The 71,937-nt window shown below is 48.6% G+C and overlaps 3 protein-coding genes across 3 annotated transcripts; 2 read left to right on the top strand and 1 right to left on the bottom strand.

Annotated features, from left to right (window-relative positions):
• Positions 1-34,259: 34,259 nt before the first annotated feature.
• LOC125548289 (chaperone protein dnaJ 72-like) lies at positions 34,260-35,963 on the top strand. The gene is made up of 3 exons (XM_048711938.1): positions 34,260-34,780; positions 34,911-34,965; positions 35,589-35,963. The coding sequence occupies exons 1-3, from the start codon at positions 34,341-34,343 to the stop codon at positions 35,673-35,675; spliced, it is 582 nt and encodes a 193-aa protein (XP_048567895.1). The 5' UTR covers positions 34,260-34,340; the 3' UTR covers positions 35,676-35,963.
• Positions 35,964-36,444: 481 nt separating this feature from the next.
• On the bottom strand, positions 36,445-37,017 carry LOC125542198 (AP2/ERF and B3 domain-containing protein Os05g0549800-like). The gene has a single exon (XM_048705152.1). It carries the CDS (start codon positions 37,015-37,017, stop codon positions 36,445-36,447), a length of 573 nt encoding a protein of 190 aa, XP_048561109.1.
• A 6,483-nt stretch (positions 37,018-43,500) lies between these two features.
• LOC125543686 (chaperone protein dnaJ 72-like) lies at positions 43,501-49,863 on the top strand. Its single transcript, XM_048707135.1, has 3 exons — positions 43,501-44,066; positions 46,490-46,559; positions 49,550-49,863. The coding sequence occupies exons 1-3, from the start codon at positions 43,645-43,647 to the stop codon at positions 49,610-49,612; spliced, it is 555 nt and encodes a 184-aa protein (XP_048563092.1). The 5' UTR covers positions 43,501-43,644; the 3' UTR covers positions 49,613-49,863.
• Positions 49,864-71,937: the final 22,074 nt, after the last annotated feature.

Below are 71,937 nucleotides of genomic sequence, written 5' to 3' on the forward strand. Positions count from 1 at the left end.
TGGTTTTCGGCGGAGGTTTGGCGGAGGGCCATGAGATCCATCTTGGCGCGCTCGTCTTCATCGCCGACGACTTCGCTTGGCTTCAGGAGGCTCCTCTCGACGTCGAGGCGCTCCCCATCCGTGGGGCGACCCACTTTCGCACGTGCGTTCACGGCGTCCTTCTGCGGCAACCATAGACTCAGTATCGGTCGGCCCCATCCGCATCTTCACTCCCCTCCGCTCGTCGTCACAAGTGATCCGGTTGGTCACGGCTTCAGCGGTGGGTGAAGCACGCGGTGGCGCGCCAGTCGGCCACCCCTCAAGTCGTGGCAATCGAGCCCGATGAATCTCTCTACGGCATGTTCGACCTATCGACTGGCTCCGTCAAGACCCTGTCCGAGTGCGACAGCAGCAACCCTGCGGCAGAGGTCTTGATGGTCGATACACCTCGTAGCCTGTCTGGCATGCGTCGCAATGGCGGCGACGACGGCGGCGGCGATCCGTCATGCGTTCACGAAGAGTACCACCTCGAAAATCTCTCTTCTCAGTAGAGGGAAGAACTTCACCGCCGCAATACGGAGGCCCTCCGCACGCCCGTTGTGGGCGGGTCCTCTGAGGCTCGGGCCTTGGAGACGGCGCGCTTGGCCACTTTGGCTGAGGGCACCCGACTTGAGAACCTTCAGCGTGCACTCGACGACCGCGCTCGATGACAAGTTCCTAAGTCCAGTCGACGGCATCGGCAGTTGTTTCCACCGGAATCACAGGTATACCGCACTCCGATTCAGAATCTTACTGCTGCGGCTTGTATAGCAGAATCCATTCAGCCGTCCCAGTCAAAAGCTGGTAGAGGTTTAATGCAGATCAGAGCGCTGCTCCGAGCAGCGGGAGAGCAGAACACTGCAGTTTCTCAGTCGCGCAACAGGATCCATAGCAGATTTGTGGTGGCTCATACCGTTCAGTCGGCTCACGACCCGAGATCGCCTCCACGGCGTGAGGGACGTGGACATCGTTAAGGGCAGTATTTGGGTCGGAACCATGAGCAGCAAGATCGTCGGCTCGACCGCGATGACTGCCGTCGAGTGCCTACACCCCCTCCGAGGGGCGAATCATACGTGTCCCGGCATTATGATGATAGGCGCCCGTACAGCGAAGATCGGAGAAGGCCGGTCGACCCAAGAGAGCCAGGGTTTGATGCAAGGTCCATTTTGGTGCATGGTCTAGTGGATAGGAATCGAGCACAATGGGAAGGGCAAGACAGAGATCGCCCGAATGGAAGCAGCGTGCATGTATCTGGTCCCGAGTGTTTTAGCAGAGCCATCAGGGCTGCTCAGATCCCTCCCAACTTCAGGTTGGTGACTGGGGTCAATAAGTTCACTGGTGAATCAAAGCCTGACACCTGACTTGAAGATTACCAAGTGGCTGTGCAGATCGGTGGAGGAAATGATGAAGTTGCCATGAAGCATCTCCCCCTGATGCTTGAAGGGTCAGCTAGAGCTTGGTTGAATCAGTTGGCCCCAGGCAGTATTTTCAGTTGGGAAGAGTTGGCCCGAGTGTTTGTCAGGACATTTGAGGGCACGTGCAAACGGCTAGCAGGATTGACAGAATTGCAACACTGCGTGCAAAAGCTAAATGAAACTTTGAGGGATTACATCCAGAGGTGGACCACTTTACACCACACTATAGAGAATGTGTCTCATCATCAAGCAGTTTGCGCCTTCAAGGAGGGCGTTCGGTACCGGGAGCTCAACCTAAAATTTGGTTGGACAGGAGACATGTCTTTGACTCGAATGATGGAGATAGCCACTCGGTACGCCAATGGCGAAGAAGAAGACCGACTCCGCAGTGGCAAGAGTAAACCAGTCGACCAGGACACCGGAGGAGGTAATTCCAATCAGAAGCAAAAGCGCAAAGCAGAGCCTGCGGCACCTGGAGAGGTTGCAGTCGCAACCCAAGGAAAAACTAAAGGAAAACCTAAGGGGCCCTGGACCCCTAAGAAGGTGAAAGATGCAGCCGGGAACGACGTGTTGGATTTACCATGTCACATTCACATCAAGAAGGATGAGGAGGGAAACCTCATCTATCCTAAGCATACCACTCCGCAGTGCCGAGTCCTTATACAACAGTTTAGAGAAAAGCAACCCAGTGAGAAGGAGAAAGAATCTGATAAAGATGAGGACAAGGAAGAAGATGATGATGGTTTTCCCAATATCAATTCCACTTTGGTGATTTTTGCTGATGTTGAAAGCAAAAGTCGACTAAAAGTCATCAACAGAGAAGTAAACATGGTTGCTCCGGCAACGCCGACGTATCTGAAATGGTCAAAGACTCCTATCACATTCGACCAGTCAGATCACCCACCGCACATTGCCACCCCTGGGAGGCAAGTGTTGGTGGTCGACCCGGTCGTGGGAGGCACCCGAGTGACCAAAGTTTTGATGGATGGTGGCAGCGGATTGAACATGTTGTATGCTGAGACCCTCCGAGGGATGGGCATTCCGATGTCCAAACAAAGTGAGAATAACATGCGGTTTCACGGAGTTATACCTGGGAAGAAAGCCGATTCACTTGGCCAGATCACCCTTGATGTGGCTTTCGGCGATTCAAAGAATTACCGGAAGGAAAAGTTGACATTTGAAGTCATGGATTTTCAGAGTGCTTATCATGCTATCCTGGGCAGAACTGTGTATGCCCGTTTCATGGCTCGACCATGTTATGTGTATCTCAAGCTCAAGATGCCTGGCCCTAGGGGCATGATTACAGTCACTGGTAATCGGCAACGGGCAGAAGAGTGCTTTCAAAAGGGCTCGAAGATTGCCAATGAACAGATGGCAGCAATAGAAATGGAGGAGTACAAGAAGACAGCAGATCCGAGTGATTTGTTGAGAGCTAAGAAGCCTGCTTCAGAGTCCGCATTTAAGTCGTCCGGTGAAACAAAGACAGTTCATATTCACCCGGCTGATCCCAATGCTGCTCCGACTCACATATCAACAACACTCGACAGCAAATAGGAAGAAGCGCTCATCCAGTTCCTCCGTGAGAACTGGGACATCTTTGAATGGAAACCTTCTGACATGCCAGGTGTACCCAGAGAACTAGCCGAGCACCATTTGCGAGTCGACCCAAAAGCAAGACCTATCAAAGAACATCTCTGACGGTCCGCCGTGGAGAAAAGAAAGGCAATTGGCGAGGAAGTGGCTCGGCTTCTGGCAGCTGAGTTCATCCGAGAGATTTACCAATTCGAGTGGCTCGCCAATGTAGTTATGATTCCCAAGAAGGATGATTCACTCCGTATGTGTATCGATTTCAAGCATATCAATCAGGCCTGCCTGAAAGATCACTTCCCTCTTCCTCGCATCGATCAAATAGTTGACTTGACCGCGGGATGTGAGCGACTGTCTTTTCTGGACGCATATTCTGGGTACCATCAGATCCGACCGTATGGACCCGATGAAATAAAAATAGCTTTCATCACCCCGTTCGGGTGCTTTTGCTATGTTACCATGCCCTTTGGTCTCAAGAATGCTGAAAGTGCGTTATATCAACTAGAGGGGGGCTGAATAGGCGATTTTTATGAAAGTCTTCAAAACATGGAAGTTTCGAAGACAAACGATAGAAATAAACCTATTACCATGCAGCGGAAGGTAGACTACACTAGGCAAACCATAGTCAAGTATTCAATGAAGTGAAAGCACAATGACTAATAGCAGCTAGGCAGTAAAGATCAGGTAGGAAGATATTGTGAAGCCAATCAGAGCAAGCAGTCACTCAGTGAAGACAAAAGATAATGCAATCATACAATGACTTCACAAGGACCAACAGTAAGTGAAGGGAAGGGAAGGATGAAACCAGTGACTCGTTGAAGACAATGATTTGTTGGACCAGTTCCAGTTGCTGTGACAACTGTACGTCTGGTTAGGGCGGCTAGGTATTTAAACCTGAGGACACACAGTCCCGGACACCTAGTCCTGAACACGCAGCTCAGGACACCCAGTCCTCACCGTATTCCCCTTGAGCTAAGGTCACAGAGACCTCGCCCAATCACTCTGGTAAGTCTTCAAGGTAGACTTCCAAACCTTCACAGACTTCGTTCACCGGCGATCCACAATGAATCTTGGATGCTCAGAACGCGACGCCTAACCGGCTGGAGGATTCACAGTCCTCAAGTCTAATAATTCTGCAGATCACACAGACAGGAAGACTTAAGTGATGCCTAACACTCTTTAGCTCTGGGTGTTTGGGGCTTTATCCTCGCAAGGAATTCTCTCTCAAACGACAAAAGCCGTACTCTAACTCTGAGCAGCCAGCCGTTTATGGTTGTAGGGGGTGGGCTATTTATAGCCACTGGGCAACCTGACCTGGTTTGTCCGAAATGACCCTTGGTCACTAAGGAACTGACACGTGTTCCAACGGTCAGATTTCAAACACACATGGCAACTTTACTTGGACTACAAGCAAATCTAACTTATCCAACTCTGGACAAGATTTGCTCTCATAGTCTTCACTCAAAGACATAGGATTTTGGTTAAGCATCACTTCAGTCATTCTGACTGGTTCTCTTCGACCCCACTTAACAGTACGGTGGTTCCTATGACTCAACAAAGAAAAACACAGAATGACGAAACTGCTAAGTCTTCGCTCTCCATAGTCTTCACGCGATGTCTTCTCTTATCATAGTCTTCAATGTGAATGTTTTCACATACCACCTCTGACTTCAATGTTTTCATACATTTTTAGGGGTCATCTCTGGTAGGAAAACCGAATCAATGAGGGACTTCTACCTGTGTTATCCTGCAATTCTCCCAAACACATTAGTCCCTCAACTAGGTTTGTCGTCAATACTCCAAAACCAACTAGGGGTGGCACTAGATGCACTTACAAATGCTGGCACCACATTCATGCGTATGATTCAGAAGTGCCTTCTCACTCAAATCAGTCGGAATGTGGAAGCATACATGGATGACATCGTGGTTAATTCGCGAAAAGGTTCCGACCTGCTGACTGACCTCGCTGAAATATTTGCCAACCTGAGAAGGTATGATATCAAGCTTAACACGTCAAAGTGTACATTTGGAGTTCCAGGCGGAAAGTTGCTCGGTTTCCTTGTTTTCGATCATGGAATCGATGCTAACCCAGAGAAGGTCGGGGCAATACTCCGAATGAAAAGCCATGTGCACATACACGACGTTCAGAAGCTTACTGGTTGTTTGGCCACCTTGAGTCGATTCATCTCTCGTCTCGGTGAAAAGGCATTGCCTCTTTACCGACTGATGAATAAATCTGACAAGTTCGAGTGGACTCCTGAAGCTGACGCAGCGTTTGCAGAGCTCAAAACCCTGCTTCCCACCCAGCCAATGCTCGCTGCTCCAATCAGCAAAGAGCCTTTACTACTTTATATTGCAGCCACTGGATAAGTTTTCAGTATAGTACTCACGGCCGAGCGGGAAGAAGAAGGTAAAGCCTACAAAGTTCAGCGCCCAGTGTACTATATTTCTGAAGTCTTAACTCCGTCCAAGCAGAGATATCCGCATTATCAGAAGCTTGTATATGGAATTTACTTGACTTCGAAGAAGATGGCACGTTATTTCTCAGATCACTCCATCACAGTCGTCAGCGATGCTCCATTATCAGAAATTCTGAACAACAGAGACGCAATTGGTCGAGTGGCAAAATGGGCGATTGAACTCCCTCCATTGGATATCAAGTTTGAGGCAAAGAAAGCAATCAAGTCCCAGGCACTAGCGGATTTTCTTGTCGAGTGGATTGAACAACAGCAACCGACTCAAGTCCACTCGGAACATTGAACTATGTTTTTTGATGGATCCAAGATGTTGAATGGGTCTGGTGCTGGAGTAGTTTTGGTATCCTCGCGAGGTGATAAGCTCAGTTATGTCCTTCAGATTCACTTTGATTCCTCCAACAATGAAGCTGAATATGAAGCACTGCTATACGGGTTGCGAATGGCCATTTCACTTGGCGTCCGTTGCCTAATGGTCTACGGCGACTCAGATTTGGTGGTCAATCAAGTGATGAAAGAGTGGGATGTCAGAAGCCCAGCAATGACTGGCTATTGCAATGCAGTAAGGAAGTTAGAAAAGAAGTTCGAAGGTCTAGAGCTCCACCATATTCCCCGACTGAAGAACCAGGCAGCAGATGACCTGGCTAAGATAGGTTCCAAGCGAGAGCCCATTCCCAGCAATGTGTTCTTGGAGCATCTTCACACACCATCCGTCCAGGAAGATCCCTTCACAGAAGAGCCCCCGCAACCTAAGAGTTCCACTCATCCGACTGAAGTTGAAATCCCAGCTGTGGTCGACCTAGTCATGGAAGTTTTGGCCGTCATTCCTGATTGGAATGTACCGTACATCGCGTATATTCTCAGGAAAGAGCTGCCAGAAGAAGAAGATGAAGTGCAACAGATCATCCGTCGATCCAAAGCCTTCACCGTGATAAGCGGTCGACTATACAGAGAAAGTGTGACTGGAGTTGCTCAGCGATGCATTACCCTAGAAGAAGGTCGAATGATTCTCAATGATATCCACTCAGGGACCTGTGGTCACCACGCGTCCTCATGGACAATAGTGGCCAAGGCATACCGAGCAGGTTTTTATTGGCCACGAGCAAATGAAATGGCAAAGGAAATAGTCGACAAGTGTGAGGGTTACCAGTTCTACTCCAACATGTCTCACAAGCCCGCTTCAGCCTTGAAGACCATTCCACTCGTCTGGCCATTTGCCGTTTGGGGTTTGGATATGGTTGGACCCTTGAGGACTGGCAGAAGTGGTTTCACTCATCTACTTGTTGCAGTCGACAAGTTCACTAAATGTATTGAATCCAAGCCCATCAAAAGCCTCAATTCGAGCACTGTCGTCAGCTTCGTCAGGGGGTCAACATTCAGTTTTGGAGTCCCGCACAGCATCATCACAGACAATGGTTCAAACTTTGATTCAGATGAGTTCAGAGCTTTATGTGCTTCCCAAGGCACTCGGGTCGATTATGCTTCAGTCGCTCACCCACAGTCGAACGGGCAAGCAGAAAGAGCAAATGGTTTGATTCTCCAAGGGTTGAAGCCCAGGTTAATGTGAGACCTCAAGCATGCGGCCGGTGCCTGGGTGGATGAGTTACAATCGGTACTGTGGGGCCTGAGGAAAACGCTAAATCGGTCGACTGGCCGGACTCCCTTCTTCCTGGTTTATGGAGCCGAGGTCGTATTACCGACTGATTTGCTTCATAATGCCCCGTGAGTGGAACTCTTCTCAGAAGCCGAAGTAGAACAAGCCCGTCAAGATGATGTTGACCTTCTGGAAGAGGAAAGAGAGATGGCGCTAATCCGGTCGACCATCTATCAACAAGATCTATGGCGTTTTCACGCCAGAAACATCAGGGGTCGAGCATTTCAGGAAGGAGACCTGGTTCTCCGAGTGGACCAGCAATGTCCACACAAGCTTGCTCCTGCCTGGGAAGGCCCCTTCATCCCACTCGGGGGCTTAGCTGCAGTCCAACACTCACCTAAGTTTAAAAAATCCTACCGAGTGGTGAGCAACCCTCCCACTCGGGGGCTTAGCTGCAGTCCAGTACTTGCCTAAGTTTTAAAACATGCTCTATCCTTATCCACGAGGACGATGAGGTGCAGGTCGACCACGACCTATCCTCGGAGCTTCGAGACAAATACAATGTTCACTCCAATCCTTATCTGCAAGGACGACGAGGTGCAGGTCGACCACGACCTGTCCTCGGAGATTCGACACAAATACAACGTTCGCTCCATCCTTATCCACAAAAGATGGCGAGCAAGTCATGGACGGCATCATATGCCCTTGTCTGTGATCTACTCGACTAAGCTACACCATGAAGTCAAAAGCAACACAGATTGAAGAATCAAAGCCAAGAGATTCAAAAGCAACCAAGTTCAGATAAAACCTAAGAGGTTCCAGACCTCAGTTAAAAGGACTCGGGCATCAGGCCCGAAAGAGTTTAAATGGTTACAAGACCACTCGGCATACCGAGGCAAATTCAATCGGATTATAAAAGTTTGTTCACTCCATGGGGGAAGGACTGGAAGTCTCGACAAACTCGTCCAGGTCGATTCCATCTGTAATTCGAGTGGCAGCAGCAATGAAGGTCTCCATGAAGGACCAGAAGTCGTGTTTCCTGGTATTGGCAACCTTGATTGCCGCTAGCTTTTCCTCCTTGGCCTCCTTGTAGTGGACTCGAACTAGCGACATAGCTACGTCGGCACTGCAGTGAGAATATGACTTCTTCCACTCCTACACTCGGCCAGGGACCTCATTGAGTCGAGTCATCAAAGACTCGAGGTCATTCTGGAGCGTCTCCCATGGCCAAAGTGTTGAGTTGATCCACGACACCACAACCTTCAGACGTGAAAGGTAGTTCGTAACACTGGCAACGCTAGATTCCAATCGGAGCACGTTCATGGCAGCTTCATCACCGACAGGGGAAAGGATGGGGTCTAGGCCTGTCTCGATCCCCCAGTTTCTTCCTCAAAGTTCTGACAGAATTCTACAAACACAAAGAGATACCGATGTGATAATGAGTTGACAGTTTTCTTTTGGTGAGTCGACGATGACTAAACAATCGGACAAGGAAAAATACCTTCGAGCATAAGGAACAACTTCTTGGCGAGTGCCCCCAGATAAGCCTCCAGGTCATTTCTCTTACGAGAAATGCCTTCAATCTCCTCATTCAAAGCAACTTTGTCTTCCTTCAGACGGGTCACTTCTTTGTTGGCCTCGGTGAGGGATGCCTTAAGCTTGGCGTTGTCTTCCTCCAGTGCCTCGACTGAAGCCAGCTTCTTGTCGGCGAGTGCAGTCTTCTCCTGAGCCTCCTTCTGCGCAGTTGCAAGGTCAAGGTCCTTCTGTGCGAGGGCTTGCTTCATTTTCTCTAAAGAATGTGCACTCGGGTCAAAGAGAAGAATGAAGAGATAACTTGAGAGATGGTCAAGATAGACAGTTGACGGGTCGTTACCTTCCGTACCAGCTACTTCATCTTTAGCCTTTTAAAATTCTGATTGCCCAGCTCCAAGTCAAGGTTGAGCTGTCTCTGCTTCTCCTCGAAATCGGCAAACTTGGAGATAAGCTCGCAAGATTTCTGCAGTCAGCAAAAAGATACATCGATGGACAAGATCAAAGATCATTCGCTTCCGAGTGAAAAGAACTCTAAGACTATTGCATAATCAAACATTCAACAGTAGTCTCGGGGACTACACCTAGTGGGTGCACTTAGCGTGCCCCCACTGGTTCAGATTCCACTCGACATGGCCCGACCAGACCGAGTGGAAGAAGGAAAAAAAGAGAGAGAAGCATTCTCAGACCCCAACCGACTGCCCGCAGTCAATCGTGGTCTCGGGGATTACACCCACTGGGTGCACTCTGCATGCCCCCACTGGTTCAAGTTCCACTCGACATGGTCTGTCCAGACCGAGTGGAAGAACAGAAGGAGAAGAAGTTTTTATCAAGGCCCCCGCCGAATCACACATTCGACGGTGGCCTCGGGGACTACACCCAGTGGGTGCACTTTGCGTGCCCCACTAGTCCGAAAACTACAATCGACACAACCTAGTCGACTCAACTGCATAAAATGTTCGACATAAATTAGAACACCCAGTGGGTGTGCAGATGTGAAGAACAGACTGACAGACGAACGCACAAAGAAGAGTTTTTTCGGGTAGCATATCCTAACAGAACAAGCGACAACATAGGAGTTCAGTCGGAAACCAACTTACCTGGACATTGGCTCGGAGGGCTGCACTGGCATCATAAGCAGCTTTACTATTCTCGTGCACAGTATTCACCCGCTCCATCATCAGGCCCGCATGGCGTATAGCTTTTGCTGCGGCGCTTGCCTGATCCTCTGGGACATGATGGGTGGTGAAGAACGGAGTTGTCGGTTCAGTTGGAGCAGCTTGAAAATCCGAGGCGTGATGCTGAACAGATGAAGCGGGGATGGGCACGGTTGACGATGAAGGACGTTCAGTCGACACCGGAACTGCAAAAGTGACAGAGGTCTGGTTCACATCTTCAGGTTGTTGAACCACTGGCTCCGTCACCGGCACCGATTGAGACGTTTGGCCAGCAGTTGTCTTCTTACTCGAAGCCTTGCCCCTCCTTCCCATGGTCCTCTGCGGCACGTCTTCATCATCATCCGGAAGCTCAACGACATTGGGCGGAGCTGCAAAGCAATCGTCTACGAGAGTTCACTCGACCGTCAAAAAAGCAGATTAAATAATGACAGAAGGGCAAAGAGTTTTACCTGCATGAGAAGTGACCATGTCCTCCATCTCTTCATCTTCGTCATCTTGGTAAATAGAAGTCCCAGAGGCAACACAACAAAAGTTAGATTTCACTCGGTCAGAACAAGAGAGTGAGTCGACCAAAGTTTGAATCGTACGAAAACTAAAGAGTTGGGCCCAATAATTACCCAGAAGCGATGGGGACAGACACTTTGATCTTGGGCAGAGCCTTCCGGGGTTTTGATGTCACGACTTTGGGCTGCTTGGGAGCTTTCTCAGTCGACACAGGGAAGACGTCCGAGTATGCTTTAAAGGCTGACCAGTCAGAGGAGTTGTTTTGCCCCGAATGCTTGCTGGATCCTGCCTCTACTTGGAGCGCCTCTCTGTGCGAGGTGGGGAGTCGACCTCCTCGCCACTGCTAGAGTCCTCACTCTCCTTGTCTCCTCCTCCGTCCGAGTGCCAGTCGCCGCTGTCAAGCCCACTCGCCTCTCCCTCCTACTCTTGCTCTCTGTTGGGCATCGAGTACAGTTCAGTGAAGGTCTGCAAAGGATAGTCGAGTGGATATTCGTCAATTTCAAAAGCTAGCACATATCAGAGCAAAATACACTCAGAAGGAAAGAATCAAAGCTTGTCAGGCTCAGTGGTGTTGTCGAGTGGAGCTACCCTTCTGGACCCCCTGGGGTTGTCCTTATTCCTAGTTATGCCTTGCAGCCATAGCTTCACTGTCTCTTCACTGACTTCCTCCGGGTGGATCCGAGTGTTGTCCTCAACGCCCGAGTACAACCACATTGGGTGGTCACGAGCTTGGAGTGGTTGAATGCGTCGACTCAGAAAAGCTTCTAGCAAATCCATACCAGTCATGCCATCACGGACAAGCTGGACCACTCGCTCGACCAGCAGAGCAACCTCTCTTTCTCCTCTGTAGTCACTCTCAATGAAGAAGGCCTCTCTACTCGTTCAGTGGAATACGAAGGAAGACCGGTCGACTAATCGGGAGTCGGTTCATCCTTACAGTAGAACCAGGTCGACTGCCACCCCCTGACGGAGTCGGGAAGAATCATAGCAGGGAAAGTTCTCTTGTTTCTCATCTGGATCCCTAAACCCCCACACATCTGAATCACGTGTGTCCTCTCATCACTCAGATTGGCCTTTTTTACCGACTGAGAGCGGCAGGTGAAAATATGTTTGAAGAGGCCCCAGTGTGGTCGACAGCCCAGAAAATTCTCGCACATGGACACATAGGCAGCGAGGTATGTGATTGTGTTGGGGGAGAAGTGATGAAGTTGAGCCCCAAAGAAATTAAGAAGCCCTCAGAAGAAAGGATGCGAAGGCAAAGAAAAACCGCGGTCGACGTGGGTCACGAGTAGGACACACTCACCCTCTTGTGGTCGCGGCTCAGTCTCGTCCCCCGGAAGCCGCCAAGACTCGTGGGCAATCAGCCCTCCGTCCACCAAATCTTCCATGTCCTCTTTCACGATGGTCGACCGGATCCAGTCGTCTTGGATCCAGCCGCGCGGCAGAGCGGATCTTGACGACGAACCGCCCCGGCTCGTCTTCTTCCCCTTCACCTTCGCCGTTGCTTTCTTCGCATGCTCCAGAGCGGTGGTCTTGTCCTTCCCCATTGCGGTGGAACGGGATCAAGCTGGGCGGCGGCGCCAAGAGTGGAGACGGAAGCAGTGGGGAGCGGAGGCAGGAGGAGGAGAATGGGGCGCATAGTGCGAAGGCAACGGCCTCGGCGCCTTATATGGCCCCGTTCCCCGGGTGACTGACCGATGGACCCAGGCGATCCTGTCAAATCCCTCAACAGGCGCGCGCACGGTACGTGATGAAAAATGTGGCACGGGGATCAAGGCGCCCCTGCCTAATCTGCTCCGACTACCACGGTCCCCTCTGCCACACACGCTTCCCCAAATTTCGAATCCCGCCAGATCCGGGAATAGCAAAGCAGTCGATCATACCGAAGATTCTATACAACACTAGCAGTCGAAACTCATCAGCAGAAACTTCAGTCGGCAAACTTCTGAATGGCTCAAGGCGACTGGAAGACGAAGTTGAAGCCGTTTGCATGGTTCACCAATCCAATCATATGCTTCCGCGGCATAAAGGTTGGATCGGAACCATTGTCAACTTTATTTTCCACTCGAACCAGAACCATTTGGGGGCTAATGACGGTGTCATGTACCTGGGGTAGGGCAATAGACCTGATCTAAGCACCCTCCCCAAGGACACTGCCTATAGTCAAAGACATCCAAAGGACAATAAATTCTACCAACTAGAATTTACTTCAAGGTGCGATCCACTCGACCATGAGTTCCACTCAGATAACCCAATTCCATTCGACCACATCACAAACCACTCGGAGCGCAGAAGATCAAAGGCCACTCAGGATGGCAACGGTCGGGCATTCATTCTGTAGTCTTAAGGGTCATTTATATCACTTTAATGTTGACATTACCAGTAACGTCCCTTCTTTATGTACATTGAACTCTTGTAACATGGGAGGACTGGGGTCCTAGCGCACTCTATATAAGCCACTCCCCTCCTCTGGCACAAGGGTTCGCACCCCCTGTAACTTCACGCATAATCCAATCGATCGAGCCTCTGGGCACCGAGACGTAGGGCTATTACTTCCACCGCGAAGGGCCTGGACTCGTACATCTTGCGTGCACAATCTCACCGTAGCTAGGATCTAGCCTCTACATTCCTACCCCCCCCTACTTTAATGTCAAACTTAGAACCATGACACTACCCCCCCCCCCTCGGACGCGCCGCCGTATCTCGTGGACGACTCGGGGACCCCCCTGACTTGTTCCCGACGCCAAAAATTCCTATAAATACAGAAACCTCTAGAAAATTACCTAGATCAGGAGTTCCGCTGCCGCAAGCCTCTGTAGCCACCAAAAACCAATCTAGACCCGTTCCGGCACCCTGCCGGAGGGGGGAATCCCTCTTCGGTGGCCATCTTCATCATCCCGGCGCTCTCCATGACGAGAAGGGAGTAGTTCACCCTCGGGGCTGAGGGTATGTACCAGTAGCTATGTGTTTGATCTCTCTCTCTCTCTCTCGTGTTCTTGATTCGGCATGATCTTGATGTATCGAGAGCTTTGCTATTATAGTTGGATCTTATAATATTTCTCCCCCTCTACTCTCTTGTAATGTATTGAGTTTTCCCTTTGAAGTTATCTTATCGGATCGAGTCTTTAAGGATTTGAGAACACTTGATGTATGTCTTGCATGTGCTTATCTGTGGTGACAATGGCATATTCACGTGATCCACTTGATGTATGTTTTGGTGATCAACTTGCAAGTTCCGTGACCTCGTGAACTTATGCATAGGGGTTGGCACACGTTTTTGTCTTGACTCTCTGGTAGAAACTTTGGGGCACTCTTTGAAGTTCTTTGTGTTGGTTGAATAGATGAATCTAAGATTATGTGATGCATATCGTATAATCATACCCATGGATACTTGAGGTGACATTGGAGTATCTAGGTGACATTAGGGTTTGGGTTGATTTGTGTCTTAAGGTGTTATTCCAGTACGAACTCTAGGATAGATCGAACGGAAAGAATATCTTCGTGTTATTTTACTACGGACTCTTGAATAGATTGATGAGAAAGGATAACTTTGAGGCGGTTTCGTACCCTACAATAATCTCTTCGTTTGTTCTCCACTATTAGTGACTTTGGATTGACTCTTTGTTGCATGTTGAGGGATAGTTATATGATCCAATTATGTTATTATTGTTGAGAGAACTTGCACTAGTGAAAGTATGAACCCTAGGCCTTGTTTCCTAGCATTGCAATACCGTTTATGCTCACTTTTATCATTAGTTACCTTGCTGTTTTTATATTTTCAGATTACAAAAAACCTATATCTACCATCCATATTGCACTTGTATCACCATACCTTCGCCGAACTAGTGCACCTATACAATTTACCATTGTATTGGGTGTGTTGGGGACACAAGAGACTCTTTGTTATTTGGTTGCAGGGTTGTTTGAGAGAGACCATCTTCATCATACGCCTCCCACGGATTGATAAACCTTAGGTCATCTACTTGAGGGAAATTTGCTACTGTCCTACAAACCTCTGCACTTGGAGGCCCAACAATATCTACAAGAAGAAGGTTGCGTAGTAGACATCATGGAGCGTCGGTGAAGTAGTTGGAGTAGAGCAAGCAATAGCCTTCCAGTCGATGCCGGTTCTTTGCCTTCAACCAGCCTGGCGTCGAGCCACCTCATCGCGGCTTTGCATTGCTTGCGAGCAGGCCGGCCAGGGAAGCGAGGACCTTCAGATGCTCTTCGTCCTGGACGTCAGTGTCAGCTTCCTCCTCCAGCGCGTCGCGAGAGCCTCCTCATCGTCTGAATACGTAGCCGAGCAGACAAATCGCCGAACACCTGGCGGGCATAGTTGGCGCACAGCCGCGGGTATCCCAACCTGCGCGGCCGGAGCGCTGGAAAACTCGCCCAGGTAGGCGGCGAAGGATGGCGCAGCTAAACCCTCTCTCTTTTCCGACGGGGGAATGGCCTATCTAGCGATGGTGGGGGGTGGGTGGCGCCGGGATCGGCAAGGCGGCAGGAGGGCGTGCGCACGGAGGGGGGCGAATTTGGACGCGCAAAGATGCTTTTTCGCCTAAAAGTGTGGCCTAGACGCGGTTTTCCCTTCCACCGGAGCCGCCAAGCGCCCTAGTGCGCTGGGTTCAGCCTGGGATCGCCGGGCCCAAAAACGGGCCGAGACAGCGGATTTCGGCATCTTGGGGGCGCGACTGGGTTTTTTTGGCGTCGGCGCGAAAAAACTCGCCCTAGGGGGCCTGTTGGGGGCGCGGCTGGAGATGCTCTAACCTAGTCGGCCCATAGTCCTCTGGCTGGGCTGATGGACTCACATTCTAATTAAGAAAAACTTGGAAGTTGCACGCCCGGAGGAGATCAAGATTGTGCCCGCCGAAGACTTGACGTATACTCCAAAACATTCCCTACCGCCTTCATGCGATCCTATGGATACCGACCATGTAACCCTAGATGCCCTACCTGGCGTGTATATAAGTCAAGGGGTTTAGCCCATAGTCGGCCCGTGTCCTTGGGCTAGGCCAGTGGACCCGCATTCTCGTCAAGGGGTTTAGCCCTACCTGCATGCCTAGGTGGGATCAAGATCGAAGACTTGTCGTATGCTCCAAGACATCTCTTGCCGCCTCGATGCGATCCTCAGATGTCGACCGTGTACGCCTAGGTGGATACTAATGATTCCTCCAAAGGATGAGGATGAGGTTCCGTACTTAATAAAAAGAGAGGCAAAAATAGCCAAACAAAAAATGAGAGAAAAAGAAAGAAGGGGCAATGCTACTATCCTTTGACCACACTTGTGCTTTAGAGTAGCACCATGTTCTTCATATAGAGAGTCTCCAGATTGTCACTCTCATATATGAGTGGGAATTTTCATTATAGAACCTGGCTTGTATATTCCATTGATGTGATTCCTCAAATGCCCGAGGTCTTCATGAGCAAGCAAGTTGGATGCACACCCACTTAGTTTCACTTGAGCTTTCATACACTTATAGCTCTAGTGCATCCGTTGCGTGGCAATCCCTACTCCTTGCATTGATATCGATTGATGGGCCTCTCCATTGACTATTGATCCGCCGAGTTGATGCATGACTTTCTTCCCTTTTGACTCCCCTTATATATATCCTACCACTGCATTCTACTCCACCCATAGTGCTAATGTCCATGGCTCACACTCATGTATTGAGTGGAGTTGACAATGCTGAAGCGTGTTAAAAAGTATGATCCAATTTCTTGCTTTGACACTAGGTTGCTCATGATTTATACTTATGCGGTGAAGGCGGAGGCCATGCTTATATAATTCAATGAGCAGGGATAAAATTCATTGAGCATCATATATTTTGAAAAAATAATGATTATGTTCGTGTATTCATGGATATTATTATGTTGATATATATTACTTTATCATTTCTCAATATTTATACTGTAAATGAGATTACATGCTAAACATTCTAGGTAGCATTCAACATCAAAAATCTGTTTTTATCATTTACCTACTCGAGGACAAGTAGGAACTAAGCTTCGGAATGGTGATACGTCTCCAACATATCTATAATTTTTTATTGTTTCATGCTATTATATTATCAATATTGGATCTTTATATGCAATTTTATATCATTTTGGGGACTAACCTATTAGCTCAATGCCCAGTGTCAGTTCCTATTTTCTGCATGTTTTTTGTTTTTCAGATAATCAATACCAAACGAAGTCCAAACACGATGAAATTTTATGGTGATTTTTTCTGGACTAGAAGGGACCCTAGAAGCTTCTGGTGGAGACCACACGATCTATGGGAGAGCCACAAGCTCACACAACACGCCCCCAAGGGGGCGCCACCTGAGCTTGTGGGTCCCACGCAACTCCGTTTGACCTAATTCCATGTCTATAAATTCCCATAAATCCCAAAACCAATAGAGAGCCACCCAAAACAATTTTTTCGTCGCCGCAAGCTTCTGTTCTTCCGAGATCCCATTTGAAGGCCTTTTCTGGTACTCTGCCAGAGGGGGAATCGATCACAGAAGGCATCTACATTGACCTTGTTGTTGTTCCGATGATGTGTGAGTAGTTCACCACATACCTACAGGTCCATAGTGATTAGCCAGATGGCTTCTTCCCTCTCTTTCATCTGCAATACAATGTTCTCTTCGAAGATCGTTTTGATGTAATCTTGTCTTGCGATGTGTTTGTTGGGATCCGATGATTGTGGGTTTATGATTGAAATATTCATTGAAAGTAATTGAGGATTTTCTGAAATTTATTATGCATGGTTATTATATCTTTGTATTTCTCTCCATTCTATCCGTTTGGTTTGGCCAACTATATTGATTTATCTTTAGTGGGAGAGGTGCTTTGTAGTGGGTTCAATCTTGTGGTGTCCTCACCTAGTGACAGCAGGGGTAGCGAGACACGTATTTGTATTTTTGCCATTAATGGTGAAAAGATGGGGGTTAATCAACTTGCTTGAGTTTATTCTGTCTATATTATGTCATCTTGCTTAAAGTGTTACTCTGTTTGTCATGAACTTAATACCATAGATGCATGCTGGATAGCGGTCGATTTTTATGAGATAGAAGCCTCTAGTGTAAATTATAGCCCCGGGTCTACTTTTATCATATTACTAAAACCAAAATCACCTTGCTGCAATTTTACTCTTTTTGTTTTACTTTTCAATTTATCTATCTATCATTACCAGATTTAATCCTTGCAAGTAACGAGTTCAAGGTGATTGACAACCCTCTTGTCCGTATTGGGTGCAAGTGTTTGCTCTTATGTGTGTAGGTACTGCTTACTAGGAATTTACGTGGTTCTCCTATTGGTTCGATAACCTTGGTTCTCAATGAGGGAAATACTATCTGCTACTATATTGCTTCACCATTCCTTTTGGGGGGAAATCCCAACGCAACTCACAAGTAGCAGAAACCTCGGCGTAACTGATACGTCTCCGTCATATCTATAATTTTTGATTGTTTCATGCCAATATTATACAACTTTCACATACTTTTGGCAACAATTTATATGATTTATTTGACTAACATATTGATCCAGTGCCTAGTGCCAGTTCATGTTTGTTGCATGTTTTTTGTTTTGTAGAATATCCATATCAAATGAAGTCCAAATGCAATAAAAATTTACGGAGAATTATTTTGGAATATATGTGATTTTTGGGAGGTGGAATCAATGCAAAAGGAGTCCCACAGCCCCCACAGTACACCAGGGCACGCCCTAGGTCCCAGGCGTGTGGTGGTGGGTTGTGGTCACCTCGTAAGGCGGTTCCGCTCTACTTCGGGCATAAGGAAGCTTATATCCGGAAAAAATCATGTTAAAATCTCAGCGCAATCGGAGTTAACGGATCTCCTGGAATATAAGAAACAGTTTTCGGCCAGAAAACAGGAACGCGAAACAGAAGAGAACAGAGGGATAGATCCAATCTCGGAGGGGCTCCCGCCCCTCCACCGCCAAGGAGGCCATGGACTAGAGGGGGAACTCTCCTCCCATCTAGGGGGGAGGCCAAGGAAGAAGAAGAAGGAGGAGGGGCTCTCTCCCCGTCCCTCCCGGTGGTGCCGGAACGCCGCCGGGGCAATCATCGTGTGACAGGGATCTGCTCCAACAACTCCGTCATCTTCACCAACATGTTCATCACCTTCCCCCATCTATATTCAGTGGTCCACTCTCCCGCAATCCACTATACCCTCTACTTGAACATGGTGCTTTATGCTTCATATTACTATCCAATGATATGTTGCCATCCTATGATGCTTGCGTAGATTTTTGTTGTCCTATCGGTAATTGGTGAATTGCTATGATTGGTTTAATTTTCTTGTGGTTATGTTGCTGTCCTTTGGTGCCCATCATATGAGCACGTGTGTGGACCACACCATAGGGGTTAGTTGTATGTTGATAGGACTATGCATTGGAGAGGAAGGGTGACAAAAGCTTGTTCCTACCATAGAAAGTGATGCATACGGGATTGAAGGGGGACCAATATATATCTTAATGCTATGGTTGAGTTTTACCTTAATGAACACTAGTAGTTGTGGATGCTTGCTAATAGTTCCAATCATAAGTGCATAGAGTTCCAAGTAAGGGATGACATGCTAGCAGTGACCTCTCCCACATAAAAACTTTCTATCGGTCTAGTAACATAGTCAATTGCTAAGGCAAAATTCCGCAAATCCTACCACTACTAATCCATGCTCATTATACTTGAAGGAAATATGCCCTAGAGGCAATAATAAAGTTGTTATTTATATTTCCTTATATCATGATAAATGTTTATTATTCATGCTAGAATTGTATTAACCGAAAACTTAGTACATGTGTGAATACATAGACAAAACAAAGTGTCACTAGTATGCCTCTACTTGACTAGCTCGTTGAATCAATGATGGTTATGTTTCCTAACCATAGATATGAGTTGTCATTTGATTAAGGGGATCACATCATTAGAGAATGATGTGATTAACTTGACCCATTCATTAGCTTAGCACGATGATCATTTAGTTTGTTGCTATTGCTTTCTTCATGACTTATACATGTTCCTATGACTATGAGATTATGCAACTCCCGAGTACCGGAGGAACACTTTGTGTGATACCAAACGTCACAATGTAACTGGGTGATTATAAAGGTGCTCTGCAGGTGTCTCCAATGGTACTTGTTGAGTTGGAATAGATAGAGATTAGGATTTGTCACTCTCATTGTCGGAGAGGTATCTCTGGGCCCACTCGGTAATGCACATCACTATAAGCCTTGCAAGCATTGTAAATAATGAGTTAGTTGCAGAATGATGTATTACGGAACGAGTAAAGAGACTTGCCGGTAGCAAGATTAAACTAGGTATTGAGATACCGACGATCGAATCTCGGGCAAGTAACATACCGATGACAAAGGGAACAACATATGTTGTTATGCGGTTTGACCGATAAAGATCTTCGTAGAATATTTGGGAACCAATATGAGCATCTAGGTTCCGCTATTGGTTATTGACCGGAGACGTGTCTCGGTCATTTCCACATACTTCTCGAACCCGTAGGGTCCGCACGCTTAAAGTTCGATGACGATTGGTATTATGAGTTTTGTGTTTTGATGTACCAAAGGTAGTTCGGAGTCCCGGATATGATCACAGACATGACAAGGAGTCTCGAAATGGTCGAGACATAAATATCGATATATTGGACAACTATATTTGGATACCAGAATGGTTCCGGGTAAGATTGGGAATATACCGGAGCACCGGGAGGTTATCGGAACCCCCTGGGAGGTATATGCGCCTTATTGGGCTTTAGTGGAAAGTAGGGCAAAGGAGCAAGGGAGGTAGCGCCCCCCCCAAGCCCAATCCGAATTGGGAGGGGGCCGCCCCCGCCCCCCTTTCCTTCCTCCCTCCTTCCTCTTCCTTCCCTCTCCTACTCCAAGTTGGAAAAGGGGAATCCTACTCCCGATGGGAGTAGGACTCCCCATGGTGCTCCCTAGAGAGGGTCGGCCCTCCCCTCCTCCACTCCTTTATATACGGGGGCAGGGGGCACCTCTAGACACACAAGTTGATCTGTTGATCTCTCCCAGCCGTGTGCGGTGCCCCTCTCCACCATAATCCACCTCGATCATATCATAGCGGTGCTTAGGTGAAGCCTTGCATCGGTAGCATCATCATCACTGTCATCACGCCGTCATGCTGATGAAACTCTCCCGTGAATCTCTGCTGGATCGGAGTTCGTGGGACGTCATCGACCTGAACGTGTGCTGAACTCGGAGGTGCCGTGCGTTCGGTACTTGGATCGGTCGGATCGTGAAGACGTATGACTACATCAACCGCGTTGTGCTAACGCTTCCGCTTTCGGTCTACGAGGGTACATGGATACACTCTCCCCTCTCGTTGCTATGCATCACCATGATCCTGTGTGTGCGTAGGATTTTTTTCAAATTACTCGTTCCCCAATAGTGGTATCCGAGCCAGGTTTATGCGTAGATGTTATATGCACGAGTAGAACACAAGTGAGTTGTGGGCGATACAAGTCATACTGCTTACCAGCATGTCATACTTTGGTTCGGCGGTATTGTTGGATGAAGTGGCCCGGACCGACATTACGCGTACGCTTACGCGAGACTAGTTCTACCGACGTGCTTTGCACACAGGTGGCTGGCGGGTGTCATTTTCTCCAACTTTAGTTGAATCGAGTGTGGCTACGCCCGGTCCTTGCGAAGGTTAAAATAGCACCAACTTGACAAACTATCGTTGTGGTTTTGATGCGTAGGTAAGAACGGTTCTTGCTAAGCCCGTAGCAGCCACGTAAAACTTGCAACAACAAAGTAGAGGACGTCTAACTTGCTTTTGCAGGGCATGTTGTGATGTGATATGGTCAATACATGATGCTGAATTTTATTGTATGAGATGATCATGTTTTGTAACCAAGTTATCGGCAACTGGCAGGAGCCATATGGTTGTCGCTTTATTGTATGCAATGCAATCGCGCTGTAATGCTTTACTTTATCACTAAGCGGTAGCGATAGTCGTGGAAGCATAAGATTGGCGAGACGACAACGATGCTACGATGGAGATCAAGGTGTCGGGCCGGTGACGATGGTGATCATGACGGTACTTCGAAGATGGAGATCACAAGTACAAGATGATGATGGCCATATCATATCACTTATATTGATTGCATGTGATGTTTATCTTTTATGCATCTTATCTTGCTTTGATTGACGGTAGCATTATATGATGATCCCTCACTAAATTATCAAAGTATAAGTGTTCTTCCTGAGTATGCACCGTTGCGAAAGTTCTTCGTGCTGAGACACCACATGATGATCGGGTGTGATAGGCTCTACGTTCAAATACAACGGGTGCAAAACAGTTGCACACGCGGAATACTCAGGTTAAACTTGACGAGCCTAGCATATAACAGATATGGCCTCGGAACACGGAGACCGAAAGGTCGAGCGTGAATCATATAGTAGATATGATCAACATAGTGATGTTCACCATTGAAACTACTCCATCTCACGTGATGATCGGACATGGTTTAGTTGATTTGGATCACGTGATCACTTAGAGGATTAGAGGGATGTCTATCTAAGTGGGAGTTCTTAAGTAATATGATTAATTAAACTTTAATTTATCATGAACTTAGTCCTGGTAGTATTAGCATATCTATGTTGTAGATCAATAGCTCGCGTTTAGCTCCCCTATTTTATTTTTGATATGTTCCTAGAGAAAACTAAGTTGAAAGATGTTAGTAGCAATGATGCGGATTGGATCCGTGATCTGAGGTTTATCCTCATTGCTGCATAGAAGAATTATGTCTTTGATGCACCGCTAGGTGACAAACCTATTGCAGGAGCAGATGCAGATGTTATGAACATTTGTCTAGCTCAATATGATGACTACTTGATAGTTTAGTGCACCATGCTTAAACGGCTTAGAATCGGGATTTCAAAGACGTTTTGAACATCATGGACCATATGAGATGTTCCAGGAGTTGAAGTTAATATTTCAAGAAAATACCCGAATTGAGAGATATGAAGTCTCCAACAAGTTATATAGCTAAAAGATGGAGGAGAATAGCTCAAGCAGTGAGCATGTGCTCAGATTGTCTGGGTACTACAATCGCTTGAATCAAGTGGGAGTTAATCTTCCAGATAAAATAGTGATTGACAGAATTCTCTAGTCACCATCACCAAGTTAGTAGAACTTCGTGATGAACTATAATATGCAAGGGATAACGGAAACGATTCCAAGCTCTTCGTGATGCTGAAATCAACAAAGGTAGAAATCAAGAAAAGCATCAAGTGTTGATGGTAAACAAAACCACTAGTTTCAAGTAAAGGGACAAAGGGAAGAAAGGGGAACTTCAAGAAGAACGGTAAGCAAGTTGCTGCTCAAGTGAAAAACCCAAGTCTGGACCTAAGCCTGAAACTGAGTGCTTCTACTGCAAAGGGACTGGTCACTAGAAGCGAAACTACCCCAAGTAATTTGCGGATAAGAAGGATGGCAAAGTGAACATAGGTATATTTGATATACATGTTATTGATGTGTACTTTACTAGTGTTTATAGCAACCCCTCAGTATTTGATACTAGTTCAGTTGCTAAGAGTAGTAACTCGAAACAGGAGTTGCAAAATGAAAAGAGACTAGTTAAGGGTGAAGTGACGATGTGTGTTGGAAGTGGTTCCAAGATTGATATGATCATCATCGCACACTCCCTATACTTTTGGGATTAGTGTTGAACCTAAATAAGTGTTATTTGGTGTTCGCGTTGAGCATGAATATGATTTGATCATGTTTATTGCAATACGGTTATTCATTTAAGTAAGAGAATAAATTGTTGTTCTGTTTACATGAATAAAACCTTATATGGTTACACACCCAATGAAAATGGTTCGTTGGATCTCGATCGTAGTGATACACATATTCATAACATTGAAACCAAAATATGCAAAGTTAATAATGATGGTGCAATTTATTTGTGGCACTGCCGTTTAGGTCATATTGGTGTAAAGCGCATGAAGAAAATCCATGCTGATGGGCTTTTGGAATCACTTGATTATGAATCAGTTGATGCTTGCGAACCATGCCTCATGGGCAAGATGACTAAAACTCCGTTCTCCGGAACAATGGAGCAAGCAACAGATTTGTTGGAAATCATACATACTAATGTATGTGGTCCGATGAATATTGAGGCTCGTGACAGGTATCATTATTTTCTGATCTTCACAGATGATTTGAGCAGATATGAGTATATCTACTTGATGAAACACAAGTCTGAAACATTTGAAAAGTTCAAAGAATTTCAGAGTGAAGTGGAGAATCATCGTAACAAAAATAAAGTTTCTACGATATGATCATAGAAGTAAAATATTTGAGTTACGAGTTTGGCCTTCAGTTAAAAGCAATGTGAAATAGTTTCACTACTCACGCCACCTGGAACACCACAGTGTAATGGTGTGTCCGAACGTCATAACCATACTTTATTAGATATGGTGCGATCTATGATGTCTCTTACCGATCTACCACTATCGTTTTGGGGTTATACATTAGAGACAGTTGCATTCACGTTAAATAGGGCACCATCTAAATCCGTTGAGACTACACCATATGAACTATGGTTTGACAAGAAACCTAAGCTGTCGTTTCTTAAAGTTTGAGGTTGCAATGCTTATGTGAAAAAGTTTCAACCTGATAAGCTCAAACCCAAATCGGAGAAGTGCGTCTTCATAGGATACCCAAAAGAAAATGTTGGGTACACCTTCTATCACAGATCCGAAGGTAAGATACTCGTTGCTTTGAATGGATCCTTTCTAGAGAAGGAGTTTCTCTCGAAAGAAGTGAGTGGGAGGAAAGTAGAACTTGATGAGGTAACTGTACCTGCTCCCTTATTGGAAAGTAGTTCATCACAGAAATCTGTTCCTGTGACTACTACACCGATTAGTGAGGAAGCTAATGATGATGATCATGTAACTTCAGATCAAGTTACTGCTGAACCTCGTAGGTAAACCAGAGTGAGATCCGCACCAGAGTGGTACGGTAATCCTGTTCTGGAGGTCATGTTACTTGACCATGACGAGCCTACGAACTATGAGGAAGCGATGATGAACCCAGATTCCGCGAAATGGCTTGAGGCCATGAAATATGAGATGAGATCCATGTATGAGAACAAAGTATGGACTTTGATTGACTTGCCCAATGATTGGCGAGCCATTGAGATTAAATGGATCTTCAAGAGGAAGACGGACGCTGATAGTAGTGTTACTATCTACAAAGCTAGAATTGTCGCAAAAAGGTTTTCGACAAGTTCAAGGTGTTGACTATGATGAGAGTTTCTCACTCGTATCTATGCTTAAGTCTGTCTGAATCATGTTAGCAATTGCCGCATTTTATGAAATCTGGCAAATGGATAAACAAAACTGCATTCCTTAATGGATTTATTAAAGAAGAGTTGTATATGATGCAACCAGAAGGTTTTGTCAATCCTAAAGGTACTAACAAAATATGCAAGCTCCAGCGATCCATCTATGGACTGGTGCAAGCATCTCGGAGTTGGAATATACGCTTTGATAAGTTGATCAAAGCATATAGTTTTATACAGACTTGCGGTGAAGCCTGTATTTACAAGAAAGTGAGTGGGAGCACTACAGCATTTCTGATAAGTATATGTGAAAGACATATTGTTGATCGGAGATAATGTAGAATTATTCTGCAAAGCATAAAGGAATGTTTGAAAGGAGTTTTTCAAAGAAAGACCTCGGTGAAGCTGCTTACATATTGATCATCAAGATCTATAGAGATAGATCAATACGCTTGATAAGTTTTTTCAATGAGTACATACCTTGACAAGATTTTGAAGTAGTTCAAAATGGAACAGTCAAAAAGGAGTTCTTGCCTGTGTTACAAGGTGCGAAGTTGAGTAAGACTCAAAAACCCGACCACGGCAGAAGATAGAGAGAGAATGAAAGTCATTCCCTATGCCTCAGCCATAGGTTCTATAAAGTATGCCATGCTGTGTACCAGACCTATTGTATACCCTGCCCTGAGTTTGGCAAAGGAGTACAATAGTGATCTAGGAGTAGATCACTGGACATTGGTCAAAATTATCCTTAGTGGAATAAGGATATGTTTCTCGATTATGGAGGTGACAAAAGGTTCGTCATAAAGGGTTACGTCGATGCAAGTTTTGACACTGATCCAGATGACTCTAAGTCTCAATCTGGATACATATTAAAAGTGGGAGCAATTAGCTAGAGTAGCTCCATGCAGAGCATTGTTGACATAGAAATTTACAAAATACTTACGGATCTGAATGTGGCAGACCCGTTGACTAAACTTCTCTCACAAGCAAAACATAATCACACCTCAGTACTCTTTGGGTGTTAATCACATAGCTATGTGAACTAGATTATTGACTCTAGTAAACCCTTTGGGTGTTGGTCACATGTCGATGTGAACTATGGGTGTTGTTCACATGGTGATGTGAACTATCGATGTTAAATCACATGGCGATGTGAACTAGATTATTGACTATAGTGCAAGTGGGAGACTGAAGGAAATATGCCCTAGAGGCAATAATAAAGTTATTATTTATTTCCTTATATCATGATAAATGTTTATTATTCATGCTAGAATTGTATTAACCGGAAACATAATACATGTGTGAATACATAGACAAACATAGTGTCACTAGTATGCCTCTACTTGACTAGCTCGTTGATCGAAGATGGTTAAGTTTCCTAGCCATAGACATGAGTTGTCATTTGATTAACGGGATCACATCATTAGGAGAATGATGTGATTGACTTGACCCATTTCGTTAGATTAGCACTTGATCGTTTAGTTTGATGCTATTGCTTTCTACATGACTTATACATGTTCCTATGACTATGAGATTATGCAACTCCCGTTTATCGGAGGAACACTTTGTGTGCTACCAAACGTCACAACGTAACTAGGTGATTATAAAGGTGCTCTATAGGTGTCTCCGAAGGTACTTGTTGGGTTGGCGTATTTCGAGATTAGGATTTGTCACTCTGATTGTCAGAGAGGTATCTCTGGGCCCTCTCGGTAATGCACATCACTTAAGCCTTGCAAGCATTGCAACTAATGAGTTAGTTGCAGGATGATGTATTACGGAATGAGTAAAGAGACTTGCCGGTAACGAGATTGAACTAGGTATTGAGATACCGACGATCAAATCTCGGGCAAGTAACATACCGATGACAAAGGGAACAACGTATGTTGTTATGCGGTCTGACCGATAAAAGATCTTCGTAGAATATGTAGGAGCCAATATGAGCATCCAGGTTCCGCTATTGGTTATTGACCGCAGACGTGTCTCGGTCATGTCTACATTATTCTCGAACCCGTAGGGTTCGCACGCTTAACGTTACGATGACAGTTTCATTATGAGTTTATATATTTTGATGTACCGAAGGTTGTTCGGAGTCCCGGATATGATCACGGACATGACGAGGAGTTTCGAAATGGTCGAGACATGAAGATTGATATATTGGACGGCTATATTCGGACACCGGAAGTGTTTCGGGTGATTTCGGAGAAAACCGGAGTGCCGAAAGGGTTACCGGAACCCCCCGGGGAAGTATTGGGCCTTAGTGGGCCTGAGGGGAGAGAGAGGGCAGTAGCCCAGGAGGTGGCGCACCCCCTCCCATGGGGAGTCCGAATTGGACTAGGGGAGGGGGGCGCGGCCCCTCTTTCCCTCTCCCTCTCCCTCTCTTTCCTTCCCCCTTCTCTCTTCCTAGTTGGACTAGGAAAGGGGAGTCCTACTCCTACTAGGAGGAGGACTCCCCCCCTCCTTGGCGCGCCCCAAGGGCCGGCCGGCCTCTCCCCCTTGCTCCTTTATATACAGGGGCAGGGGGGCACCTCTAAACACACAAGTTGATCTTCGTGATCGTTCACTTAGCCGTGTGCGGTGCCCCCCTCCACCATAATCCTCGATAATATTGTAGCGGTGCTTAGGCGAAGCCCTGCGACGGTAGAACATTAAGATCGTCACCACGCCGTCGTGCTGACGGAACTCTTCCCCGACACTTTGCTGGATCGGAGTCCGGGGATCATCATCGAGCTGAACGTGTGCTAGAACTCGGAGGTGCCGTAGTTTCGGTGCTTGATAGGTCGGGCCATGAAGACGTACGACTACATCAACCGTGTTGTGCTAACACTTCCGCTTCCGGTCTACGAGGGTACGTAGACAACACTCTCCCCTCTCGTTGCTATGCATCACCATGATCTTGCGTGTGCGTAGGAAATTTTTTGAAACTACTACGTTACCCAACAATTACTATGTTCCCCGATAATACTATGTTAATCGTTTCTTTACAGCACCTAACTTTTATTTTCACGTTCTTTATTATCTTGCAAACCTATCCTACCACACCTACAAAGTACTTCTAGTTTCATTCTTGTTCTAGGTAAAGCAAACGCTAATCGTGCGTAGAGTTGTTGTATCGGTGGTCGATAGAACTATAAATGAAATATTTGTTCTACCTTTAGCTCCTCGTTGGTTTCGACACTCTTATTTATGGAAAAAGGCTACAAACGATCCCCTATACTTGTGGGTTATCAGTAACATGAACAACAAGCGCCGTAATAGAGGAAGCAGCAGCGACGTCGAGGAGATCGAGATTAACGCTGGCTTCAGCAACTAGCGTGGCGCAACAAAAGGAAGCCTTTTCAAGAAGGCGAGGATGGACCAACACAATTGGACAAGATTCACGGTGCTGTGGGCGAGGCGGTGGTGGCTGGGAGGGTCCTTGGCGGTCGGGTGGTAGCTGCGACGATGGCAGACACGACGGTGGCGACGAATCGGGCGGCAACGGTGGAGCAGGAAATACAATAGACTCGCGGGGCGGTGGTGGTTATGCGGGTGGTTGGCGGTCGGGTAGTGGTTGCGGCGACGGCGGACACGACGGTGACGAAAAACGATGGATTCGCGGCGGGCGGCTGTCGAAACCCGACGGAACCGGCAGCAGGGGTGCTGGAGGGGGCGGATCTGGCGCGCGGCGACAACGGCGGGGTGCGTGCGAGCGGGCAGGTGGCGGGAGGAAGAAGATGGGTTGGGGAAATTAAGAGAAACGGGCGGTTCACGGTTGGTGCATGGTTGACGTTTTTACATCTTGTCGGCGGAGATGCATGTTAGCATCTGAGATGTTTATTTTATATCTTTGAGAGGTAGAGATGTACATTTTTTCATCTACGTCATGGGTCGAAGAAGTCGGTGGAGATGTATGTTTGCATCGTGAGATGTTGTATTTTGCATCTCTTGGATAGAGATGTAATTTCTTTCATCTACATCATCTGTTGAAGACGGGGTTTTGGGCCTTGAAAATAGAAACTCTTTTGAAGATGTTCTAAACAGGACTAACACACACACACACACACACTTCAATCCGGGCCCCTAGGGTTTCCCTAGGCGCCGTCCCCCCACCCCTCCCCCCTGCCGTCACCCGAGGGAGTCGTCGGGCATCGCCTGGGCAACTGCCGATGACGATGGCGGCGGGGCTTCGTCGCTTCGCCCGTTGTGGCGTTGGACCTCGGAAACCTGGGCGGCGGCCCGGTGAGGCAGCGTCGTCCTTCGGCCGGTGGCGCGCGCGGGAGGTGATGGCCGGCCCCCTTGGCTGCTCGGGCAGCAAGGTCCCGGCGGGTAGTGGTCGTGGCGCGGCGAGGTTCCTCCTCCTCTGCTCCAGATCTGAAGGTCGGGTTTTTCCCCCTCTCTGCTCTCCTCACTGGACTCGCCTGATTCCGAGCCTCTTGTCGCCAGATCTGGTGCCGTCAGGGTGATCCCCGAGCAAGTGGTGTTGGACGAGCCCGGGGGAAACCCTTGCTGGTATTTTCAACGCGGCGGCGGCGCCCTTTTGCGTCATTCTGCTCGTTGGAGTCGCAGCCATGGGCTCTCCTCCACACCCCGGCCATGCCTCCCGGACGAAAGCTCAAATCCCGGCCTGGGATGGGCGGTGGTGGCGCCTGGTGCGTCGTGCCCTCCTTGGAGGCGCTGTCTGGGGAGGTTTGGTGCTTTGGGGGAGTGTAGCGGTTGTAGGTGGGTGCCTGGCGTCTGTGGAGTCCGTGGCGTCCCTTCTGTGCAGGTCTCAAATCCAGCCACAAGTGCTCTGCGGTGGTGTTTGCAATGTCCCAGAGGGTCGGCGCCCTCGAGTATGGGTGGAAGGGGATCGGGTTCCCCTTCCCGGCAGCAGCAACGCCGCAGGTGCCGATTCGGCTGGTTCTTGAGTTCCTCGTTCCTAATCTTTGCCATGTGGCTTGACAGCTTCTTCCTTTCGGCGACTGTCCCAGCGGCTTACCCTCTTCCGTCGGTCTCCTTCGGCGCCTGTGTTGCAGCTTGCGTGTGTGTGCTCCGGCATGATGTGGTTGGCCCCATTGCTGGCCCGGTCTTGAGACCAACCTATGCTCTATCTCTTGGGTGAGCATCTCTACACTTCGACGGTGTGGCGCCTTCGAGCCTAGGCGAGGGGAAGGGATCCCCTTCGGTGTTAGAGAAGGCATGTGTTGTGTCATCTCCAGTTTCGGGTTTCAGCCATGTGCCCGACCAATTTTGGCGGCTGCAGATCCTCGTGGCTTCTTCATAGTCGTTTCAGGGCCTTTGTGTCGAGGGCTTAACCTCAATTAGCTGTTCTTCAATGTATTTTTCTATTCGCTGGTTGTAGGTGTAGCTTAGTAAGCTATTCTTCTTTCTCCCTTGTATCCTTTAGCCGTTGCTTTGTTCGTGGTCTGCTTTTATACTCTTGGCCGGTTGATGGTTTTGTTAATTCAATTCAAAGTCGGGCTCCTCTGGAGCCTTCATTCCAAAAAAAGATGTTCTAAACGTACCCGTTATCCCCACAAAGGAAAATTAATCAAACTGAAAGATACTCCCTCACTGCACCAGCATTATGAAGAAACTCGCCCCACCACTGCTGAAGGAAGTCGAGGCGTCCTCCCTCCGCCCCGGTGCGGAGCCTTCCACGTCCAAACCAACGACAAGGGCGTCTAAGCGCAACGCGGCAGCTTCCACGACTAAGGCAAAACCTGCTAAGAATGTGTTGTTGCGCACCTTGGGGCTGGTCCCTGACGACATGGTGCCGAACGAGGAGGCTGTCATCGAGCTCAAGCGGCTGTTTGACTCACCGCTGAGAGAGCAACACGTGCGCGTTCTTGCGGCACTGTTTGGCAAAGCATTGCCACCGGCGGAGGAGCTAGCGCATGGAAGGATCGAGGCCGTCTCGGTGGTTTGATGTTGTTAGGCTGGTGCGGGTGTTGTACTAGGTTTCTTATGGAGTGCAACCCGGAGATTTTATGTTGGAACGTTCGCAGATTAAATAATCCTGTGAAGAAAAAGGCGATTAGGGAGTTCTTGGCGTCGGTCAATGGTCGGAGAGAAGAAGCTGGATGTCATTGACCCTTTCATGGCTATGCAATGTTTAGGCCCGTCTCTTGACAGTTTTGCTTACTTACCTACTATGGAGACTCGTGGGGGTGTGCTTCTTGCTTGGGACACCACGGTGATTATCATAGATCAGATTCAGCTAGACACTAACTTCCTAACTGGACGCGTCCACAACAAGGACGGAACGGAGTGGTGGATTTCTATGGTATATGCGCCGCAAGGGGACGAGCTGAAAACCCAGTTCCTCCATGACCTTAGCGCTAGGCGAGCCGTTTACCCGGGGCCATGGATGATTCTCGGAGACTTTAATATGATCCTTCGAGCGATGGAGAAGAACAACACTAACATCAACATGGCTATGATGGCGAGGTTCGGAGGTTTCGTGGACGCTCATGAACTCAAGGAGCTATACATGCACGGTCGCACGTTCACTTGGTCTAATGAGAGGGCACTCCGACGCTCACCGAAATTGACAGGGTGTTAGTCTCGGTTGATTGGGAGTTGGCACACCCAGAGAACTGCTGCAGGTGCTATCATCGAGAGTTTCAGACCATGCGCCTCTGCACCTATCCACCAACGCCCACTTCTATCAGAAAAAGCAATTTCACTTCGAGGTGTACTGGACGAAGCTTGAAGGTTTTGATGATGCTATCCGGGACGCGTGGGTATGCGATGAGTCCATTGTGGACCCATTCAAAAAACTAGATGCCCTATTCAGAAACGCGGCGGCATATCTTCAGGAATGGGGGCAACGAAAAACGGGCAATATCAAGATCCTTATGGCGGTGGCAAACTGGCTAATATTCAGGTTCGACCAAGTGCAGGAAGCGAGGATCCTGACTGACATGGAGATCTGGTTGCGGAGAACCTTGAAGCTCGCTCTCCTCGGGCTAGCTTCGCTTGAGAGGACCATTGAGCGGCAAAGATCGCGTATCAGATGGCTGAAAGAAGGGGACGCGAATACAAAACTTTTCCAGGCGGTGGCCAACGGTCGGAGATCCAAGAACTTTATCTCTAAAATCAAGCACGGTTCGGAGATTGCTACAGATCATGGGAGGATGGAGGAGATCTTTGCGGAGGCCTATGACAATCTGTTAGGCAAGGCGCTGGCCAGAGATCACACGCTCGATCTACACTACCTAGGCATGCCGCAATTGGAGCTATCCGAGCTTGAAGTAATTTTCACGGAAGAAGAGGTTTGGGAAGTTATCAAGGAAATCCCCCCCCCCCAGATCGTGCGCCCGATCCCGATGGCTTTATTGGGCTCTTCTACCATAAATCGTGGCCGGTGATCAAGAAGGATATTATGGCTGCGCTGTTGAAACTCTTCATGGGGGACTACAGGGGATTTGGTAGGCTTAACAAAGCTCACTTGGTGCTGATCCCGAAGAAGGCCGACGCCATTGAGGTGGGGGACTACAGGCCAATCAGCCTTCCCCATAGTTTCTCCAAGTTGTTCGCCAAACTGCTCGCTACTAGAGCTCGCAAGAGGATGCACGAGATTGTCAGCTCTAACCAATCTGCATTCATCAAGGGCAGAAGTATTCACGATAACTTTCTTCTAGTACGTCAGGTGGCCCGCAAGATTCACAACTCCAAGACCCATGAACTTTTCCTTAAGTTGGATATTTCCAAGGCATTCGACTCGCTCTCGTGGGCATTCTTGATGGAGGTGTTGAGAGCAAGAGGATTCGGTGAAAGATGGATTCAATGGGTCGTCGCCTCATTGTCCACGGCAAGCACGAAAATCATCATCAACGGGGTGCCGGGACGACCCATCTTCCACGCCAAAGGGTTGAGGCAAGGCGACCCGGTCTCACCCTTGCTGTTCGTAATAGCCATGGATGCGCTCACGGCTTTGATCTGCAAGGCTATGGAGGTAGGCACGCTCAGCTCGTTCCGTGGTATTTCGCCCTTACAGAGACTGTCCATATACGCGGACGATGTGGTAATCTTTATCAAGCCATCCACGCAGGATCTCATCTGCATTAGAGCTGTCCTGGATGCGTTCAGCATCGCTTCTGGTTTGAGGATCAATTACACTAAATCGACGGCGATCTTGATCAGAGGGACAGAGGAGGAGAGACATCACGTGGTGACCATCCTACAGTGCTAGATGGGGGTTTTCCCCTGCAGATACTTGGGTATTCCACTCGCTATCAAAGCACTCACTCAAGGAGATTGGCAGCCGTTGGTAGACCAGGTGAGGAAGTTCATCCCGGCCTGGCAATGAGGTTTGATTCAGAGGCCGGGAAGACTCGTGCTGGTAAAGTCGGTGATCTCGGCGAGACCGATCCACCAACTTCGGGTGCTAGATGCGCCAAACTGGGTCTTTGAGGACATTGAAAAATGGTTGCGTGCCTTTTTTTGGGCGGGAAAGGAGAAGGTGAATGGCGGTCAATTCCCCGTGGCCTGGGAGACAGTGTGTAGGCCAACTTGTTTTGGCGGCTTGGGGGTGAAGGACCTCAAGCTACAGGCGACTGCTCTTAGAGTTAGATGGGAATGGTTGCGTCGTACAGACCCGACGAGGCCATGGCAGGGCATACCTATGGTGGAAGACGAGGAGGCCAAAATGGTGTTCAATTCTTTGGTAAAGATCTCATTGGGCAATGGCGACCGAGTACTCTTCTGGAGAGACAGGTGGATCCACGGTTTTACGGGCGCATAAATAGCTCCAACAATCATGGAGTTCGTCAGCACTCGTGCCCGCAATACTAGAACGGTACGACATGCCTTGACCGGCAACGCGTGGGCCTTGGATGTGCAGGGCGATATCTCCTTCACGGCGCATATACAAATTGCAAATCTATGCCTCGCAATTACCACAGTACCTCACAATGAAAATCAGGCAGATCAGTTCGCTTGGCCTGCCGACGTATCAGGGGTCTATACGGCAAAATCGATATATCATAGGTTATGTCAGGGGCTCACAAGATCACCCATGGCGTCGTGCATCTGGAGGAGTTGGGCACCTTTGAAGTGCAAAATCTTTGCTTGGCTAACGGTGCAGTACAAATTATGGATTTCGGACAGGCGAGCCCGACATGGGCTCCAAGATCAGCCATCAGCTTGCTTCACATGTATGCAGGAGGAGGACAACGTTGACCACATCATCGTTCAATGTGTTTATGCTAGGGAGGTTTGGCATCGGTGCTTCGACTTCTTTCAGATAAACATCGACCCTCCGGCGAACTTGAACACGTTTCAAGATTGGTGGCTTCAGCAAAGAAGGAATCTCACAGGCAGGTCAATCCGAGGATTCGACTCATTCATCATAGGGATGGCTTGGGCATTGTGAAAGCAAAGGAATGCAAGGCTGTTCAATCGACCACATCAGCAAAAAACTCCTCCGCAATTAGTCGAGCAGGTACTCCAAGAGCTCAAGAATTGGAGAGCGGCTGGATTAGGTGTAGGTGGTTTAGATCCTTTTGTAAGAGAGTAGCCTAGACGAGTTTGGTTGGTGTGGTGTCGGATGTGTCGTTGGGGATGTTCGCATCTTGTAATGACGTCTTGTAATTATACTTTTTGCCTTCTATAAAGCTAAGGTGCGCCATTAGCGTACCCTTGAAAAAAAACTAAAAATAGAACGAGCCGCACCCTGACAGAACCGTCGTCACAAACCCCCCGTCTCGATCTTGGAGAGAAGGAAAAGCCAGTTCGATACCGCAGCCGTGATGGGCGAGGCCGACCACTACAGGACGCTGGGGCTCCGGCGAGATGCCAGCAAAGCCGAGGTCAAGGCCGCATTCTCCCGCCTCGCCCTCCTCCACCACCCCGACCGCCACGCCCAGGCCGACGCCGCCACCCGCGCTGACGCCACCCGCCGCTTCCGCCAGGTGTACGACGCCTACCACGTCCTCTACGATGACCACCGCCGCGCCGAGTATGACCTCCGCACCTCCTCGGCTTGGAGCGGCTTCGGTCACGGCGGCGCCAAGTCCCGCTCCTCCTCGGCCTCGGGTGGCTACGGCCATGGCGGGGCCTCCTCTTCGCCTTCGGGTCGCTACGGGTACCCACACGGATGCGGCGGCGATTTTCAGGACTGGCCATCTCCGAGGGAAGGCGAAAGTCTGGGCGTTTGGATGAGAGCCAATTGGTACCCCTTGCTCTGCTGGTAAGCACAAATTTGGCTGCTAAATCGGCCTCAAAGCTTTTGTTTCTTGTGGCATGACCACCCGTTCTAATTCCAGCGATATCGTCTAGTATCTGAAATGTGATTTCTCATGATGGTAACTCTGCTGCAGCACCATGAGGATCGCAAAAGTTGTAATAGATGGCTGGAAGCTGTATAATACCTGGGTAAGTAAACGACCCCTCAACCTCTAAATTAGTCGATGGGTTTTGATTTCCCCTTAGTTAATCAATCAACTCCCTGTTCTCTTGGACACATTTGGCTAATATGCATGCTTCAATCAATTCTTGCTCCCATTGTATGTCTACTAAATGTAGTCTGCTAAAATCAGTACTAACTATTTTGGAATCATTGGTCTGTGTGAGTATATGCCATATTGCCATGTGGATGGTAGCCAAGCAAATTGACATGCTGATTCGATTGTTAGTGAGTAAGCTAATTAAATAAAAGAGTTGGTTAGAAACTGCAGAAGGTGTGCTACTCAAGCTGACAAAAGAGGGGTACAGGGGAATTCGCTCGTTTTGTCATTGCATCCTCTCATTCTTGACTGATTGTTTGCTTTGTGAAATGGGAAGTATTGTGTTAGCAAGTTAAAACACGCCAGCTCGATGTCCAATTCGGAATTACAAAATGTAGGTATCATGCGCTGAAGTTCCCCTGCCCTATGGATAAATGCAACACTAAAATTGTATCCTACCATTGCTGATGTTTTATTTTACTGATTGCTATTTGGATTGATATTCAAATTAAATGCAATGCATGAACTTGGTGTGTGCCTGTTTACTTGCAGAAATCATCAAGGGAGTCGTCAATAGAGAAGGAAACAGCGGAGTCTGAAGAGAAGATGAAGAATGAGCCCTCAGAAGCGAAAGAGTAGATGAACGGGGTTTCAATCTGGCCCATGAGATGACCCACTGGCTACCCATTCCAAGCCTAGTTCCACATTGTTGTGCAAGGTGTGAGGGAGCAATGCGTAAGGTGTAACTCTTGCCATTCTCTGAAACTTGTGGCACATGGCATTAGAGATACTAGAATCCTTGTAAATTTTGTCTAACTAGATTCCACTGCGGAACGCATGTTTTCCGTCTTGAAAGATTTGGAAATGTAAGCCATCCACCGCCCCTAAGATTGCACTGGGATTTGGTTTGTGTTCCAAGCGATGTAAGATTACTGTCACTAGCTGCAGAAAGCAATGTAGTAGTATATAAATATATAATTGATGTGACGCTCTCACTTTAGCCCATTAACACGAACACATAGTGAATAGATATTACATCTAAAGATAAATAGTGGTATGGTAAGAGCATCTCCAACAACCGCGGAACGCTCGACGCGCTAAAAAGTACTTTGCAGCGTGCCCATCGTCTGAAAAAGCATGGCGGACAGCGTTGGCTCCAGCAACCGCGCTAAAATTTAACGCGCGTAGCTCTAGCAAGCGCGCTAAAATGCAGCGCGCGCTATCGCACGAAACATTGCATACATATGTTTTAAATAAAAATGATACATATTTCATAGATAATAAAAACGATGCATAGATATTTTACATAGTTCCATAGCATAGATCGATAAACAATACATAGATAGATAAAACTATAGTGCAACTACATACTACGATGCAACTAGATGAACTATGATGCAACTACACCCTACTCCGAGTCGTCCTTGTCCTCATCCGGACTGGTGTTGTCTGAGGTATCGATCCACATGTCATCCCAACGAAGATCATTATCCCCAAAGATCGACACCCCACCCGCCTCAATGATATTGCACTGCGATATCGCCAGGGGCTTCCGCCGACGCCTCTCCAACCGCTCCGCGCGGCGCTTTGCCGTCCTTTTCGCCCAGAAGGCGTGCTCTGCCGCGACGTCCTTCGGGTGGCGCTGGCGCCACTCCGCCATGGCTCGCTCGTCCTCCTCAGCGACGAGGAGGCAGCGCCGCCGCCGCCGATGCTCCGCACGGTCCTGGTCCGTGATAAGACGAGACGGAGGGGCGACGGACTGCGCTTGCTCGCGCGTGAAGACGTCACGGAAGTTCATCTGCGTCGGCGACCTCTCTAGGCGCCACGCCGCCACGTCGTACACGCGGGCGGCCTCGTGCGCGGTCCCGAATGTGCCGAGGCCGAGCCGAACGTCGCCGGACCGGATCTCGGCATAGTAGGTGCCGCCGGGGCGCTCGTGGACGCCGCGGTAGCCAGACGATCCACGGCAGCGCGGCGGCATGGTGGCGCGGTGGTGGCGGGGGCAAGCAAGGGGCGAGCAAGAGGCAGAGTGAGCGGCAGAGTAGCGGGGAGAGCGCGCGTGGCAGTGTGGAGGCCGCATGGCGAGCCCCGCAATTTATAGGCGCACTCGAAGCGGTGCGCCAAATCTAGCGCGCGAGCTGCCGCCTTTTCCCGCGTGCGTGTAATCGTTTATTGCGCGCTAGTTTCCCGCCGCCGCTAGAGCACGCCAAAACGTCCCACGCGCTAAAGTGAAAGTTTACTGCGCGCGCGTCTTTTGGCGCCGCTGCTGGAGATGCTCTAAGAGAGACAAGCACCTGTACTATTAAAGGGCAGTATACCATTGTAATGGTTACCACCTTCCTCACACCATTTTCGGTGAGACTAAAAAAGTCGGGTTTGCTAAAACACATCTAAATCTCGTGTCATTGATTTACATGGAGATTCGTGTTTGTATCTCTTTTACTTTTATTTTTTATATTTAATTGAGTCACTTAGATATGTAATAACTAGAGATAGCCCACTCCACAGAGAAAAACAACAAATATTAGATTTTAAAAAAACGCACTTTGCCCGTTCGGTCTCCGCAACCCAACGTTCCCGTCTCTATCGTGTGAAAAATCTCGTAGTTGCTCCGCCCACACACCTGAGCACCGTTGCTCCTGCCCAGACCTCCCGGCCCACAGCAGTGTGCCACGCATGGTCAATCAATGCCTTCCGCCACTGCTCCCCTCCTGGTCCGCCTCGTGGTCGCGGTGTCGTCGTCTTGTATGTGCCTTCGTGAATGACGCCACACCGCTACCCGATTTCTAAACGATGACTTGCCCTTCTTGTCGCCGTCCAACTCTCATCTCCTCGCTACAAAAATTGTGCTATTTTGTGACGAAAATCCTAGTGACGGACCAAAACACGTATTTTCTGTGATGATTTTCCATCACCAACTGATTTCCTCATGGATCAGCTCCCTCGAGTACTTTGATGATATTCTGGCCTGATTTTAGGTGATGTGTTTGGCCGTCATTAGGTATGTGCATATTCTGTGACGATTTGTAGCGTCGCGAAAAATGTTCGCGGATTAGAGAAAGAATAAAAGAATGGTGCATTGGGTTAGAAATGTAGTTTGGGTTTTTCTGCATGACAGATTTTTGAACACATTAGAATCAAATTTGTAGGGCTAAGTGCTCGTATTGAAATCCATTGATTTTTTTTGTACGCGCTCTCATTTTACTGAACTATGAGATGATATACTCTTAATAAAGCATGGATGAGAAAATATGATCACAGAGAATAACATATCATTAAAAGTTCAGACACAGAACAAACATTTGGTTGAAATCTCTACCATGTCATCGCCGGGCCTTTTTCACTATTTTGACCCTTTCAGAAAACTTTCGCACAAAATGAACTCCATACAAAACTATTTCTCGATCTGACCCTTTTGGCAACGTCACAAGCCATGACGTTTCGTCTATTTATAAACGTCAAGCTAGCTAGCGGTGCTGCACTACATAAATAAATGGCAATATGAACAAACTAGTTGAAACGCCAAACCCCTTGGCGTTTCATGCTTGGGCAGCAACGCCAGGCACCCTTGGCGTTTCCAGCAACGCAGCATTGAAAGCACAAGTGCTCCCTAGGTGGTTTTGATAATTGATGACAACATATCTCTTGTTGGACTAACACTTCTATCCAGCATGTTACAGATAAGTTCAACAATGGAGCGGCATGGACTAAAGGTTGTGGGAACTCCTTCAAGATGCTAAGGACAAGGGATTGGCTAAAGCTTCAAGCTCAAGACCCTTCACTTTTACATTTTAGTGATCCAAGATCACATTGAGTCCATAGGAAAAGCCAATACTATCAAGGAGGGATGAGGTGTTGCTTAATGAGCCTCTTGCTTCATGTGCTTAATGATATGCTCTAAAATCCTCAACTACTTTCCCATATCCACATATGACCTAAACCCTAAGCCAAACTTGGTCCTACCGATTCTTCCTATCCGGCGCCACCGAGTTTCACTTGTCATAAGCCACTGCCAAACCCTAATCAGCTCGGTCTCACCGATGGGATCTCGGTCTCACCGAGATGGGCTTGCAAACTCTCTGTTACCCATTGCAATATTCTCGGTCCCACCGAGATATGCAATCGGTCCCACCGAGTTTGCTTGACCAAATCTCAGTTTCACCTATTACCCGAATCGGTCCCACCGAGTTTGAGTAATCGGTCAAACCGAGGTTTGGATTTACCCTAACCCTAGCACATCGGTCCCACCGAGTTGATCCAGTCGGTCCCACCGAAATTCCTAACGGTCACTAGGTTTACTATTTCGGTCAGACCGAGTTTATTGATTCGGTCCCACCGAGATTGGAAAACTTTGTAACGGTTGGATTTTGTGTGGAGGCTATATATACCCCTCCACATCTTTCTCATTCAGTGAGAGAGCCATCAGAACACACACATCATTCCAACTCATTTGTTCTGAGAGAGAACCACCTACTCATGTGTTGAGACCAAGACATTCCATTCCTACCATATGAATCTTGATCTCTAGCCTTCCCAAGTTGCTTTCCACTCAAATCTTCTTTCCACCAAATCCAAATCCTATGAGAGAGAGTTGAGTGTTGGGGAGACTATCATTTGAAGCACAAGAGCAAGGAGTTCATTACCTACACACCATTTGTTACTTCTTGGAGAGTGGTGTCTCCTAGATTGGCTAGGTGTCACTTGGGAGCCTCCGACAAGATTGTGGAGTTGAACCAAGGAGTTTGTAAGGGCAAGGAGATCGCCTACTTCGTGAAGATCTACCGCTAGTGAGGCAAGTCCTTCGTGGGCGATGGCCATGGTGGGATAGACAAGGTTGCTTCTTCGTGGACCCTTTGTGGGTGGTTGCTTCTTCGTGGACCCTTCGTGGGTGGAGCCCTTCGTGGACTCGCGCAACCGTTGCCCTTGGGTGGAGCCCTGTGTGGACTCGCGCAACCGTTACCCTTCGTGGGTTGAAGTCTCCATCAACGTGGATGTAGGATAGCACCACCTATCTGAACCACGGGAAAAACATTCGTGTCTCCAATTGCGTTTGATCTCTCCAAATCCTTCCCTTTACATTCTTACAAGTTGCATGCTTTACATTCCGCTACTCATATACTCTTTGCATGCTTGCTTGATATGTATTGTGTGTATTGAAATTGTGCCTAAACTCTACTTGAACCGAAAAGGATTGAAAATTGCAACTTTAGCACGAAGTGTCTAATCACCCCCCCCCCTTAGACACATCTACTTCTAGATCCTACAAGCATACTTTGACGTTTTTGCCCTGCCACGTAGCGTCTTGACCAGGCCAGCAACGCTAGCTAGCTCGGCATTTCTAAATAGAGAAGAAACGTCACGGCCTATGGCGTTACCAAAAGGATCAGATCGTGAAATAGTTTTGTGTAAAGTTTATTTTGTGCGAAAGTTTTCTAAAAGGGTCAAAATAGTGAAAAGAGCCGTCATCGCTGGCCAACTCCATGAAGGTTGAAATCACGGACAATCTTCCCCTCTTCCCCTAATAATAAAGCACCTAATGCTTCTGGTGGTCCGTCGCGCATATTTACAGAAACCCCCATATAGTTCCGTGAAATCAACCCGCACTACCGGTTTTAGTAAGTCAAAAAACCGTTTCGAATTTACAAACATGACCCTGTATTTTCGTCTATTCAACCCGCAATCTGCAGAACGGCGGCGGCGGCTAGAGCTTGCAGCGAACGGATCCGTACACGGCAGGGGCTGGGGAGGATTCAGAGGCGGGCGGTGAGGAAGGGGGTCGCCGGTGACGAAGATTAAGGCCGGAGCATGATTTCCTAGGCGAATTCATGGCATCTGGGTTCCTGTCAGAAAGGAGACGGGGAAAGGAAAAACTGGAGAAAGGAGGGGAGACGAGGCGGCGCCTTGCTGCAGCAGACGGTAGCGGGAGTAGGAGGTGCAGGGTGCACCCACGGCGGTGCTGTCTACGGGCGTCATCGGCATTCGCTCGCTCGGGTCAACGCGAGCAGAGGAGTCCAGGGATGAGCTCGTGCTCGATAGAAGAGGCAGCGACAGCGCAGGTGGCAAGCTCGGCGGGCAACGCGGGTCCCGATCCGGACGGGTCCGGCGAGATCCGAGTCGGTGGGATGGCTGCAGGACCTCAGCGTAGATGAGGCTGGCTGGCGCGACGGATAGCAGAGGGCGACAAAGCTCGATCCGGCTTGGCACTCGGCCATGGTCGTTTCCTGGAACACAGATAGGGAGAGAGATGCGTGGGGGGTGAGGACGATCCAGGGAGGAGAAGGAAAAGAGGGAGAAAGAGAGGTGCCGCAGGGGAAGCGCCCTGGTCCGCTAGCGGTGGCGCGCTCCGTCGGCGGGGCTAATGAGGCGGCGGCGCGAGGCAGGGGAGGTCCAGTGCAAACTCCATGGCGCGCGGGGTGTTCTTGTAGGGAAAATAGAGGGATGGAGAAACGGAGTCGTGGTGGCGAAGGCAGGAGAGGGAGCCTGCCATGGCAGGGATGGGAAGGTGTGGCGGAGGTAGGACGTGGAGGAGGAGAAAGAGGGGAGGAAGAAGGTAGAGGAGGAGTGGTGGAGAGGCAGCGAAGTGAGGACCACCATTATTCCAAGCAGAGAGAGAGATGGGAGTCATCTTTCATTTTTGCATGGTATGGGTGGGATGGATCATCCAGCCTTTTTCCTGCACGGGTTTGGCGGCGGCAGCAGCTGTGCTTATTGCTGTTGCATGTGTCTGACTCGTGGCTGTGTGTGTGGTGTGCGTGGCTGGCATGCGGAGGCCCTGTCCAGTTAAACATGGTGTGTGACGTGTAGTACATACATGGGCGTCGAAGCATATAGGATAACTGGTTGACTGTGTGCGTGTCTCAAGTCATGCGTGAGTGCGTCTCCAGCGCGGCGTCCGTTTGGCATAGGAGAACACCAATCGCTGAACTGTAACTTTGAAATATGATCCAAAAAAGCATATATCACAGATTCATTGAAATCCAAAGGTGCATCAAACATGTTCATACGAATCGCTCAATTAAAAAAAACAAATCATCTTGATATGAAAAACTAAAACTAGACCATATAAGCCCATAATACGCGTAGACTGGTCGGCGCCTGTAATTGACACTTCTTTCTCAACGTTGCTGCTGGGCAGAAGTCCGTCTCGCTCGACCCGCTGGTGCCCTTAGACGCCGGCATCACGTCTCGCCATGTCTCGCCTGGCATCTATATCCTCCCCTATCACTCTGTCCCTGCCGAACTTTTTACCTCCCTTAATGTGTCGTGACACAGTTCCGCAATGTTGACTAAATTCATAGCAATAGGCTATGTAGCGGCATGCTTTGTGCAAAAACAAGTAGGAATACGAGGAAAGATGTAGAGACAGGTACAGGGCGCAGAGGGCGTCCTCATGTCCAACTTGACAAAATAGTTTTTAAAATTTTAAATTTTCCCTAGTGTGGATGCAGCGACATGTGTGCACGTCGGGGGGGAGGGGGGGGGGGAGGCGTGCTCATTGTCGTGAAATTGATCACGTTTGGACATATTGCGAACTGGACACCACAATCATGTAGGCAAGGATAGAAAAAAGGATAAGCGGGGAGTGCTATCTACATTGGAGATAGAGGATGTAGACCCATTGGGAGTCTTGAGCTACGTTCATTATGTCAGTTAAACTTCTGATGAACAATTTTCGTGACGATGATGCTTATGATCATATTAATGAAAACCTTATGTATCGAACTAACTATTCATTATGGTCAATTTTTTTCAGGTTTCTAAGCACATATTTATTTACTTACTTCCGTTGCAACGCACGATCATGTTTGCTATACTTATATAATGTAGTATAAAATTTATTTCCACTTTTGTTCGTCAGAGATAAGAACTAATGGATTTGGATGATGTTTTAAAATTATCAACTGACATTTATAAAATTTAATATGCGTTATGGCAAAATATTTTGAAAACCCGTGACAACGCACGGGCATTGTACTATATATATATATATATATATATATATATATATATATATATAATCTTTGCTGCGAGAGAGATAATACACGTACGGGGAAAACCCTAACACTCCAAACCACCAATCATACAAGGACGCTGCAGGGATCCAAGAACATCGGTGGCCACCTCCATGGTCAGTGTCGGCGTCCATGGGCTTCCTCCACAATTACGACGTGTCTGCTACCACTTCATCAACCACCTCCACACCACAAGAAGGCCATGGTCATGAGGAATCTCCAAAAGTCTGATTAGTGCCACCCCTTATTTGCATATGATCAGGTGTTCTAATCACAATACTAAAATCTTTTTTCAGTTAATCCTAAAGCAATTATTCTAAATTTTGTTTGAGAGTCAATTATTCTTTTTTGAGTGCTGAGAATCGATTGTTCTATTTTTTTAGACAAGATTATTCTAAATTTATGACCGGTAATCATGTATCAGTGGGCTAGTCAAATAAGCTAGACCGGCCCGGCCCGGCCATCAGTCTAATAGCTCTGGAAGAACGGGCGGCGGTAAGAGCGGCCACGATGCGGTCGTCGTCACCTTCCTCCTCGATTCCTCGTCGTGCTTGCTCGCGATCCATTCTGCAGGGAGGCGAAACCCTCTGCGCGCCATGGGCGACCACTACGGTACGCTTGGGGTGCGGCCCGACGCTACCAAGGCCGAGGTCAAGGCCGCCTTCCGCCGCCGCGCCCTGCGCGACCACCCCGACCGCCACGCTCAATCCGGCGACGCCGGTGCCCGAGCCGAAGCCGCGCGGCGCTTCCGCCAGGCCTCCGACGCCTACCACGTCCTCTCCGACGACCAAAGGAGGGCCGAGTACGACCTCCGTCTCCGCTCTTCCTCCTATGTCCGCACATCCTCCTCCACCTGGGCCTCCTCCTCGTGTTCGCACGGCTACGGCTACGGGCACAGAGAAAGTTCTTGGCGGCGGCCGCCTCCGGGAGGCGGAGGCGCATCGGTGGGATACGATTGGGGCTTGTTGCTGAAGGCGATGACTCGGCGAAGGTTCCTTCTCAATCTCGGCTTCTCCAGGTACCAAATTGGCATCGATACTTTTCTTTCTTGAGTTCCTATGGCGCCGCGCAGAGGGCTCTTGCACTAATTTTGTTAGGTTTTCAACTTTCAAGAGAGAGTCCAATACCATTGCATGATTGTTACACAGTGGTTTATGGATATCTTGGTGTAAGAAATTAAACAGAACCAAACCTCCAAATTGGGTTACCACAAGTACTTGAATATTTGTTATCACTGCTGTTCGGTCAAATATGGATGCGCTTGGAGCTGGCAATCAGTTCCAAAAAACAGAATCAGACGTTTTTCCAAAGAAATTTCGTCATATATTTTGAACTTCAATACCTGTTCCACCTCATGCAATGGCATTCTTACTTCATAACTGTTTTGGCTGTTGACAGAGTACTTCTAATTCATAAATGTGAAATTAAAATTGACATGATATATGGCTACTCTTGGTGGAATGGTGGTTGATGATGAGTCGGTGAAGTCAGCTCATAAATCCTATGATGATCATGGGTTAGATGACACAGATTGGTGCTAAAATCAATGCTTAGTAGACTAGTAGTGAGGGGCTTAAATGCCAAACTAACATGGAACAATGTGAGCGTGAGTGTTGTTAACAAATCTATCCGAGGAATTGAACAAACTAACATGGAACAAGCCTCTGCACACAGTTTTTTTCCAATAAATGAACCAGATTTGAAAATAATGAGTTTATTGGACTGAAAACCAATTTAAAGCCATCTCAACATTGGACATAGCCTTCTTTAACGAACGCAGGTGCAGCAAATTCCCCAGAGTGATAGTTTTTTCCAAAGTAAGCTTCAAGTCAACCTTCCCTACTCCAAAAGCAGCAGACCTGAGCTGTTTCCTATCAAGAAAGGAAGAACTGTTGGCACATGCATGAGTTTCGGCTCTTGTATGAACCAACCAATCAATGGATTGACAATTGACATGCTATAACCTATAAGTAGAACAAGGGTATAATGAATAATCATACAGTGAGGTACTAGATTCACCGACAACCACACCTAGAGTTCTACCCTTGCGAGCCATTCTTCCCGCCTTCCCTGTCGTGGCATACATATCTTGGCCTTTTGGCCTACCTCACTGCACTTAAAGCAGGTGGCACCTTAGAGTTTGTTGCTTACTAGATTGGATTTTGATGCCCTGTCATGTGTGACACAAGCCACGTCTCTCCTCCACATCCTGGTGAGCAGTTGAGTCATCAAACTTCATGCCCTCTCATTTCTGATTAAGTGCGATGGCAAAACTTCTCCATGATGGAGATTTTAGGAATTATGCCCCTACAACAGACTTGGAGTTGTCTTGAACATCGGATTGAGCCATCTTATCCACTATTGTTGTAGGATCGTGGGACTGCCTTATCACTGACTCATTATCAACTGTCTTGTTGTTGTGGTATTGTTCGACCACCTAGATCTAGCACCCTGATTCTGAAACCACGAATTGGTGGTCTAACACACCCCGTAGCTCCACGATAAATTTGTATGTCATAGAGCTGCTCCGAAAAGATCATACACACAGCAGTTTTGTTTGCTACCTCAAGATCCACCTCCTGCTGGCAAGCCATCAGGTGTCACCTGTAGTATAACCCACCACAAGTTCTAGGGTAAGTGATACTAACGTACTTAGACTGCCATCTTTAATGTTTTCAGTATTCAGTCCTTAAATATGAAGATTAGTCACAATGACATGTTATTCTCTAGTGATGTTTGAAGTGCTAAAGCTGACGATGTCACAATGACAAGTTATTCTCTAGTGATGTTTGGAGTGTCTCTGAAAAATACATGCAATATGAAGTAATAACTGAATTACTTTTAATTGAATTGCAAGTCAGTACCCAAGAGATAAATTAACCCACTAACCAACTGATTAAGTGTAGGCAGGAGAGCGCAAAGCATACAAAGTATTGTTGATCGTGCTAGTATGGGAAGAACAAGATAGCTCCACACAAGGCAACATGAAACTGATGTCCAGGCAAATAAACTATTAATCATGATAGAATAGACATACATGTACTAGAAAGTAATAGCAGGTATTAATAACACTAGATCACTCAAACAGAATAACCTGAGTGACATTAAACAGTTTGATGCACTTATACTCTGATGGGAAATTCACTCGAAGACTCGACCACATTCAGTGGCCAGCCAAAGAACAGAGGAAGTAGATGTTACGTGCACATGTCAACATAACTCATCCCAGACGGCTGAGAGAATGTCCTAGAGGGTGCTAAATTTTGATCGGTCACGGCGTGTGCTACCAGGAGATCCATATGCTTAACATGGCAAACTCATGTGATTCCCTTTAGTGTTTTATGTAGTAATATCAAATGTTCTAGTCCGAATGGCCTCCCATTATTTTTATTATGATAGCGGTTGAGTTCAATGGCTGATGATGATAATTCTGCACTGCAGTGTATTGCTTTCTGGTGCAGCTTTTCTTGATGGAAGTATTCTGGAACTCTGGAACATGAATAACTCTGGGGTAAGTGTATATAGCCGGTGAACTTCTAGTGCTTTATCTAGAGTAACTTTCATTCTCATTTATTTCTTTTCTCAGTATCCACATGAGTTCCTTTGGTTTAACGATTTAACCCTTGTTCTTTTGAATTTATTTCCGTCAAGAGCAAGTTGATTTGGTTGTTGAGTGACAAAAGCTGGGTGAAGCTTATAATATGCAGTTTATTAGAATTGTTAGAAGGGAAAAGGTGGTACAAAACATCAAATGGTGAAACTTAATCCTTTTAACGTTGTCCATGTGATACCTTCTCCTTATCTGATTGTGACCATCACTGTAATGCGTCCAGTTTGTTCATTAAGCTAGAAAGATTGCAATTCACTGATAAGTTCAGGTTAAGTGCGGAATATGATGGAGATGCCCTTTTCTTTTTCCCAGTTGGTAGTTAGAATGCTTCAGTTTGGATTTTCTTGTACCTTCCAATGATGAACCACCCTTTGGAAACTATGGAACAGCTTCATGTTTTTCAAAGTTGTATTTCCAATTGGTAAGAAAATGAACATCAGTTTTTGAGAGTTTTCAATTTTCAGATGTAATTAAACTAACCCCTTGGTCATTTGTAGCTGCTTGGTCAGGTGAGGAGTAGGGATTAATTGGTGAATCGGCCTATTAACTGAATTTATCGGTAACCCATTCATTGGTAGGTTAATTAGGGCCTGCATATGCTGTTCATTGACTTAGAGAAGGCCTACGATAAGATACCGCGGAATGTCATGTGGTGGGCCTTGGAGAAACACAAAGTCCCAGCAAAGTACATTACCCTCATCAAGGACATGTATGATAATGTTGTGACAAGTGTTCGAACAAGTGATGGCGACACCGATGACTTCCTGATTAAAATAGGACTGCACCAGGGTCAGCTTTGAGCCCTTATCTTTTTGCTCTGGTGATGGATGAGATCACAAGGGATATACAAGGAGATATCCCATGGTGTGTATGCTCTTTGCGGATGATGTGGTGCTAGTCGATGATAGTCGGACGGGGGTCAATAGGAAGTTAGAGCTATGGAGACAAATCTTGGAATCCAAAGGTTTTAGGCTTAGTAGAACTAAAACCGAGTACATGAGGTGCGGTTTCAGTACTACTAGGCACGAGGAGGAGGTTAGCCTTGATGGGAAGGTGATGCCTCAAAAAGACACCTTTAGATATTTAGGGTCTATGCTGCAGAAGGATGGGGATATCGATGAAGACGTGAATCATCGAATCAAAGCCGGATGGATGAAGTGGCGCCAAGCTTCTGGCATTCTCTGTGACAAGAGAGTGCCACGAAAGCTAAAAGGCAAGTCCTATAGGACGGCGGTTCGACCCGCACTGTTGTATGGTGCTGAGTGTTGGCCGACTAAAAGGCGACATGTTCAACAGTTAGGTGTGGCGGAGATGCGCATGTTGAGATGGATGTGTGGCCACACAAGGAAGGACCGAGTCCGGAATGATGATATACGAGATAGAGTTGGGGTAGCGCCGATTGAAGAGAAGCTTGTCCAACATCGTATGAGATGGTTTGGGCATATTCAGCGCAGGCCTCCAGAAGCGCCAGTGCATAGCGGACGGCTAAAGCGTGCCGATAATGTCAAGAGAGGTCGGGGTAGACCGAACTTTACATGGGAGGAGTCCGTAAAGAGGGATATGAAGGATTGGAGTATGGACAAAGAACTAGCCATGGACGTGTGCGTGGAAGCTTGATATCCATGTGCGAGAACCATGAGTTGGTTGCGAGATCTTATGGGTTTCACCTCTAGCCTACCCAACTTGTTTGGGACTAAAGGCTTTGTTGTTGTTGTTGTTGTTGTTGTTGTTATCTTAGCTACATATAGCAATAATGCAGCAGCAGCATCAATAATGGAGAGCCAATAAGCAGCAGCGGCAGCAGCAACAGCATATAACACAGAGCAGGAGCAACATATAGCATAGCACAAAGCAGATCAGCATATAGCACAGACTGCTTGGGGAGGGGGCGGCGACCTGGAGCAGGAAGAAGAAGGGAGGCAAGCTCGTCTGCTGTGCTGCTGGTCTCGGGGAGGGGGAGGGTCGGCGGGCTCGAGTGGGAGGAAGAGGCTTGGTGCCTGGATCCTTGAGGAGTGCAGGCACCTCCGGCGGATGACGCCGGCTGCTCGTAGCCTCCTCCAATGAGGGTTACTACGGGAGGGGAGGGGAGAGTGAGAAGGGCCTGACCTATAAAACACCCAGTTTTGGGGTAAAGGAGGGAATGGTCCAAAATGTTGGAGCCCAAATTTCTCTCTCCCTCTATTCAGTTAACCGCCCCAGTGGAATAAATCGGCCTGACAGCCGATTAATCCGCTGGATGGATAAGGTGTTATCGCATCCTTGACCTACGGATTCAGGATTAACTGGCCGATTACCTTAAATATCGTTCGATATTTTTAACAGTTTGTAGAAATGATTATTCTTGTTTACTTGAGGAATTTGCGTTCACTAAACCATATATTGAGTTTAAATGTTCTACACATATATGTACACCAAATCTTATTGGCATGCTTAGCAGTAGCGGCTATAATGAGCTCACACACTTTCTTTTCTTGCTTATATAAGATAGTAAAAATGTGTCTTATTTTGACTCTGATTACAACTTTTCTGTCATAGTACTTTATATCTCTTACACCTTTTTTCCTGTACGTCAGGGTGGTATACTTAGATTTAGAGGTTGCAACGCCTAGCTACTCCCGTACATCAGTTTTGTTAGGTGTGTAATTTCATGTGTAGAGGTGATAAGAAACCCCTCGGGCAGCTTAGTTATGCTGGGTAGGGTGAGTGAGAAACAAAGAGGAGGATTATTATAATTATATAAATATTGTGTCAGGCATCATCAGCATATGACTAGTACTTAATCTTATTCTTGCTATTACTACTTACTAGTAGTAGTACTGGTGTTGTAGAAAAAAACGATTACTACTTACTACTAGTGACATGAAGTCGTGTTTTGTCTATTTGCCATGCAGAAATCATTTGAAGAAGCAATGGAGTCGATTGAGAAGGTAAAAGGGGGAAAGGGGAATAGGTAGAGAAGTAGATAGGTTCCATCAAATTGTGGTACACTGGTACATAGACAAACGAGTGTGCATATTGTTGTTCAGATCCTTCTGTACAGTCGGAATAATATTTGTGACAAAGTGACGACTGATTACCTGATCAGCGTAGCTGTGGATGATTGTAATGTGCATCTATGCCTAAGGTTCTTCCAGTGCAAAGATTCAAACAAGTTGTCTTTTAACCTCCTCTAATCATGCTTTGTTTCCTCGGAATCTGCAAGTAATCGCATTGTGTATTGTAATGGTACAGACAGAATGGTGGGTACGAAGGCTGGCCTGTATTAGAGATATATTTGGGTTACATGTGTTTGGTAGTCTAGGATTTGCAATCCGTCTTCTACCTTATTTTTAGGAGAGGTGTCTTGCCCTTAAGTCTTGTACTGAATATATACTCGTCCTCGTGGTTTAATAATACATTCATCATATTTCCTAATTCTCTTCCTCTATTCTTTCTACTTCCTCCGTCTAGGTGTGTAAGTCATCTTACGAAAATCAAATAATCTCAAAACACTTAGATATGGTATATTAACTCCCTCGTCGTTTCTTGTTTCATGACATCAATCAATAAGAGACGTGGGTTGTGCATGCTTTTAATGACTTAAGAATAACAAACATGACATGCAGTGGTTAGTTCATTGCATGCAATGCTATTGATTAGCAAAAAAAATATTAAATTCTCTCGTTTTTCACTCCGCCTTGGTCGCGGTGCACAGCCTAAGATGACTTACACACTTAGATAGAGGGAGTAATATGGTATCAGTCTAACCGATTCAAACCCTAGCCGAAGCCCATCTTTTTTGCCCCGCGTGCCGCCCCTGGGCAGTCGGCCTGCATGTCCGTCGCTGGGGCCACGCCACCCGTACCTAGGGTTCATCTGTCGTGTTGACCGGCTGCCCTAGAGAGTCTTTTCTCGAGCCCTTGCTCCGGAATTTTCTTTCTCGCCGGTTGTCTTGATCGGCGTTTCCTTTTTGGTTTTTCGATCTACGATCGTTTTGTGTCGCCCGCCGCCGCCCACCTGCCCTTCTACTCCGACACCGACGCGACCACTTCGCCTCTTCTCTGACCCGACGGCCTTGCACGACACGGCGGCCCGTCACGGTTGTCGTTCGCGCGTCTGCCCGCCCATCGCTCTACGTCAGCCGTCACCGCCCTGCTTCGACCGAGATTCCTGCATCACCTCTCGCTTCCGTCTCGTATGTACGGCCTGCCTCCACACGACGTTGCGTTCGCCGCTTCGGGCCTGGCTGCTCGGGTGACGTTGTTGCGTTGGCCGCCCGCGCGTCGCTGCTGACGCACTCGTCCGCGCGTCATCCCACGCCGCCCGTCGTTGCCGGCTTCATCCCGCACTCCGCCTCCACCGAGCGACGTCTCCAACCTCGCGCGCGATCGGATTGATCACCCGCCCGCCGCCGCGATTCACCTCATCTACGTCGGGCGACCGACCTGTAAGTCGGTTGCGCGCGCCTCCGCATGTCCCGTGAAGATCGTCCCCGAGTTCAGCGCGCCCCTCCACCGATCGAGCAGCGGTCTACTGTTGCGTCGCCCCGTCGGGCCGCAGCGCCGCCGCCTCGTGGTTCTACTCACGGCTGCATCTACTCATGTGTCGTCGCTGCGTCGCCCCTTCGGGGTGTAGTGCCGTGATACACGGTTCCCTGTCACCGCTCCGAGGTCGTCCCCGCGGTTGCACCGACCCGCGCTCCCCCGCAACGCCGCCCCTTCGGGACGTAGCGTCGCGGCACGCAGTCCACACCGCCGCCCCAAGGTCTTCCCGTCGTCGCCCCGACTTGCCTGCCGCCGTTGCGTCGCCCCTTCAGGCCTTAGCGTTGTGGCCCGCAGTCCACTCCGCCGTCATCGCACGTCGACTTCCCGTGGTATACGCCGTGCCGCCTCCATTGGCGTGGGAACACCACCGTCCCACGCCGGTCTTCGTCACGTTGTTGGGTTCTCCTCGCCTACTTCGAGCACCGTCGTCGTGCTCCTAACTTAGTCGTCGCCGTCGGCGCGTCCTCAAGCCCCTGCCACCGCTCTACTTCCTCGGCACCGCTGCCACTCGCTCACTCGAGCCACGCCGTCAGTCCACCCCCTTCGTCTTCGTCCAGCACCAGCTCGTCGCAGCGTCGCTGTCATCTTCCTCGACCACGCCGTCATCTTCCTCAACCATTCCGACCACCATTGATGACATCGGCCCCACGCCGATTGGCGCCGCAACCGCCGTCGAGTCTCCTTCTCTGCTGACCCCTACGACTCCTTGACATGGCGTATAGCTCGTGCAGGTCCCTTGTCTACGCATGCCCGATGCTGGCACCACCGATCTGTGCCTTTGTCCACGACGTGTCCCCGGGCCTGGCAAGCCTGGTGCGGCGCTTCGTCAACTTCGTCTTCGTTCGTCTACGCATGCCCGGTGTTGGCAACACCGACGTGTGCCTTTGTCTACGACGTGTCCCGAGGTCTGGCAAACTCGGCGCAACGCTTCGTCAATACCATCTTCTTCCCGGCGCACCACTACTTCGACACCACTTCGCCCATGACTAACTCGGTGCCTCCTTGCGCCCGCGGCTCCATGACGACTTCCTCGACACCGGCCACCCCGACTCGACATTGACCACGGCATTCTTCGCATGGCTACCTCGACCACGGCTACACCACCCACGCTCTCGGCTACCTCGATAATGGCACAAAGGGCTATCACCTCGCTTGAGCAACTCGACGGCTTCCTCTACAGTCAACGCGCCAGCGACGCAACACCGTCCACGACGCTCCCGCTACGACTGCGGAGGGATGCCAGCCGTCGGCTGCTATTCTCTTCAGTCTGACCGTTCGTGATGCTCATGTTGTCCGCAACGCTACCGCTACGACTGCGGGGAGGGGGGGGGGGGTTAGAGATATATTTGGGTTATGTGTTTGGTAGTCTAGGATTTGTAATCCGTGTCCTACTTTATCTTTAGAAGAGGTGTCTTATCCTTAGAGATATATTTGGGTTATATACTCACCTCCGAGGCTCAATAATACATCCATCATATTCGGCCAATTCTCTCCCTCTATCCATTCTAACAGCCTGGGCTTCGGGAGGCTAGTGTTTGAAGCTATGTTTAAAGCCCTAAATCAGACATGCTGTAGTGTTGAGAGCTTGTGTCATGTCAAGTGAAATTTATGTGCCTGCAAGGTTGTCCAAACTATGTCGTTGACAAAGAAAGAAAGAAGCAGCAGTTTCGCAGCTGCTGTCTGTTTGTCAACAAAATCATGCACGCAGACGCAAGCTCAGTGTGCCGTCACTTGACTCTGTCTCCACTAGGCGAGTCCACGAGTTCGTTTTACACAAACTTCATAAAATCTGTGATGGCCCGGCACCGCCACTCCTGCGGGTGTGCGCTGTCATGAGAGTGGTGTGTCCCTTCTTCTGTCAAAGAGAGAGAGAGAGAGAGGGTGGTGTGTCCCGGTCTGTCTGGTAAGGAAAGCCACACTACAAATAGCATTAATACGTCATCCTACGACTGTAAAACAGCCATAGAACCATGCAGCTATTTGTTCTAAGAGTTAATTACACTTTTGATATATAAACTTGCACTAGATGTACATATTCATACATAAACTTAAAAAATGACATAAATCCATTCTACGTGAATTTTGAATTTGCTAACCACATGTCCCGGGGGTACATAAATCGGTTCTACAACTTGTGTTCCGGGTACTTTTCGTCGTCTGCTGGTAACTTTTCACTCCATACCTGCATCTGCATGTGGGTCCCACATGTCAATGTATTAGATAGAAAAATAGGAGTAGATGCATAGCCAGAAACAACCAGCAGGAGTCGCCCACTCTTCAAAAAAAAAGCAATTAACCCTTGTTCTTTCTAATCTCGTCCACCGTTCACGTCGCAGCGCACGATGGCAACGCTCCAAATCTCTGCTCATCTACGTTACGTGCGTAGCTGAAAGGCAGAGCACGGTTAAGACCATAACACCAGCACAACACTTTGTAAATTGTAATGCAGTACTACTACTACTTGGATTAGACTACAAGTGATTAACATCATCATTGACCGCCACTAATCCACTTTACAGAACTCCTACTACTACGATCTCAACAAAAAGGAATCATCTACCACCTCCGCCCATCTGATCCTCACATCGGGAGGACCGACAAGACACTAAAAGCGCTACGTAGCATAAGAAAAGGAAAAAAGACCAATCCTTGAGAACTTCAGATCATCCCCCAGCTCTCCAACGTCGGGAAGGAGGACACGGCGGGCGGCGCGCTCATCATGGCCTCCAGCTCCTGCATCAGCCGCAGCGACGAGTCGTCCGCCATCGCGGGCATTGCTGTCGCCGCCGCCGCTCCGCCCGACGTCTTGTCCTCCCAACGCTGCTGCGGCAGCGAGGGCGCCTGGCCCTGGTCCAGCAAGAAGCAGGCGGACGTGTCCAGCGTCGGGAGCACGAAAGCGAGCGGGTCCGGCCGGGGCGGCGCTGGCACGGCGGAGGCTCTCTCCGCGCCGGGAAGGGCGTAGCCGGTGATCTCCTGCACCATGCGACGGAAGTTGGCCGGGTCGGCGGTGATGTACGTGGTCTGCGGGCGGCGGGACACCCGGGGCTTCCGCTTGGAGACGCGGCCCGTGCAGTGCCGCGCCGCCGCCGCCGCCGAGGCTGGCCTGCAGCTTACGGCGGGCAGCGCGGGCGCGTCGTACGGGGTGCAGGACAGCTCGGACGCGGAGGAGGTGGTGGTCGTGGAGGAGGAAGGGGTCGGGGAGGACGGCGAGGCGGAGGCGCGAGCGAGCGCGGTGGCGAGCGCGTCGTTCTCAAAGGCGGCGGCGGCGGGGGAGAACCAGGCGGCGTATGGCCAGGGAGCCGGGGCGGGAGCGGGGAGGTGGGACCAGGTGGTGTCAAGGCTCGCGCAGCTGTTGGCCATGGGAGGGAGAGGAAGTAGCTTTGCTTCCTGGATTGGGTTTGAAGGTGACTGATGCCGAGTGAGAGCGCGGCGGGGGGTTTATAGAGGGAGTGAGCGGCATACAGGATGGCGCTGGCCGCGGAATGGTGGACGTACCCAGAGCCAGCGGAGCAATAATCTTTTCTTTTGAAAAGTTAAATGATTTTGGTAGGGTTCACGATGACGGTGAGGAAGTGAGGAGAGAGCGGGGATTCGACATGGGGGTGGAGAAACCGCGTTGCGGCGTGGGCCGCGCAGCGAGCGCGGTGGACACGGCGCCGAGTGTGTGCTGCTGGCCGCTGCCGGTGCCACACCCACCCTGCCGGCTAATCGTCTCATCACGCCACGTCGCCTCTTTTCCTTGTCTAATCTCTCTCTCTCTCTCTCTCTCTCTCTCTCTCTCTCTCTCTCTTCCGGTTTCTTTCTCCTTCCCAGAGGACACTCGCGAGCGTGGCCCTGTGGCGGTCATTCTTCTTGCTGCCCAAGCTAGCCAGGGCTGCCTTGTTCCCCTAGCCTTGTGAATCCAGGCGTGTGCGTCAAGCCGAGGTAAGGAGCTGCAAATATTTATGTAATGTCACCAGATCTTAACTGCTCGATCCGTAGTTTAATCAGCCAGCAGTTTCCTGCAAAGATGACGAGTAAACTAATCACAGTGCTCGGCATCAGCTTGTTTTGTGCATACAGTAAGCCGTACGGAATAACCAACAGAATGTACTCCAGTAAGCATGGTTAGCAAGTGGAGCAGTGCTGTGCGGCGGTGTGTGAACAGCATTCAGTTGATAACGTTGGATACCGACTCGGCACGACGGCGACACTGTCCTGTCCTGCCTGGCACACATGGACGCTCCCGTCGTCTTGCTCTGATCCTTGCTTCAACACAAAAAAGGAAGAAAGAAAAGAGTCGTCGCCTCGTAGACGGGGAGTCAAAACGCGTTGTCAGAGCCCGGGCCCACGCCCGATGTGGTACGCATTTGGCCTATCTGGCCGTATGGAGTATGTAGTAGGAGTATGTATGGAATGGAGGTGGATCGGCTTTCAGCAGAGGCGAGCTGGCCCGGGTCGAGTGACCAAAAGGATTCCATATTCCATTCCCTTTATCCGCAGCCAATCATCAGTCAATCACATCAGTTGACATGGTCAGTGGACGGCGGAGAATCATTATTGCAGCAGCTAGGCAGCATCGCTGACACGAAATCACTGTTTTGACCTTATACGTGAAGATTAGCACGAATTGACCTCGTTTGAAAAATATTTTCGAATTTGACCTTTTTTGGTCACGCCAACATCCCTGGTGTTTCAATTGCACTGCAGACGCCACGATCAATAGCGTTTAGCCCCGACCCACACTTCCGCAGTTGGCGCTAATGTGGCAAAGGCGAAACGCCATGAACCTTGCGTTTGGTGTAAATGCCATACTCCTTGGCGTTTGGTAATAGACACATGGCCAACCGGCCGGAGGAGGACTTCGTCGTCGTCCCAGCCATGCCGGAGATGTAGGCGGAGTCGGCGCTGCTCTCCACCAACGCAGCGGTGGCTTGGTTCGAAGGAGCCCGCGAGGATGTCCCATGCCACATCGCCGCAGCTGCGTTCGCCACCACCTTTGGCTTCCGTCAGGCAGACGTAAGTGTGGTGCATCACTTCCCCGAGCAGTATCTCGTCAGGTTTATGTACCAGCACAACTGTGCCGACGCGGTCAACCGCGGCGACTTTCTCGTCGGCAACTCCTCTCTCTTCGTCCATGCTTGGAGGCTCGAGGCGCACGCTGGACATGATGCCTACGTTCGCCTGTGCATCGAGGGGGTCCCTGTCCATGGCTGGAACGAGTATGTTGCCGCGTTCGTCATCGGCCGTGGGTGCTCCCTCGACTACATCAAGCAGAAGTCGCTGCGCTGGGAGGATACGCGCTACCTGGTGCTCTGGGCATGGACGTCCAACCCTAACACCATTCCAAAAGTGAAGTGGCTCACGCTGCCCGCCCGCGGTCACCGGCGCCGTGGCCGGCCCGGCCTGCGTCACCGCGTGCTGATCCACCTTGACCTGCACGAGGACCACTCCAAGGCTCGTGACGACGACGACCCGCCGCCAGCTGACATCTACGAGTTCACGTGGTTCCCCCGTATGGTGGACGGCACGACACGACGTGGTGACTGTCGTGCTAGACAGTCATGCGACGAGAGGCGTCCGGCACGGCGCGACGACGACAACGACCGCGACGGCGGCCCGTGTGCGCAGGAGGGATGGCGCGACCGCATCCACCGCTCCCTCTCCAGGGGCGCTCGCGGCCGTCAGCGCCAGGATGGCCAGGAGCACTCCCGCGATCGCTCGAGCGACACGGGTGGGAGGCGCCGAGGTGTTGGCCTTGGGCACGCGGATGTCGCTGCGGCGCAGCTGGTGTCGGATTTCGGGTTCCGCAGACCCTTGAGAGGTTCAAACTCGGGGGTGCGTGCGAAGAACTCAACCTCCCCAGTCTGCCTACTCGCTAATCTCACGGCCTATCTCGACGAACTAGAAGGAAACGGGACACAACCGTTTACCCAGGTTCGAGCCACCTTGCGGTGTAAAACCCTACTCCTGCTTTGTACTGGATTGGCCTCGAGGGGCTGAGGGTGAACTAGTACAGTGGGAGAACAACCTCGGGAGGAGGTGTGTTCTTGTGCTCGAGAGAGTTGGTGAGCTGGTGAGGATGGAATGGATCCGATCCGGTCTCCTTTTCCTCGTCGTCCCCTATGGTGGTGGCTAAGTCCTATTTATAGTGGCCTTGGTCCTCTTCCAAAATGAAGGCGGGAAGGGATCCCACAATGGCCAAATTCGAAGGGAGACAACTAATACGTGTTATCTTGACAAAAATAGTCTTCGCCTGCAAAAAGCCTCTGGTCGTGACGCCACGGTGGGCTCGGCGATGACCTCCGTCCTGGCAGTCTTGGTCTTGTTGCACAAGAACGGAAACCTTTAGTTGATTCCTCGGGACTCCACGCCTGCGCTTTGCCTCCTTAGCACCGAAAAGGAAATTGTTGCTCTGCACCCACTGGCACCCGCCTGGCCTTGGTCGTCATGGCTCACATCACCTGAGCCTCACGAGGTTAGACTTGCATAGGGATCTCCGCTCCTCAGGAGCCAGCCTGAGGAGGCCGCTCCTTTTGGAGTTCTTGATGTTGTCCGCCTCGCGAGGCTTGGCCCCTCGCGAGGGTCTTGAGTTGTTGATGCTGAAGGTGGGCCGTACCAGGCCGTCGATAGAGCCACGCCGTGGGCCGCAGGCAGGCAAGTCTGGGTACCCTCGTTCCCAGTGTTGGGGAACGTAGTATTTCAAAAATTTCCTACGATCACGCAAGATCTATCTAGGAGAAGTATAGCAATGGGCGGGGAGAGTGTGTCCACGTACCCTCGTAGACCGAAAGCGGAAGCGTTTAGTAACGCAATTGATGTAGTCGAACGTTTTCGCGATCCAACCGATCAAGTACCGAACGCACGGCACCTCCGCGATCTACACACGTTCAGCTCGGTGACGTCCCTTGAACTCTAGATCCAGCTGAGGCCGAGGGAGAGTTTCGTCAGCACGACGGTGTAACACCCACGATGCGGCTATATCTCCCACGTGTCGGAGCACGACTTAGAGGCATAACCGCATAGTAGGCATGTCGCAAGAGGGGTAATCTTTACACATCCCATGTACTGAATAAGAAAGGGATAAAGAGTTGGCTTACAATCGCCACTTCACACAATACATAAATATAGCATTACATCATCCAGAATACAATCAAGGTCCGACTATGGAACCAAATAAAGAAAGACAACCCCTAATGCAAAAGATCCCCCGCCCCAACTGGGCTCCGCTACTGATCGTCCGGAAAGGAAACATAGTAACGTCCAAAATCCTCATCGAACTCCCACTTGAGTTCGGTCGCGTCCCCTGCACTGGCATCGTTGGCACCTGCATCTGGTTTTGGAAGTAATCTGTGAGTCACGGGGACTCAGCAATCTCACACCCTCGCGATCAAGACTATTTAAGATTAAGGTAGGAAAAGGGGGTAGTGAGGTGGAGCTGCAGCAAGCACTAGCATATATGGTGGCTAACTTACGCAAATGAGAGCGAGAAGAGAAGTAAAGCACGGTCGATAAACTATCATGATCAAGAAGTGATCCTGAAACTACTTACGTTCAAGCATAACACGAGACCGTGTTCTCTGACAGGACTCTGCCGAAAAGAGACCATCACAGCTACACACGCTGCTGATTCATTTTAAATTAAGTTAAGTGTCAGGTTTTCTACAACCGGATATTAACAAATTCCCATCTGCCCATAACCGCGGGCACGACTTTCAAAAGTTCAAAACCCTCCAGGGGTGTCCCAACTTAGCCCATCACAAGCTCTCACGGTCAATGAAGGATATTCCTTCTCCCAGGAAGACCCGATCAGACTCGGAATCCCGGTTACAAGACATTTCGACAATGGTAAAACAAGACCAGCAAAGCCACCCGATGTGCCGACAAATCCTGATAGGTGTCGCACGTATCTTGTTCTCAGGGCACACCGGATAGGTCAAGCTACGAGTAAAACCAACCCTCGAGTTGCCCCGAGGTGGCCCCTCAGGCTGCCCGTTTTGGACCAACACTCAGAGGAGCACTGGCCCGGGGGGTTTAAAATAAAGATGACCCTTGAGTCCACGGAACCCAAGGGAAAAGGCTTAGGTGGCAAATGGTAAAACAAAAGTTGGGCCTTGCTGGAGGAGTTTTATTCAAGGCGAACTGTCAAGGGGTTCCCATTATAACCCAACCGCGTAAGGAACGCAAAAACAAGGAACATAACACCGGTATGACGGAAACTAGGGCGGCAAGAGTGGAAAAAAACACCAGGCATAAGGCCAAGCCTTCCACCCTTTACCAAGTATATAGGTGCATTAAAGTAAACAAGATATACTAATGATATCCCAACAAAAATCATGTTCCAACAAGGAACAAACTCCATCATCACCTGCAACACGCAATGCTATAAGAGGGGTTGAGCAAAGCGGTAACATAGCCATACAACGGTTTTGTTGGAAATATGCCCTAGAGGCAATAATAAAATGGTTATTATTATATTTCTTTGTTCATGATAATTGTCTATTGTTCATGCTATAATTGTGTTATCCGGAAATCGTAATACATGTGTGAATACATAGACCACAACACGTCCCTAGTGAGCCTCTAGTTGACTAGCTCGTTGATCAAAAGATAGTCATGGTTTCCTGACTATGGACATTGGATGTCATTGATAACGAGATCACATCATTAGGAGAATGATGTGATGGACAAGACCCAATCCTAAGCATAGCTTAAAGATCGTGTAGTTCGTTTGCTAGAGCTTTTCCAAATGTCAAGTATCATTTCCTTAGACCATGAGATTGTGCAACTCCCGGATACTGTAGGAGTGCTTTGGGTGTGCCAAACGTCACAACGTAACTGGGTGACTATAAAGGTACACTACGGGTATCTCTGAAAGTGTCTGTTCGGTTGGCATGAATCGAGACTGGGATTTGTCACTCCGTATGACGGAGAGGTATCTCTGGGTCCACTCGGTAATGCATCATCATAATGAGTCAATGTGACCAAGTGGTTGATCACGGGATCATGCATTACGGTACGAGTAAAGTGACTTGCCGGTAACGAGATTGAACGAGGTATTGGGATACCGACGATCGAGTCTCGGGCAAGTAACGTACCGATTGACAAAGGGAATTGTATACGGGATTGATTGAGTCCTCGACATCGTGGTTCATCCGATGAGATCATCGAGGAGCATGTGGGAGCCAACATGGGTATCCAGATCCCGCTGTTGGTTATTGACCGGAGAGTCGTCTCGGTCATGTCTGCGTGTCTCCCGAACCCGTAGGGTCTACACACTTAAGGTTCGGCGACGCTAGGTTGTTGAGATATTAGTATACGGTAACCCGAAAGTTGTTCGGAGTCCCAGATGAGATCCCGGACATCACGAGGAGTTCCGGAATGGTCCGGAGGTGAAGATTTATATATAGGAAGTCAAGTTTCGGCCATCGGGAAAGTTTCAGGGGTAATCGGTATTGCACCGGGACCACCGGAAGGGTCCCGGGGGTCCACCGGGTGGGGCCACCTATCTCGGAGGGCCCCATGGGCTGAAGTGGGAGGGGAACCAGCCCCTAGTGGGCTGGTGCGCCCCCCCATGGGCCTTCCTACGCCTAGGGTTGGAAACCCTAGGGGTGGGGGCGCCCCACTTGGCTTGGGGGGCACTCCACCCCCCTTGGCCGCCCCCCTTGGAGATTGCATCTCCTAGGGCCGGCGCCCTCCCCTAGGGGTCCTATATATAGTGGGGGGGAGGGAGGGCAGCCGCACCCTAGCCCCTGGCGCCTTCCTCTCCCTCCCGTGACACTCCTCCCTCTCCCTGAGCTTTGCGAAGCCCTGCCGAGATCACCGTTGCTTCCACCACCACGCCGTCGTGCTGCTGGATCTTCATCAACCTCTCCTTCCCCCTTGCTGGATCAAGTTGGAGGAGATGTCTTCCCAACCGTACGTGTGTTGAACGCGGAGGTGCCGTCCGTTCGACGCTAGGTCATCGGTGATTTGGATCACGACGAGTACGACTCCATCAACCCCGTTCTCTTGAACGCTTCCGCGCGCGATCTACAAGGGTATGTAGATTTACTCCCCTCTCCCTCGTTGCTAGATGACTCCATAGATTGATCTTGGTGATGCATAGAAAATTTTAAAATTCTGCTACGTTCCCCAACAGTGGCATCATGAGCTAGGTCTATGCGTAGTTTCTATGCACGAGTAGAACACAAAGCAGTTGTGGGCGTGGATATTGTAAATTTGCTTGCCGTTACTAGTCTTATCTTGATTCGGCGGCATCGTGGGATGAAGCGGCCCGGACCGACCTTACACGTACGCTTACGTGAGACTGGTTCCACCGATTGACATGCACTAGTTGCATAAGGTGGCTAGCGGGTGTCTGTCTCTCCCACTTTAGTCGGATCGGATTCGATGAAAAGGGTCCTTATGAAGGGTAAATAGAAATTGGCATATCACGTTGTGGTTTTGGCGTAGGTAAGAAACGTTCTTGCTAGAAACCTATAGCAGCCACGTAAAAACTTGCAACAACAATTAGAGGACGTCTAACTTGTTTTTGCAGCATGTGCCGTGTGATGTGATATGGCCAAAAAAGATGTGATAGATGATATATGTGATGTATGAGATTGATCATGTTCTTGTAATAGGAATCACGACTTGCATGTCAATGAGTATGACAACCGGCAGGAGCCATAGGAGTTGTCTTAATTTATTTATGACCTGCGTGTCAACATAAACGTCATGTAATTACTTTACTTTATTGCTAAAGCTTTACCATAGTAGTAGAAGTAATAGATGACGAGACAACTTCAAGAAGACACGATGATGGAGATCATGATGATGGAGATCATGGTGTCATGCCGGTGACAACGATGATCATGAAGCCCCGAAGATGGAGATCAAAAGGAGCAAATGATATTGGCCATATCATGTCACTATTTGATTGCATGTGATGCTTATCAGGTTTTGCATCTTATTTGCTTAGAACGACGGTAGCTTAAATAAGATGATCCCTCGTAATAATTTCAAGAAAGTGTTCCCCCTAACTGTGCACCGTTGCGAAGGTTCGTTGTTTCGAAGCACCACATGATGATCGGGTGTGATAGATTCTAACGTTCAAATACAACAGGTGTAAGCTAGATTTACACACGCAATACACTTAGGTTGACTTGACGAGCCTAGCATGTACAGACATGGCCTCGGAACACGGAAAACCGAAAGGTCGAGCATGAGTCGTATAGAAGATACGATCAACATGAAGATGTTCACCGATGTTGACTAGTCCGTCTCACGTGATGATCGGACACGGCCTAGTTGACTCGGATCATGTTTCACTTAGATGACTAGAGGGATGTCTATCTGAGTGGGAGTTCATTGAACAATTTGATTAGATGAACTTAATTATCATGGACTTAGTCTAAAATCTTTACACTATGTCTTGTAGATCAAATGGCCCACGCTAATGTTGCCCTCAACTTCAACGCGTTCCTAGAGAAAACCAAGCTGAAAGATGATGGCAGTAACTATACGGACTGGGTCCAGAACCTGAGATCATCCTCATAGCTGCCAAGAAAGATTATGTCCTAGAAGCACCGCTAGGTGACGCACCCATCCCAGAGAACCAAGACGTTATGAACGCTTGGCAGTCACGTGCTGATGATTACTCCCTCGTTCAGTGCGGCATGCTTTACAACTTAGAACCGGGGCTCCAAAAGCGTTTTGAGCGACACGGAGCATATGAGATGTTCGAAGAGCTGAAAATGGTTTTCCAAGCTCATGCCCGGGTCGAGAGATATGAAGTCTCCGACAAGTTCTTCAGTTGTAAGATGGAGGAAAACAGTTCTATCAGTGAGCACATACTCAAAATGTCTGGGTTGCATAACCGCTTGACTCAGCTGGGAGTTAATCTCCCAGATGACGCAGTCATTGACAGAATCCTTCAGTCGCTTCCACCGAGCTACAAGAGCTTTGTGATGAACTTCAATATGCAGGGGATGGAAAAGACCATTCCTGAGGCATATTCAATGCTGAAATCAGCGGAGGTGGAAATCAAAAAGGAACATCAAGTGTTGATGGTGAATAAAACCACTAAGTTCAAGAAAGGCAAGGGTAAGAAGAACTTCAAGAAGGACGGCAAAGGGGTTGCCGCGCCCGGTAAGCAAGCTGCCGGGAAGAAGTCAAAGAATGGACCCAAGCCTGAGACTGAGTGTTTTTATTGCAAGGGAAGTGGTCACTAGAAGCGGAACTGCCCCAAATACTTAGCGGACAAGAAGGCCGGCAACACTAAAGGTATATGTGATATACATGTAATTGATGTGTACCTTACCAGTACTCGTAGTAGCTCCTGGGTATTTGATACCGGTGCGGTTGCTCACATTTGTAACTCAAAGCAGGAGCTGCGGAATAAGCAGAGACTGGCGAAGGACGAGATGACGATGCGCGTCGGGAATGGTTCCAAGGTCGATGTGATCGCCGTCGGCACGCTGCCTCTACATTTACCTACGGGATTAGTTTTAAACCTCAATAATTGTTATTTAGTGCCAGCTTTGAGCATGAACATTGTATCAGGATCTCGTTTAATTTGAGATGGCTACTCATTTAAATCCGAGAATAATGGTTGTTCTATTTATATGAGAGATATGTTTTATGGTCATGCTCCGCTGGTGAATGGTTTATTCTTAATGAATCTCGAGCGTAATGTTACACATATTCATAGTGTGAATACCAAAAGATGTAAGGTTGGTAATGATAGTCCCACATACTTGTGGCACTGCCGCCTTGGTCACATAGGTGTCAAACTCATGAAGAAGCTCCATGCAGATGGACTTTTGGAGTCTCTTGATTACGAATCATTTGACACGTGCGAACCATGCCTCATGGGTAAAATGACCAAGACTCCGTTCTCAGGAACAATGGAGCGAGCAACCAACTTATTGAAAATCATACATACTGATGTGTGCGGTCCAATGAGCGTTGAGGCTCGCGGTGGCTATCGTTATGTTCTCACCCTCACTGATGACTTGAGTAGATATGGGTATGTCTACTTAATGAAACACAAGTCTGAGACCTTTGAAAAGTTCAAGGAATTTCAGAGTGAGGTTGAGAATCAACGTGACAGAAAAATCAAGTTCTTGCGATCAGATCGTGGGGGAGAATACTTGAGTCACGAATTTGGCACACACTTAAGGAAATGTGGAATAGTTTCACAACTCACGCCGCCTGGAACACCTCAGCGTAATGGTGTGTCCGAACGTCGTAATTGCACTCTATTGGATATGGTGCGATCTATGATGTCTCTTACCGATCTACCGCTGTCATTTTGGGGCTATGCTTTAGAGACTACCGCATTCACTTTAAATAGGGCTCCGTCGAAATCCGTTGAGACGACACCGTATGAATTATGGTTTGGGAAGAAACTTAAGCTGTCGTTTCTAAAAGTTTGGGGATGCGATGCTTATGTCAAGAAACTTCAACCTGAAAAGCTCGAACCCAAATCGGAAAAATGTGTCTTCATAGGATACCCTAAAGAAACTACTGGGTATACCTTCTACCTCAGATCCGAAGGCAAGATCTTTGTTGCCAAGAATGGATCCTTTCTAGAGAAAGAGTTTCTCTCGAAAGAAATAAGTGGGAGGAAAGTAGAACTTGATGAAGTATTACCTCTTGAACCGGGGAGTGGCGCAGCTCAGGAAATTGTTCCTGAGGTGCCTGCACCGACTAGAGAGGAAGTTAATGATGATGATCATGAAACTTCAGATCAAGTTGCTACTGAACTTCGTAGGTCCACAAGGACACGTTCCGCACCAGAGTGGTACGGCAACCTTGTCTTGGAAATCATGTTGTTAGACAATGGTGAACCTTCGAACTATGAAGAAGCGATGGCGGGCCCAGATTCTGACAAATGGCTGGAAGCCATGAAATCCGAGATAGGATCCATGTATGAAAACGAAGTATGGACTTTGACTAACTTGCTCGTTGATCGGCGAGCCATAGAAAATAAATGGATCTTTAAGAAGAAGACAGACACGGATGGTAATGTGACCATCTATAAAGCTCGGCTTGTCGCTAAGGGTTATCGACAAGTTCAAGGGGTTGATTACGATGAGACTTTCTCACCTGTAGCGAAGCTGAAGTCCGTCCGAATCATGTTAGCAATTGCCGCATTCTATGATTATGAGATATGGCAAATGGACGTCAAAACGGCATTCCTTAATGGTTTCCTTAAGGAAGAATTGTATATGATGCAGCCGGAAGGTTTTGTCGATCCTAAGAATGCTGACAAGGTGTGCAAGCTCCAACGCTCGATTTATGGGCTGGTGCAAGCATCTCGGAGTAGGAACATTCGTTTTGATGAGATGATCAAAGCGTTTGGGTTTACGCAAACTTATGGAGAAGCCTGCATTTACAAGAAAGTGAGTGGGAGCTCTGTAGCATTTCTCATATTGTATGTGCATGACATACTGTTGATGGGAAATGATATAGAATTCTCGGAAAGCATAAAGGCCTACTTGAACAAGTGTTTTTCAATGAAGGATCTTGGAGAAGCTGCTTACATATTAGGCATCAAGATCTATAGAGATAGATCGAGACGCCTCATTGGTCTTTGACAAAGTACGTAAATTGACAAGATATTGAAGAAGTTCAATATGGATCAGTCAAAGAAGGGGTTCTTTCCTGTATTGTAAGGTACGAGATTGAGCACGGCTCAATGCCCGACCACGACAGAAGATAGAGAAAAGATGAGTGTCATCCCCTATGCCTCAGCCATAGGGTCTATCATGTATGCTATGCTGTGTACCAGACCTGATGTAAACCTTGCCGTAAGTTTGGTAGGAAGGTACCAAAGTAATCCCGGCATGGAACACTGGACAACGTTCAAGAATATCCTGAAGTACCTGAAGAGGACTAAGGATATGTTTCTCGTTTATGGAGGTGACAAAGAGCTCGTCGTAAAGGGTTACGTCGATGCTAGCTTTGACACAGATCTGGATGACTCTAAGTCACAAACCGGATACGTGTATATTTTGAATGGTGGGGCAGTAAGCTGGTGCAGTTGCAAGCAAAGCGTTGTGGCGGGATCTACATGTGAAGCGGAGTACATGGCAGCCTCGGAGGCAGCACAAGAAGCAGTCTGGGTGAAGGAGTTCATTACCGACCTAGGAGTCATACCCAATGCGTCGGGCCCGATGACTCTCTTCTGTGACAACACTGGAGCTATTGCCCTTGCCAAGGAGCCCAGGTTTCACAGGAAGACCAGGCATATCAAGCGTCGCTTCAACTCCATTCGTGAAAGTGTTCAAAATGGAGACATAGATATTTGTAAAGTACATACGGACCTGAATGTGGCAGATCCATTGACTAAACCTCTCCCTAGAGCAAAACATGATCAACACCAGAACTGCATGGGTGTTCGATTCATCACAATGTAACCAGACTATTGAGTCTAGTGCAAGTGGGAGACTATTGGAAATATGCCCTAGAGGCAATAATAAAATGGTTATTATTATATTTCTTTGTTCATGATAATTGTCTATTGTTCATGCTATAATTGTGTTATCCGGAAATCGTAATACATGTGTGAATACATAGACCACAACACGTCCCTAGTGAGCCTCTAGTTGACTAGCTCGTTGATCAAAAGATAGTCATGGTTTCCTGAGTATGGACATTGGATGTCATTGATAACGAGATCACATCATTAGGAGAATGATGTGATGGACAAGACCCAATCCTAAGCATAGCTTAAAGATCGTGTAGTTTGTTTGCTAGAGCTTTTCCGAATGTCAAGTATCATTTCCTTAGACCATGAGATTGTGCAACTCCCGGATACCGTAGGAGTGCTTTGGGTGTGCCAAACGTCACAACGTAACTGGGTGACTATAAAGGTACACTACGGGTATCTCCGAAAGTGTTTGTTGGGTTGGCACGAATCGAGACTGGGATTTGTCACTCCGTATGATGGAGAGGTATCTCTGGGCCCACTCGGTAATGCATCATCATAATGAGCTCAATGTGACCAAGTGGTTGATCATGGGATCATGCATTACGGTACGAGTAAAGTGACTTGCCATTAATGATATTGAACGAGGTATTGGGATACCGACGATCGAGTCTCGGGCAAGTAACGTACCGATTGACAAAGGGAATTGTATATGGGATTGATTGAATCCTCGACATCATGGTTCATCCGATGAGATCATCGAGGAGCATGTGGGAGCCAACATGGGTATCCAGATCCCGCTGTTGGTTATTGACCGGAGAGTCGTCTCGGTCATGTCTGCGTGTCTCCCGAACCCGTAGGGTCTACACACTTAAGGTTCGGTGACGCTAGGTTGTTGAGATATTAGTATACGGTAACCCGAAAGTTGTTCGGAGTCCCGGATGAGATCCCGGACGTCAGAGGAGTTCCGAAAGGCTCCGGAGGTGAAGATTTATATATAGGAAGTCAAGTTTCGACCATCAGGAAAGTTTCGGGGGTAATCGGTATTGCACCGGGACCACCGGAAGGGTCCCGGGGGTCCACCGGCTGGGGCCACCTATCCCGGAGGGCCCCATGGGCTGAAGTGGGAGGGGAACCAGCCCCTAGTGGGCTGGTACGCCCCCCATGGGCCTCCCCTGTGCCTAGGGTTGGAAACCCTAGGGGTGGGGGCGCCCCACGGTCAATGAAGCATATTTCCAACACTCCACCCCCCTTGGTCGCCGCCCCCCTTGGAGATTTCATCTCCTAGGGCCGGCGCTCCCCCTGGGGGTCCTATATATAGTGGGGGGGGGAGGAGGGAGGGCAGCCGCACCCTAGCCCCTGGTGCCTCCCTCTCCCTCCCGTGATACTCCTCCCTCTCCCTGAGCTTGGCGAAGCCCTGCCGAGATCACCGTTGCTTCCACCACCACGCCGTCGTGCTGCTGGATCTTCATCAACCTCTCCTTCCCCCTTGCTGGATCAAGTTGGAGGAGACGTCTTCCCAATCGTACGTGTGTTGAACGCGGAGGTGCCGTCCGTTCGGCGCTAGGTCATCGGTGATTTGGATCACGACGAGTACGACTCCATCAACCCCGTTCTCTTGAACGCTTCCGCGCGCGATCTACAAGGGTATGTAGATTTACTCCCCTCTCCCTCGTTGCTAGATGACTCCATAGATTGATCTTGGTGATGCATAGAAAATTTTAAAATTCTGCTACGTTCCCCAACAGGTTTGCTAGGACAAGGTGGGTTACAGGTTTGACATGGCAATATGGGAGGCATGATATATCAAGTGGTAGGTATCGCGGCATAGCAATAGAGCGAGCAACTAGCAAGCAACGATAGAAGTGATTTCGAGGGTATGGTCATCTTGCCTACAAAGTTCTCCGAGTTGACGTAAGCTTGATCCTCGTAAGCGTACTCAACGGGTTCCTCGATCACGAACTCGTCTCCCGGCTCTACCCAAGGCAAGAACACAAGCAAAGGAAACCACAATCAACCACGGTGCAATGCGCAAGCAACATGATGCAAAACATGGCATGATATGCGGGATGTGATATGCAATGCATATGCGAGCTCCGGAAGGAAAAGATTGTTTAAGGCATCAACTTGGCAAACCAAGTGCTCCGCTGGAAAGGTGAGTTGATTTCGGTCGAAATCGATATAAAGATCACTGGAATCGGATGCACGGTTTGCAAATGGCAAGCAAAACAAGAATGGCACAATTCTGTGATTAACCGCACGATGCCATCTAGAATGCAACAAGAAACTAAACTACTGCACCCCAACATAGCAACAAAGCACATGGCAGTGATCTTCTCAAGATGCTTGACAAAATATGAACACTGAGATACGGCTAAATCACACAAGAGCAGGTTCAAACAAGCATGGCAAAAGTGCAAAAGATATCAGCTTCACAGACTTAGTGAAAATACTAACATGTCAGGAATTAACATTAGGAAGCAATGTTTAGAGCAAGATAACAACAGGCTACAGGAACATATCATGGCAAAACAAGGCATGGCATGAATCTACTCAAAGCCTATAACAAAAGACCCTTATTGACCATAAGCCAAAAAGGATCAGAAGATATGATGGCACCCATGTAAACATAGCAAGTTTCGTTAACAGATTCAGACTTAGCAGAAAAATGGACATGGCAAAAACAGAATTATGAAGGCCTCTTTGCGAGCTCGATTCACTCACCACAAGGCATGGCATGACAAGATAAGCATACTACCAGCAAGAAGACATGTTCATGAAGCTAACCAAAGCAAGAACAAACTCATAGAATAAATGGATCAACTACAACAACCTTGGCAAAATTGATTAACACATAAACAATCTGCCCGGAATATTTTATAGCAAAAGTAGAGCAAGATTGAGTCATGCTAGGGCACTCCATAAATGCAAACAGGAGCAAGGATGGATAGAGCATAACCATATGTCCAATTCATCCTTACTTAACATATTCAAAAGAAGCATGGATCTCTCTGTAGCAACATGAATACATGGCATTAAAATAATAGCAGGGAAATGACAGTGAAATTCTAAGTCCCTGAAATGAGCAATATCACGAGAGCTACTTTGCATGCATGTGCTAGTCACCACATTGATCACAAAAATACATGACATACACCCCTGTAAAGATGGCATGGCATAGCCCAAAACACATGTAGAGATCAAGCCCATATGCAGCACACAATAATCATGGCAAAAATGACAAATGCTCATAATCTGCTAAGTAACAGGAACTAACATTTTATAGCACTCTTGCATCAACAATTTGGGCATCAAGATGGACTCAAACAAGCATGGCACGATGGAACGAAATGAAGAGCACATCCAGATGAACAATTTGATATATCACACGCACAAAACGAAGCTACGGATGAGGAGTTATGGCATGATGAATAGTGCATGAAAATGTTGCAGACTTCGAAAAAAATGAGGTCAACCTTGGGTTTCTCAGATCTGGATCTGGGCACGGAAGCCGAGGTTCGCCGGAGTTGTGGTTCTCGCCGGAGCTTGGGGAGGAGGTGGCCGGAGCTTGCCGGACTTGCCGGAGTCGCGGATCCGGCGGCGACGGACGGAGGCGAGGTGCCGCGCGGTGGCCGGAGTCGGGCGGAGGACGGAGCGGCATCACCGGAGCGGTTGAAGGCGGCGAGCGGCAAGACGGCGGCAAGGCGCGGCGGCGGCCGGCGCGCGCGGGTTCGGGCGGCGGGGCCGGCGCGGGGAGGCGCGGGGGCGCGGGCGGCGGCGACCCGGGCCGGGTAGGCCGCGGTCGGGCCCCGTGGGCCGGCGCGGTGGGAGGTGGTGGCTGGTTCACTGCGGGCGGCGGTGCGGATGCGTCCGGCTCCTTCGGACGTGTCCAGCGGCGAAGGGGAGCGGTTTTTAGGGTTTGGACTGCGAATTTCGGGGGAGGCATCAATTTATAGATAGAGGGAGCTAGGAGAGTCCAAATGGAGTGCGGTTTTAGGCCACGCGATCGTGATCGAATGGACGAGAGGATGGAGGGGGTTTGGATGGGTTATTGGGCCACTTTGGAGGGGTGTTGGGCTGCAACACACACGAGGCCTTTATGGTTCCCGGTTAGCCGTTGGAGTATCAAACGAACTCCAAATGGCACGAAACTTGACAGGCGGTCTACCGGTGGTGTACCAAGGCCGCTTGGCAAATCTCGGTCCATTCCGAGAATGTTTAACCCCTGCACACGAAGAAAAACAAAAGGGGGCGCCGGAGGCGTAGGAGTGTCGGAATGCAAAACGGACAACAGGGAAGATGCTCGGATGCATGAGACGAACACGTATGCAAATGCGATGCACATGATGACATGATATGATATGCATGGCATGAACAAAATGCAAAACGAGGACAAACCCAACCACGAAGGGAAAACATAACTTAAAGCCGGAAATGGCAAGAGTCAGAGTACAAATATGGCAAGTTACATACGGGGCATTACAGACGGCGTGGTGACGGTGATGATGAAGTTACCGACGCAGGGCTTCGCCTAAGCACTACGACAATATGATCGAGGTGGAAAAATGTGGAGGGGGCACCGCACATGGCTAAGAAATCAACTTGTGTGTCTATAGGTGCCCCCCTGCCCACGTATATAAAGGAGGGAGGAAGAGGAGGCCGGCCAAGGAGGGGCGCGCCTATAGGGGGAGTCCAACTAGGATTCCCAACCCTAGTTGGAGTCCCCTTCCTTTTCCAAGAGAGGAGTGAGGGAAGGAGTAGGAGAGGGGAAGGAAAGAGAGGGGGGCGCCGCCCCCTCCTTAGTCCAATTCAGACTTGCCATGGGGGGGGGGGCGACCACCCCTTGAGGCCCTTCTCTCCTTTCCTGTATGGCCCATTAAGGCCCACTACTTCTCCCGGCGAATTCCCGTAACTCGCCGGTACTCCGAAAAATACCCGAATCACTCGGAACCTTTCCGATGTCCGAATATAGCCTTCCAATATATCGATCTTTACGTCTCGACCATTTCGAGACTCCTCGTCATGTCCGTGATCTCATCCGGGACTCCGAACAACCTTCAGTACATCAAATCACATAACTCATAATACAAATCGTCATTGAACGTTAAATGTGCGGACCCTACGGGTTCGAGAACCATGTAGACATGACCGAGACACATCTCCGGTCAATAACCAATAGCGGAACCTGTATGCTCATATTGGCTCCTACATATTCCACGAAGATCTTTATCGGTCAAACCGCATAACAATATACGTTGTTCCCTTTGTCATCGATATGTTACTTGCCCGAGATTCGATCGTCGGTATCCTCATACCTAGTTCAATCTCATTACCGGCAAGTCTCTTTACTCGTTCCGTA

The sequence above is a fragment of the Triticum urartu genome, chromosome 3 (assembly GCF_003073215.2).
Source record: "Triticum urartu cultivar G1812 chromosome 3, Tu2.1, whole genome shotgun sequence".
Lineage (NCBI taxonomy): Eukaryota > Viridiplantae > Streptophyta > Magnoliopsida > Poales > Poaceae > Triticum > Triticum urartu.

Excerpts from the sequence above, each read along its gene's own strand:
- LOC125543686 (XM_048707135.1), top strand. The coding sequence starts at position 43,645 with ATGGGCGACCACTACGGTACGCTTGGGGTGCGGCCCGACGCTACCAAG. Across the intron at positions 44,067-46,489 it reads CTCAATCTCGGCTTCTCCAG|TGTATTGCTTTCTGGTGCAG; the intron begins GTACCAAATTGG and ends TCTGCACTGCAG. Across the intron at positions 46,560-49,549 it reads GGAACATGAATAACTCTGGG|AAATCATTTGAAGAAGCAAT; the intron begins GTAAGTGTATAT and ends TTTGCCATGCAG.
- LOC125542198 (XM_048705152.1), bottom strand. The coding sequence starts at position 37,017 with ATGCCGCCGCGCTGCCGTGGATCGTCTGGCTACCGCGGCGTCCACGAG.
- LOC125548289 (XM_048711938.1), top strand. The coding sequence starts at position 34,341 with ATGGGCGAGGCCGACCACTACAGGACGCTGGGGCTCCGGCGAGATGCC. Across the intron at positions 34,781-34,910 it reads TGGTACCCCTTGCTCTGCTG|CACCATGAGGATCGCAAAAG; the intron begins GTAAGCACAAAT and ends ACTCTGCTGCAG. Across the intron at positions 34,966-35,588 it reads GGAAGCTGTATAATACCTGG|AAATCATCAAGGGAGTCGTC; the intron begins GTAAGTAAACGA and ends GTTTACTTGCAG.